The 69516-nt window shown below is 38.0% G+C and overlaps 2 protein-coding genes, 1 long non-coding RNA gene and 1 pseudogene across 10 annotated transcripts in view; 3 read left to right on the top strand and 1 right to left on the bottom strand.

Moving 5' to 3' along the window:
• Window positions 1–15181: 15181 nt before the first annotated feature.
• Window positions 15182–16062, top strand: LOC117162870 (organic cation transporter protein-like). The gene is made up of 2 exons (XM_033344861.2): window positions 15182–15426; window positions 15712–16062. The coding sequence occupies exons 1-2, from the start codon at window positions 15209–15211 to the stop codon at window positions 15812–15814; spliced, it is 321 nt and encodes a 106-aa protein (XP_033200752.2). The 5' UTR covers window positions 15182–15208; the 3' UTR covers window positions 15815–16062.
• Window positions 16063–22207: 6145 nt separating this feature from the next.
• On the top strand, window positions 22208–33585 carry LOC117162869 (carcinine transporter-like). 7 transcript variants are annotated; one of them, XM_076627374.1, is made up of 11 exons: window positions 23686–24138; window positions 24681–25062; window positions 26924–27184; window positions 27433–27628; window positions 27958–28216; window positions 29185–29377; window positions 29484–29589; window positions 30322–30425; window positions 30491–30705; window positions 31099–31274; window positions 31711–33585. In XM_076627374.1, exons 3-11 carry the CDS (start codon window positions 26928–26930, stop codon window positions 31927–31929), a joined length of 1725 nt encoding a protein of 574 aa, XP_076483489.1. In that variant the 5' UTR covers window positions 23686–24138; window positions 24681–25062; window positions 26924–26927; the 3' UTR covers window positions 31930–33585. The 7 variants fall into 7 exon arrangements, with proteins under 7 accessions (XP_076483487.1, XP_076483491.1, XP_076483486.1 ...); XM_076627372.1 differs by lacking the exons at window positions 23686–24138; window positions 24681–25062 and adding an exon at window positions 22208–22278; XM_076627376.1 differs by lacking the exons at window positions 23686–24138; window positions 24681–25062 and adding an exon at window positions 22368–22447 and having other exon boundaries at window positions 29254–29377.
• A 6540-nt stretch (window positions 33586–40125) lies between these two features.
• On the bottom strand, window positions 40126–56503 carry LOC117157469 (carcinine transporter-like; annotated as a pseudogene). Its single transcript, XR_013061538.1, has 10 exons — window positions 56324–56503; window positions 55947–56200; window positions 49110–49320; window positions 48033–48287; window positions 47107–47299; window positions 46340–46558; window positions 44881–45095; window positions 44302–44477; window positions 43280–43452; window positions 40126–43198 (listed from the first exon to the last, which is right to left on the bottom strand). The product of XR_013061538.1 is annotated as a carcinine transporter-like (transcript).
• An 8127-nt stretch (window positions 56504–64630) lies between these two features.
• Window positions 64631–69516, top strand: part of LOC143304898 (uncharacterized) — a 5566-nt gene continuing 680 nt past the window's right edge. The window contains exon 1 of the long non-coding RNA XR_013061572.1: window positions 64631–65242. This is a non-coding gene — a long non-coding RNA (uncharacterized LOC143304898). The remainder of the gene's footprint in view (window positions 65243–69516) is intronic.

Below are 69516 nucleotides of genomic sequence, written 5' to 3'. Positions count from 1 at the left end.
ATAATAGTAGCTGTTTCATCTCGGAAACACGATCGTAAACGGTGACAACGATCCAGCTTATTCCTGATCGTGTTAATTTCCACGCAAACGTTGTAAACATTATACGTCGCGACGCTCTCGTTAACGCGTCATTCCCTCCAACTCGAAAGTCTTGCAACTTTGGTGATCCGTTTTCTGTGTAAAATTGGTTACGAGCATCAGGGGACTTATCGTCGTAATCGGTAAATTGTTTAATAAGGATCTACAGCTTTTAAGGATTTCTCTCTAGAGATTTAGAGATTAGAAGTTTCATTAACGCGTTATCGTGTCCCTAACTCGATCTTTTTTCGTGTAAATTGGTCACGAGACTTACGAGCTTCCTTGTAAATAGAAGATTAGTAATATTTCGTAGTTTCGTGATAGTATATAGACATTTTAGTGCTTAAACGCGCAATTTTTAGTTCGCTTTTCGCTCGCATCGGCGCTATGAAACGGATCAATATCTCAACACTTTCCTTTAGTTCTACGAATCATCTTTCGACCGGCTTTTCTTGGCCTACCGTTTCCTAACGCTGTCCTAATACTATCGTCTTGCTGAGATCCTTTTTCCGATTGTATCTTCTGCTTATTTTATTATAAATCCGAACTTTCATTCACGTCGTATGTTTTACAGCGTAAAATCCGCTAGAGCGTTCCAATAAATGTAACCAGTAGGTGCTCTAATACTCAAACGCACCTGTGCGTATCTCTGCATATTTGCTGAAAAAAAAGATGAATCTTAAGTTACATTTTCAATATGCGTAATAAGCCGAAAATTTCTCTGATGCTAATCCTTCGTAACAAAAGGATAGCATCACTATATGCATGAAAATAGCATTTGGCAATCGTTAGAAACACAATACATGGATATATATGTAGTTGCCAAATTAACCTTCGCGGTGTTCAAAGTGAACGGCTAGAAACGATTGCTTTTTGCTATACGCGCATGGTTCGATTGCACCATAATTCGTTATTAAGACGTTTCGAGAGAGGCAAAGGATGTGGTGTCGCAACGTGTTGCGCTCGCACAATGCTCCTTGGATAAAATTCCCGGAGCGCGTATTATCGCGTACGCCGCGCGAACGCGTTGAACCTTCGCGCAAACAATAAGAGCGTGAACGCGAAAAAATAGCGTTGAGCACGTAACATTCGGCCTGATATCGTTGATTGGCCGCGAATCGTCAACATGCACGGGACAGTTTTACGTAAAGACATTCGATCCGTACAATTATGTTAAGACGTCGACCATAGAACGTACTACGTTGATGCAATTAAAATTTCAATGAAACAGGAGAACGCGCTAATAACTAGTCACCCCGTTGTTGACCATAACGTACAAATACTTTTGTTTAAGAGCTGCTCGTTAGTGTTTACCGCGTGCAGCGATTAAGTGACGAACAAATTACGTTCAAAGGGTATAGAGCTCGTTCTCGATTAAAATTCTCCTAACTTTCTAATGGTATTAGAAATTATAACTTGAACGTATGTACGCGACTGGCGTATAAATATCAGGACAGCCGCGGATATTTAGTATAAATCGAATATGTGTTCCATTGTCCTTAATTTCTTTTATTATCGATTATTATTATAATTTTTATATTAATATTAATATTATTTAATATTTTAATATTAATATTATTTAATTTATTCTATTATTGATTCGTTCCATTCCGTTTACGTCATAATACGTAGCCTGCGGATTTTTACGCATATTTTTCAGAATATAAAGGAAACGAAAGAAAAAACTAGAAGCTGGATAAAAAATTGTTTTACCTCGATTAAACGTTACAAAGCGTGCTACTTTCCGATGTTTTATATATTTCCACGTGTCACACGTGTACTTTGCAATTTTGCCCTTTCAGATTTCACAGAAATGCATAAAACTTCCGTGACCTAATTTTTTGGCACGTGCACGTGCTTCAAAATAAATTCGATGATATTAAATACCAGATTATAGGAACCAGAAATGAAGAGTTCTACAACGATGGAATGGGTAAATGATTGTCGATCAGACGAAAGACAATAGCAAACAACGATATAGCGATGATTAATTAATGGAAGATTTTTTCCTTTCAGCAAACAAAAATAGAACTTAACGAACTCAGTAATTGATAAATGATTACGTATAAGATAAGTGCATTTTCCAACTGTGAGTCATAGTTAACGTTTAGTTTAGCCTAGGTAGGATCTTAGCTTTGGAGTAAATAAGTATAATAGTAGCAAAAAATCGATAGAATTGTTAAAAGGCTGTGACTAATCCTGGTCGAGTGGTCAGTTATCATCTGAATCTATTGTTATTTTGCTAGTATACTTTTCGAATCATTTTCAGCTATTCTATGGGCAAGCATTCGTTTCTTTCGCGCATGCCACGTATCATTCGCTCATTAACTCGTTTTTGAAAGCTTTTACCGGCGAATGAAAAACGTAACGTACACTTGCGTAATGCGTTCGAAGTGTTCGTTCGTTCAATATTCATGTAAAGGTTAGGCGATACGCGTGATAAGTCGCGATGCTACGAGATGTGATTAGATGCGGATGTTAATATCTTGTAAATACCTTTCCTCGACTATGATAATCATCGAACACTAAGAAGCTAATTTAATGGGATTTCTCGCTGGGGTGGCTACTGCGTTCACGGGTAGCTTCTGGCAGTTCACTTTGTGTCGTTTTTTCGTTGGATTCGCCTTTGATAATTGCTTCACTATGATGTACATATTAGGTAACCGTTTTTCAATAATTTCTTTTTTGCCCTGGAATTGAGTTTGAAAGCCACACAGTGGCTACAAAAAGTACTTGTACGTATGTATCCTTATTTCCCAATGAAGCGTCTCTCTTCCTTTTTTTTAAATCAGTTTTTACGTTTCATTTTGATAGCATTAATTATTTATAAGCATGTATGAAAGTATTACAAATGATACGAAAGCTAATATTTTAATCAGTCTTATCTTAAGACTTAGTCTTAATTAATTGGTATATATTATAAATGCTGTTCTAAATACGATGGTGTACAGTTACTTTTTGTAATTACTGTAAGCAGGAAGATCTCTAAGTTTAAATAACAAAGTAATCTCTACAACATACTGTAAAACTGTTGTTATGCTTGATTTACGACTGACGTTTCTACAAGTATATGAATTTTGCAACAGAAATCACGTTGCCATGCAACAATTTAAATGAAATTGAAAACCATTCAAAGTTACGAAGAAAGATGCTTAAATACATATGAATATACATGAGGTCATACATATTTATTTTTTAACTGCGGCGTTTATATCAAAGAGAGGGAGAGAGACAGAGAAAAATTAATTTTCCTGTTTTATAAGAATTTCATGCAAGATAAAAATATGAAACTTTAAGATAGTTGGATTTATATATACCATTGAATATTTATAATATTTAAAGGTAGTTAGTTCGCAATTGTTACGCCGGGAGACTCTCTGCCTGGCCCAGGTCACACACCGCGGGCCAGACGGACACCAGATGTCCGCTCTTCCGTACGGCGTACCCTCAATAGCCTTAAGCATCCGTCATAAACCTGAGTCACTTGCCTGCTAAGGTCCTTCAAACAAACATCTGTTTCCGAGGAATTTCTCGAGACTATTGTCTACCACGGCTTAACTAAGGAAAGTTGGTTTTTCGCACGTACGCTGCAACTGTCCTCCCACTAACCACTTTCTCTCGAGGGCGGTTAAGACCCTTCGCTTAACCACTTAGAAACGAAGCCTATTCCCTCACTCTCCTAAATAACATCGGCACCAACAAATCCGATGGTCCCGTGCGCTAGACACACCCATCACCGGGGATCATCACTAAGAGAATGCGATACGAATGGGTCAGCGGGGGGAGCCCTGTCCCCCAATCCACCGAAGACCTCCTTCACGTCTTCATTGTGCAACCACACACGGATTTCACGTGCCTTTGTGAAATCGGCGAGCTGTACAACGACACCTCCTGGGACGAGGTGTCTCACGATACTTCATGGGCCGAGCTGTTTCACGACACTTCCTGGTTCGCGAACCGCAATAGAAAATCGCCAGGCAATGCAGATGACCACGGCGATCCAGAACGCAAGGAAGACAACATATCCTCAACGCACCGGACTTTCAACCGTATCTTCGAAGTCACCCTGGCGACAACGGCCTCATCCAGACTACCACAAGTCATACGGCAACGAGCATCTTGGAACGACGTGCCACACAGCTCGTCCTACCAACGAGCCAACCCGATCAAGCAGAATAAGGACAATTAGCAATCAACAAGGAGTCGGGCGGCTGCTCCAATTAACTCCACCTTTAATGAAATTTTGATCGGTACCCTCTCAACGGGGGGAGGATGTTACGCCAGGAGACTCTCTGCCTGGCCCAGGTCACACACCGCGGGCCAGACGGACACCAGATGTCCGCTCTTCCGTACGGCGTACCTTCAATAGCCTTAAGCATCCGTCATAAACCTTGGTTACGAGCATCAGGGGACTTATCGTCGTAATCGGTAAATTGTTTATTAAGGATCTACAGCTTTTAAGGATTTCTCTCTAGAGATTTAGAGATTAGAAGTTTCATTAACGCGTTATCGTGTCTCAAACTCGATCTTTTTTCGTGTAAATTGGTCACGAGACTTACGAGCTTCGTTGTAAATAGAAGATTAGTAATATTTCGTAGTTTCGTGATAGTATATAGACATTTTAGTGCTTAAACGCGCAATTTTTAGTTCGCTTTTCGCTCGCATCGGCGCTATGAAACGGATCAGTATCTCAACACTTTCCTTTAGTTCTACGAATCATCTTTCGACCGGCTTTTCTTGGCCTACCGTTTCCTAACGCTGTCCTAATACTATCGTCTTGCTGAGATCCTTTTTCCGATTGTACCTTCTGCTTATTTTATTATAAATCCGAACTTTCATTCACGTCGTATGTTTTACAGCGTAAAATCCGCTAGAGCGTTCCAATAAATGTAACCAGTAGGTGCTCTAATACTCAAACGCACCTGTGCGTATCTCTGCATATTTGCTGAAAAAAAAGATGAATCTTACGTTACATTTTCAATATGCGTAATAAGCCGAAAATTTCTCTGATGCTAATCCTTCGTAACAAAAGGATAGCATCACTATATGCATGAAAATAGCATTTGGCAATCGTTAGAAACACAATACATGGATATATATGTAGTTGCCAAATTAACCTTCGCGGTGTTCAAAGTGAACGGCTAGAAACGATTGCTTTTTGCTATACGCGCATGGTTCGATTGCACCATAATTTGTTATTAAGACGTTTCGAGAGAGGCAAAGGATGTGGTGTCGCAACGTGTTGCGCTCGCACAATGCTCCTTGGATAAAATTCCCGGAGCGCGTATTATCGCGTACGCCGCGCGAACGCGTTGAACCTTCGCGCAAACAATAAGAGCGTGAACGCGAAAAAATAGCGTTGAGCACGTAACATTCGGCCTGATATCGTTGATTGGCCGCGAATCGTCAACATGCACGGGACAGTTTTACGTAAAGACATTCGATCCGTACAATTATGTTAAGACGTCGACCATAGAACGTACTACGTTGATGCAATTAAAATTTCAATGAAACAGGAGAACGCGCTAATAACTAGTCACCCCGTTGTTGACCATAACGTACAAATACTTTTGTTTAAGAGCTGCTCGTTAGTGTTTACCGCGTGCAGCGATTAAGTGACGAACAAATTACGTTCAAAGGGTATAGAGCTCGTTCTCGATTAAAATTCTCCTAACTTTCTAATGGTATTAGAAATTATAACTTGAACGTATGTACGCGACTGGCGTATAAATATCAGGACAGCCGCGGATATTTAGTATAAATCGAATATGTGTTCCATTGTCCTTAATTTCTTTTATTATCGATTATTATTATAATTTTTATATTAATATTAATATTATTTAATATTTTAATATTAATATTATTTAATTTATTCTATTATTGATTCGTTCCATTCCGTTTACGTCATAATACGTAGCCTGCGGATTTTTACGCATATTTTTCAGAATATAAAGGAAACGAAAGAAAAAACTAGAAGCTGGATAAAAAATTGTTTTACCTCGATTAAACGTTACAAAGCGTGCTACTTTCCGATGTTTTATATATTTCCACGTGTCACACGTGTACTTTGCAATTTTGCCCTTTCAGATTTCACAGAAATGCATAAAACTTCCGTGACCTAATTTTTTGGCACGTGCACGTGCTTCAAAATAAATTCGATGATATTAAATACCAGATTATAGGAACCAGAAATGAAGAGTTCTACAACGATGGAATGGGTAAATGATTGTCGATCAGACGAAAGACAATAGCAAACAACGATATAGCGATGATTAATTAATGGAAGATTTTTTCCTTTCAGCAAACAAAAATAGAACTTAACGAACTCAGTAATTGATAAATGATTACGTATAAGATAAGTGCATTTTCCAACTGTGAGTCATAGTTAACGTTTAGTTTAGCCTAGGTAGGATCTTAGCTTTGGAGTAAATAAGTATAATAGTAGCAAAAAATCGATAGAATTGTTAAAAGGCTGTGACTAATCCTGGTCGAGTGGTCAGTTATCATCTGAATCTATTGTTATTTTGCTAGTATACTTTTCGAATCATTTTCAGCTATTCTATGGGCAAGCATTCGTTTCTTTCGCGCATGCCACGTATCATTCGCTCATTAACTCGTTTTTGAAAGCTTTTACCGGCGAATGAAAAACGTAACGTACACTTGCGTAATGCGTTCGAAGTGTTCGTTCGTTCAATATTCATGTAAAGGTTAGGCGATACGCGTGATAAGTCGCGATGCTACGAGATGTGATTAGATGCGGATGTTAATATCTTGTAAATACCTTTCCTCGACTATGATAATCATCGAACACTAAGAAGCTAATTTAATGGGATTTCTCGCTGGGGTGGCTACTGCGTTCACGGGTAGCTTCTGGCAGTTCACTTTGTGTCGTTTTTTCGTTGGATTCGCCTTTGATAATTGCTTCACTATGATGTACATATTAGGTAACCGTTTTTCAATAATTTCTTTTTTGCCCTGGAATTGAGTTTGAAAGCCACACAGTGGCTACAAAAAGTACTTGTACGTATGTATCCTTATTTCCCAATGAAGCGTCTCTCTTCCTTTTTTTTAAATCAGTTTTTACGTTTCATTTTGATAGCATTAATTATTTATAAGCATGTATGAAAGTATTACAAATGATACGAAAGCTAATATTTTAATCAGTCTTATCTTAAGACTTAGTCTTAATTAATTGGTATATATTATAAATGCTGTTCTAAATACGATGGTGTACAGTTACTTTTTGTAATTACTGTAAGCAGGAAGATCTCTAAGTTTAAATAACAAAGTAATCTCTACAACATACTGTAAAACTGTTGTTATGCTTGATTTACGACTGACGTTTCTACAAGTATATGAATTTTGCAACAGAAATCACGTTGCCATGCAACAATTTAAATGAAATTGAAAACCATTCAAAGTTACGAAGAAAGATGCTTAAATACATATGAATATACATGAGGTCATACATATTTATTTTTTAACTGCGGCGTTTATATCAAAGAGAGGGAGAGAGACAGAGAAAAATTAATTTTCCTGTTTTATAAGAATTTCATGCAAGATAAAAATATGAAACTTTAAGATAGTTGGATTTATATATACCATTGAATATTTATAATATTTAAAGGTAGTTAGTTCGCAATCATTTTCTATACTAATATTTTCCCTCTATACTCGCGATCAATTATAATTTTGTTTTCTCTTTTAACGAGACAATATTCTGATTACAAAGGATTAGTTGTTCAAAATTGCTTTTCATTTCTGGACAACTATAGCATACCAGGGTTTTCATAAATTTTCACTTCCCAACGGAAAGCGAAGGTAACGAATGAATGGTTCTACAACGAACGCTTCCACAACTATAAATCTATGTATATATATACATACATACATGTATATGGTTTTAATTAAAATGAACATCTTCTTCTAGCAAACTTATTTAAAATTCGTAAAAATATCACATAATAATATAAAACAATCAAGTAACATTTTAAATATTCCATTGAAAATTCTAATAAATTGTTTAATATAAGATCGATATAATTCATGCTGAATTCATTGTCTGATATCCATAATACAGGCAATTTATAATACAAAATTTTATTATAACTCTACATGAAAAAATTTCAATTATAATACTGTAGAAATATATTTTCCAGTTATTGTTCTAATATCAATATACTGAAGAGAAAATCTAGACTAGTCTCTGTCTTGAAAGATATTTTATACCCTGAAAGTACAGCGTTAAGACCCTGATTGAAACTTTTGAAGAGACTCTGTTGAAACGTAAGAACGCTGATTGAAAGTTCATCAGACGAGTCATTGAAACGAGTTTTCTTGATCGAATAGCAAGTTTGTCCTGCAGACAGCATTCCAATTGTGAAAATCGAGACCAAAGAAACTCAGGTGACGTGCATTAACCCTGAATCGATGACTCAAGCCGAGGTTGGAAAAATTTACAATTTGTTCGACAAAACAAGGCCAAGTTGACGAGATTCGTGAGCAAGTGGCTGGTTCGTTAATGATTTGGCGTTCGAATTTTCTTATTTCTATTCTAATTATCAAGGTCGATTAAACGATTGATCACGAATATTCGACGGAAATATTGAGAAAGAAGGCTCGATCTGTACGAGTGTAAATCGTATTTTAATCAATGACTTGAGAAAGTGAGGTATTGATTGAAACTAAGATAAGTGATACTAATTCGTTTCGAGCGCGTAACAAATTACATCATCGGATTCATTGATTTGCAAATAATTCTATATTCAGTTCCGTATTTATAATCGAGCGTAGCGAAGATAAAATGAAAGGGACGTGATTATCCGAGGGTCTCACAACTAGAGGAAAATCGATGGGAACGAGGAAATCCTTAATTGTAGAAACTGCGTAGAAAATATCATATATATTTTAATGGAAAATATCATATATATTTTAATAGAAATATTTTTGTACTTTTTTTTAAACATTAAAACTTTAGAGCTTTAGAAGCTTTATGTATTAGTATACGTATTTATACAGACTTTGAAATTCATAACAAATTTCTCTAGATAGATGCGGATTTTTTGTATTGTTTCGTATGTATACTTGTGTCACTTTTCTTTCTAACGATATTTAGTTAAAAAGTTCGTCTATATCATTTATAATAGATTTTGTTTTTATTTATATTAATGTTAATTTTATATTAATAAAAATCACTGAAATTTTCAGTATCATCATTATTTAGTATCATCGAATTTCTTTCTTCTTTATGTTCCATATTATTATTAAAATTCTGTAATAAACATTCAAATATCCTATAGAATATTTCCATTATTTTTCATGTATTATTTGCAGTCATATTTTCCGTATTTTATTATCGATAAAGTTTGAGTTGGTTCTTTAAATTCCTATTCAACATTCCAGCTAACCAGTCGATATCAATAACACGTGCCTTTCTTCCTGCCAGGATTTATAACTTATTCAAGCAGAACCTCACTCGACCAGCTCGTTGAAAGCGTAGAATTCGATCAACTTCATACAACTCACATACAAACTGCAGATAATGCTAACAGTGGGAGGAAAATATGAGACTGCAAAGCGTATAAACCTAGTAGTTTATAAAAGCATTTACATATTTGCCACAGAAAATTTATATGTATGTAGAATATGTGTTATATAAAACATTCTGAAATTTCATTAGCATTGTAATGATTATATTGGTAAAGTTTGAAGCATTTCTGAAGATGCACATAGAAGTTACGAGATATTTAATGCAAACATTTATTTAGTACAAATATACAGCATAAATAGTTATCTTAAACATGTAATAAATGGTTATCAAATATCGGGATTTATTAATATAATAAATGTTTGACTATTTTTATAATTAAATATTTTTGTAATTACTGTGAAATATATAATTACGCTAAATAATTTTGTATTTTGTATATAGATTTTTAAATTTACTTAATTGAAACTCTGCATTATAATAACCGTATTTATAATTCTGACGTCATATTCGATATAATTATTATATGACTTTATTACGGTCCTAATGAAATTGCAATATATTCATGAATATATAACAGAAACGTAATAATACTTTGTTGTACTAATTATGATACCATCATATATAATAAATATAAATAAATAAAAAATGTCTATAAATGCTAAGATACTTTTACGAGCCAACAGGCGAGAAGGAAGAAACGAAAGAAAAGAAAGAAGAGAACGAACGTTAATCAGTTTCAAAACGTTAACAACGTCCTTGCGTTGGACGGTGCTCGCGTTTATCGATTGGTCGCATTGCGAGATATCGGTCAGATTATTATTATTAATACGATCGTCTGTAATTTATCTTTGCTAACTGTGCCGCACGGAATCTTCGTTTACAATAAATGAGTTGTCGCTTTTGATCGAACGGTAACACGATATGAAATTACAGGGTGACGGAAACAGCTGGGAGAAAAGCGAATACTTTTTCTGCGCGAATAATGTAATGTTAAAGGCAGTAAACCTTGAGAGGCGAAGTGATGAAACGAGTGGTCTCAGAGAAGCTTCTTTACGTCTTCTTCTCCTTTCTGTATCCTTTCTATGAGAATAATATCTCGTCTTCAGAAGAGATCTCCTCGCCCTATCTACGCGTTGTAAAGGCAATACAAACTGAATGATACATATATTTAAAAAACGATATTTTGTTGGTTTTATGAATATTGATTTTTATAACGTGAGGTTCTTCTACTCTTATTTTCTATTAAATTAATGATACATATATTTTAGAATGGCTTTCGCAATGGTGATGATGATGATGGTGATGATGATTTGCGAAAGAAGATGTTGAAAATTACAGACAGCATAAATAATATTTAGATTTCATGGAAGTTGATTTTTGTAATGCGAGGTTCTTCTATTCTTATTTTTCATTAAATTTCTATGTAGAAAATTATTAAACATTTGGATATAACTGGGAGATTATTTCCGTTCATGCGTACCGGAGTTACTCGATGGTCTCGTACCGAAGCTGATAACCAACCCAGATTTTCAGGAAAGCGATTAATAGCTTAAAATTTATTCGTGCGAGATAATAATCCAAAATGTAGTTAAAGTTTTTAAGCATTGTTTGTTAGAATTACGAGAAAATGATGAATTAACAGTTATGTATAGACACGTTATATATATGTAGGAGGTCCAGAGCGTATTGGGAAAATTTACGGCGAATTAAACAGGAAATTCCGAGATATCTGCTCAAAATATCTGATTTGTGGAATTATCCTATAGCTATTTTATTTAATAAAAATTAATTCAGGTAATTTTAGAGAATAGAAATATCTGAAACTCGTGATTTAAACGAACGTTCGTCATTTTGGTTTATTATGAATTATAAATTGGTTCATTATGAAGCATGAAAAGTAAAAATCAATGGTACAAAGTGATCTTAAGTAAGGAAGCGAGTTCCATGGTAAACATGGTTCGAGCATCGCAATTATAATAAAGCAAAAAAAAAAAAAGAAAAAAAGAAACAACCACTGAGCGGTAATTATCAGGAAGCCACTAGTTACGACTAATTGAAGGTGATTCCGGATTAGAAGCAAGCCACTATTAAGTGGCTAACACGGTTGCTTCATTAAGAGCAATTACTCCCTATTTTACGGCAACTACAAATAGATGTTGTTCACTATGATATATTTCCACGTGTTTATCGCATCTTGTCCTGTTATGCGATTAAAGAGTTACAACCTTGCGTTTCTAATTTATTGGACGTATACGCACCAGACATTAATTTCGTCTACGTATTCCTGAAATTGCGAGATTCATTCATCGCGAAGATCAGTTCAATTGTTCAAGATAACTTCTCATCGTTTTAATCTGTTTTCTTGTACGAAAATAGAGTAATATTTACTTGTCATTGCACTGTGGATATATATCGATATGTTCGTTCAGGAAGTCAATTGTTTTCATCGAATTAGACTCGACTTTCCGTAGAGAATGTTCGTTTCGACATAAATATGTATCTCAGGCTTATCGATCTTTCAATATCTACCATAAATAGCTTAACAAGGTAACACACGCTCGTGTTTGAATTATGTAAATGATCCTTTGACTCTAACGATCCGTTTATTCACAGTTAATTTATGATATTGCTAGTTACGCGTGATTCTACCTTTTGTATCTTTAAGAAATACAGGGTGATTGGTAATTGGTGGTACAAGCGGAAAGGGGGTGATTCTACGCGAAAAAAGAAGTCGAAAATATAGAATAAAAATTTAAATATTTAAAAATTTAAAAATTTAAAAATTTAAAAAATTTTAAAAATAACGTCAATTGAGACAACGATCTACAGTGAGATCCGTTATAACGAGACGTGATAAAGTGCACGCGTACCGAGCGAAGATTCAAAGTCGATTTTCTCGAAAACAAAGCCTCAAACGAAAAATTTTTATTCTATATTTTCGACTTCTTTTTTCACGTAGAATCATCCCCTTTCCGCGTGTACCACCAGTTACCAACTACCCTGTATAATTCGTAAATAGAAACGTATTCTTGTCGATAAGTATCGAAACACTTACGGAAATTTAAATGGGCTTGAACAATCATCGGGAAATTATTAAAGTCCTTGTTATTAGATCTAAACACGATTTAATCGTAGAATTAAACACGTTTGTTAAATTAATCTATATATTGTATATCTACTTTTTATATATTTGTAACTCAAATTTTTCTTCTTCATATTGCGTTAAGTTGCCCCAAAAGTTTCTTTCGTTTTATATTATTTTATTGAATTACGTATGATCTATTTTGTCCCAATGAATATAATTCAATAAAATAATATAAAACAAAAAATAGTATGCGTCTATTATCTCCTTACGAGACGAAAGAAATTTCTGCGACAACCTAATATATTGTTCCATTCTTTATTCACAGAATATTTCTTTCACAGATGATTCTTCTAAATATTATGTTTTTTATTCCAGTATTAGAATACGTTGGACCAAAGTGGAGGACATTCGTGGCGAATATGTCGATCGCAATATTCTTCACATTTGCAACTTGCATTCTACCCTGGATCGCCTATTATTTGGCCGACTGGAGGATGACCTGTATTGTCACCTCAGTTCCTCTTGTTCTAGCCGTAGGTACGCCATGGTTGATACCGGAAAGCGCTCGATGGCTGGTCAGCCAAGGTCAGATAGACAGGGCCATTAAAATCCTTGGTAAATTCGAGCGAATCAACGGCACCAAGGTGCCCGATGACATCTATAGACGATTCCGGGTAAATAAACCGATTACCGCAATCTTTTCCGTATTTTCTACTTTTATGATCTTTCCTGCTTTATGTGCGTTCTATAAATACCAATTTATATGCCTTTAAGCATATCATATAATCATTTTCTTTGAATAGAAGTCTAATTGGGTCTTTTACGTAATGAAAATTTGTTTACAACCTAGTAATTTTATATCTTATTCATCACCTAAATTGCCAGCGATAAATTGCTGTCAATTTCTGTTATTGTCTGTTATTGTCTATTTCTGTAATGTTATTTATTGAATTTGTATATTGTTTTTATCTTTGAAAATTTTTATACAAATAGATTAAACATTTGGAAACTGCTCAGTCTATGAATAGATCATGGCAATATTAACATTAATGTACGATATAAGGAGATAATCGACTTTCAGAGGTTTCATGTTTTATAAAGTAAAATGAAAAAATTTGCGAACGTCCAAGTAAACTATTTCGAAAGGATCGTCTCATACAAATATAACATAAACTTTCTTCCGGATTTTATCGTAATCTTTGTACACATAACAGATTCACATAAATTTGTAAGAAAAACAGACAAACGACATTAACTAGTTAAAAATTTGCTAATAACAGGAAACCTGTGCCAGAATCTGCAAAGAGGAGGAAGCAGACAAAACGTACTCCGTGTTGGATCTATTTAGAACGCCACGACTACGGAATATCACGATTCTATTTATTGTTATTTGGTTCGTATCGCTATTAAACAGATATCAAATAGATTGACGTAAAATCGGAATTGTATCTTGTAAAAATCTCACGAACAGTTTTATATCTTTTGTCTAAAAATACTTCATTTCTGAAGCAAGGAATTTGCTTCTCACATGAAATATGATAGCGTGCTTTTCTTCATCATATGAAATTGTTTTACGAAATATAGGATGGCGATTTCTTTGGTGTTCGATGGTCACGTACGAAACGTCGATAATTTAGGCCTGGACGTGTTTGTTACGTTCACGATTGCTGCAGCAACCGAGCTGCCTGCTGACACGTTCCTCACGCTCGTTCTTGATCGATGGGGCAGAAGATGGCTAGCGTGTGGTTCCCTCGTCATTTCTGGTATCTTCAGCATCTGGGCTTCTGCCGTTTCCAATAGTTCGTACATTTCGTTTTTATATATTCACCCTTCTATATTACTGATCAATCTTCTAAATAACCTAAGTCGATAATTCTGACTTAATCAGACGAATATTTTTCATTCGTATAACATTGTGCTTTTTGAAAGGAAGAAAATGTATATTTTGGAATATTTATAACATGCAAATGCTTGTAGATTATTTGCTACATTGCTAGAATAGTTTCCAAGCCCTATCATGTATCCGTTGTATAGATATTTTATTTCCCCTTCTACTGCTTTGATCATAAGATCGCTTCGTATTTCCGCATATATCAAAGGGCGTTGGCAATAGTCCTCAAAATGATGGGCTTCAGCGCTCCAGCAGTGCTATATGACTTTCAGTAGCCGTAATCCATAATACAATCCCTTAGATTCAAATTGGTTAGATTAACGTTTTATAGATAAGAAGTTTATTGCTTGTGCTTAGCTTAGAGCTAAGCATGCTTATATTAAGCTTAGAAAATGCTTGTATCAACTATTGCAGACAACCAGACAAATTACAGACAGATAAAATAATTTCTTCCCTTTTTATTCCTTAAAATTTTCTAAAATTATTTCATGAAAAATTAGAATTAAAAACTAATGCTAAAATTTTTTTTTCAGGTATATATACAGCTTCTCTGGCAATTCTCGGTAGATTTTGAATAAACATTTCATACAATATCGGTCTCCAATATGCGGCTGAAGTATTACCAACTGTGGTTAGAGCTCAGGGTGTAGCTTTGATACATATAATGGGATACGTTGCTAGTATCCTCGCACCCTTCGTAGTCTATCTCAATGTTGTGTCCTCGTTCCTACCTCTTCTTGTGCTGGGCACACTCGGAATTATGGGCGGTCTTCTGACTCTCTTTTTGCCGGAAACATTGAATAAGGATCTTCCGCAGACGCTGCAGGACGGCGAGGATTTTGGAAAAGATCAGAAGATGTGGGATGTACCTTGTATCGGAAGGTAAAATCACATAAAGGAACTTTCGGTCTCCTTTTTTCAAAGATATTCACAGATCTTCAAGCTCCAAGTTCAAGATTCTCAAGCATTCTATTAGATCTACATCTTCGTATGCTTTCGTATTACTTTCTTCTTAAAATCTGTTAAATCTCTCAAAAGAAAACTGGACTATCTTCTTTCTTCAAATGCTTTTTAAATCTTTTGAACAGAAGAGAAGGATCGAGTTGGGAAGTTATTCAAATCTTTAAGCGATTGGATTCAATATTTTTAAACGCAATGTTTTGACAGGAAACGCGAGGACGAGGAGACACCACCGGTCGCCATGTTCCGATCATTTTCTAGATGCAGTGCGAGGAATTCGATGAGAGCGCGCTTCGCGGTGAACCTTTAAGGAGTAGCATGCTACGGAGATCGAGTATAAAATCGAGGAAAAGCGAAAACTCGATCACAGAGGTCGAAAGGCTGTAGCGAAACGAAGTACAATATTTGTCGCGTTGATCTCGAGCAAAGAATCTTTAGTCTTCCAAAAACGTGCAATACATGTATTAGAGTAAGACAAGTTACTGAATCCAGGAATCTTAAATTCCACCGTCATTAATATTCATTATCACAAAACAGCGGATTTTTATGCAATTATGGATGATTCGAAGATACGAAAATTTATAGAATGCGTATGACGCAAAATTTTGTAAAATATCCGAAAGTACAGCACTATCGATGATATTTAATGGATAGAAACATACTTTTGCCCAAGTCCTTTCGATTGTATCAAATCTTTCAATTGTATTATTGTATCCACGAAAATATGCATTTGCATAAAGATCCGCAATGCAATTATCATCGCAATTTTTCATCAACAATGATTGATTAAAAATTCAATCATTAGGCGAGCGAATAAAAATTAGAGTAAGAACGTAGGTTAAAATAATAGTCGTAAATTGTCGTGGGTAGTTAATGTTAAAAATTAGTACTTTCCTTTGTTATAAAAGTTCCTGAAATTGTTCGTACAAAAGCTCCATCTTATAGAATATAGTGCAATAATCGTTATACTAGTAAAATAATAACATCATAAATATACAAAATATATTAACGAGATGAAAATAATATGGACAACGTGGTGTATGGCCACGAGTTTTGTACATATGTACGTGTAAGTATTTGTAGATCGATTAGCAATCTCAGAGACCTCGTGCGCATGTCACGCGACGAGATAGCGCGATTATTTTTATTATGATGTAAATCGTTCTTAAATGTTTTGTAATAAAACTTGCCAGTAAAACCTTCCCTGGATTCTGCTAATAGTTCTTCACCACTTGTTCCTTAGTCGATTGAATTAACGATACAAATAAGTATGAGATTATCTTAGGAAATCTCATTAATATTTTTGTCGACATCTGCGACGTAAAAGCGGGGTAATAATATTTTGAAGTTTTGACGACGCGTTGCTTACTATAGATATTGTCCGTACAGGATTCATCAATTTTTAGAGAGCCTAGTCTCGCCGAGATGGAGATAATCCTCTTTAAAGCTGAACGTTTTAACACGTAATCCCACTAGCAAGCCATTGCAAAAATGATATTTCGATTAATGATGGAAAATCGCTTTTGAAAACAGAAAAATCTTCTTCGAAGGAAAAATTTGACCTAAATCTTTCGAATAAAATTAACGTAAAATCTGTGTTACGCCACGAGGCTTACCACAGGCTGTATTTTCTAACCGTCGCTCGCGGCCCTACAGTGTCGCAGGCAGACCGCCCTATCTGCCCGTCGGATCATATACAATGTATCGACGAGAGCATAGTTGTTGCCAAGCAGCGAGCTCTAGAAACGTCGATTTTTGACCGTTACGTTTTTCACGCAAGAAGAGGCATACGTGATCATAGGCGCGAGCGGTGGCGTGACCCGAGCATAGTGGGGGTCATCTTCCAAATGAGACAAAGGAATAATCGAAGGGGATCAGTTCCTTCTGACGAGTCAAACGTGACACTTCGACAAATCTGACGAGCAAACGAATTTATCTAGAGATATCGTAAAGTCGAGTCAAATTTCTGTAACATATTCATCATATTATTGTAAAATATATCATTCTATGTTAACCTGTTAATACAGTGTTACATTCATTAAACCACCTCTGTTGTCTTAACCGAAACAGGGGAACGACTATTTCGCGGCGTCGATTAACATAGTCGTCGCGAGAATTTACGCCTCTCGCTGACGCGTCCTCGCGACCGCATCTCTCCGCGAACGGTCGTACCAACTGTAACAAAGCATTTATTGACAAATTTAATATCTTTCTCCATAATCTCCATAAATCTGCAATACCCTTCCTTTGTATTTGTGTGCGTTATTGAATTGAATAAGACACCGATATAACAAGTTATAAATCACAGTTTATTCCAACAACGTCTCTCCGCGAACGGTCGTAACAATCTGTATATAAAATCGATAATTTCAGCATTCAACATGCTGTATATTATAATGCCAAGTTCACGTTATGTTCATAAAGAGTACAGAGATAATCTTCCAAGAAATTTCTCCCTAGAAGTGCTTGAAATCTCTTCTTGGAGAATCTTAGAAATGCGCGAAGAATATTCCAATTTCAGAGTGTTTCGAGAAATATCGTCGAGCTACAAATACCTGGAATTCGAATCGCAGCGAGTATTCGACGTATGCGTGGGAGTCGTTCGTGCTGTTACAGTGGAGAAACATGTTTTTGTTTTTACGGAGGTACAATTCAAGACTAATTGTAGATGTAACGCGATTTAAAGCTATAATAAGCGTGGAAAAACCATTCGCGATCGGCCAATTACTTTTTCCACTGTCAATTTATTAATTACGATTGCTTCTGAAAGTTTTCCTACGCGTAACTGCTAAACGAGAATTTTCCCATAGATCCCAGAAATTTCGTACACTTACTTTGCCATACCAGCTACCACAAGCAACCAAGAAAATATCGATGTCTTAATTTTCGCAACTTTCAGACATTCTTGAAATTTAGATAAATACAAATACAAATGCAAAACAATGCCGTTATAGATAAATACAAAAATTTCGAAGTTTTCCGCTTCTCAGAGAAATTTTGCTTGCATGTGTACGCAGTGCTCAGAAACTCGGCAGATTTAAACCTAAAAGGATTAAAATTCGATGAAAAGATTACGAGATAATAAACTTCAAAGTCGATTACCACGGAAGTTTACATCGTGTGAAAGATTAAAAGGAATATTCTGACGAGCAGCTCTTAATAGTTTCAGCGTCTAATCCTCTAAAAACGTGACATTAATTGTTCGTGCCAAAGAGGCAGCTACGAATTGCAAAATATCGCGAGAATTCGATCTCGACGGGCGTAGAAAAGGCAGGGGCGGGAGAACAAAAGAGGATAACGTCTCAGATTTAAAAATGCGCTTGTCACATGATTTTTAAAACTTGTTTTTTTCGGTATCTAAAGCACACTTACAAACACGATTTTTTTTTTTTAATTCGGTGAGCCGCGGAGAGCTGAATACGACTTTCGTATGGAAAGTCACGAAGGTACGATACGTTATATTTTTGCGAACTACTTACTTCATCTAGTCGGTTTTTTTCTTCTTTTTTCTTGAAGGAACGCATGGTTCTATATCGCTCTCTTTCTCTTCTTCTTCTTCAATGTAATTTTCACGTAGGAGACTTATCCGCCTCAAGTACGTATTATAATCTTTTATTGTAGACCATCGACGAAATGATTCTTCTCGATACCGTTTAGTAGCATCGTTATGGAAAATTCTTCTCTCTTCTCATTTTAATTCCCTTAACAGTCAATGGAATCCGATGCTATGCGCACAGCTACGTACGTGCAGTGCTATATCATCTCTACTCCATAAATATCGTTCACTGCCCCAATGTTAAGGTTCAACATACGAGAGTTCGCGACCTTTATCGTAGTTTCTGTCGCTAATTAATATTAACGTGATGCAATCTGAAGCGACGAGTAATGAATATGCCTCTCTAGCGTGACGAGTTATCAATCATACATGTTACGAGACGATTGTACCATTATTCGGTGCCAACTAGTAAGGTTGCGGAGAAGCATGTTGTCGACGACAGATGAGATTAATCTTACTGATTGCAGTCCTGACACAGACACGCACATATGTAAATGGGACACTTGTAAAGTTTCTATCACGATCGTTGTATTCTTTTTTTGCTTACGTAAAATGTGAAAGGCATTGTGACTCGTTTGCGATCATTGATAGTTTGTTTGGTGAGTGTGCTGTTATGAGTGGGATTAGTAGATGAAAAGATGATTTAACGTGGCGATTTTTATGATTGTAAATATTGACATCTTTTGACGCCAATTTGCATGTTTTTTTTAATATTAATATAGAGTGGAATAGATACACCATTGGGGATTAAATGTTTTTAATCTTTCGTTTCTAAGCTTTAATTAATTACGTTTCAGAGTTACTCGAATGAACTATATCTTAAAGAATAAAATTCGAGTTTGATTATGCGTTCGTAAAAATTGGATTAAATTTGAGTTATTGCCACTTGAAGACACTTCGTTACAATAATCATTGTAAATAAAATTAAGAAGTTAAGTAAAACTAGGAACATTATATTTGTCTACGATTTTTTACATTTCTGCGAGACGCACATGTTTCATTGCTAACGAAATAATTAAGTTTATTATAAAATATGAAGGTAAATACGCTTCGTATTAGCAAGTTAATTTTCGAAAGCTAAATGTAGATATTATTATTTGAATGTCACAAATACCCGATACAACAAGTACATACATGAAGTGACACACACTTGTGTATTCATGAGTTTTTAATTGCCTTCTACGAGTTTACGAATTATAAAATTTTATAATTACAAATTACACACTCGAATGATAGATTATTTAAATATTTAAATACGTGTAATAAAATTTCGATTTATTCGATAAATATTATGTTCAGATAAACTCTCCGTTTTGTCTACTTTTCATATCTTTTGGAATCTTGTTAAAAAATAATGAAAAATGGGGTTCGTTATAAATTCATGATTTAGTTAACGATGTTCAAGGACGTTTAATCTGAAGGATCAGAAGGAAAATCACGATCGTTACGAGACAACGTGAGAAAATTTAATGCCGCAGATTGTCTGAAATCAGCCATAATCGCATTGTTACTTACTGAGCGATTCTTAGATCCTTTAGTTCTGTTTGTTTTGCCGACGAAACACGTATAACATAATCTGTTACCGATACTAGGTGATAAATGTACAATAAGGAAGTGAAACTGGTAAATTCCATGAAGGAATACATTATCAGTTTGGAAAAGATAGATGATCAAGATAGATCACGATCACTATGTATTAGTATGGCAAAATGAAGACTGAAATATTTGTACAATATTACAGTAAATAATTAATAACAGATTTCGTGTTAATAAAATGATAAAAAATATTAAATTTAGGTTCAATATTTTAAGCATTTAAAAAAGATGGAACAGAAAACTGTGATAGGCTTTGATCTTTGAGTATTAGATGGTACGATAAGTATCGTTTTCGAAAAAAGAGTATTAATAAATGTAAAGCATTTTAAAAATGAAAATTTTCCATTAGCGAATTTCTCGTCTCTTCTAGTCAGAAATTAAAATTGAATGAACTGTTTTTGGGTAATATTATGGAATTCTCTTTAGTTACGTGTTTATAATACATAACAGAAATGTATCTATTATTCAAGATCCATCGTTCTACTGTTATGGAAACCAGAAGCGAACACAGATTTCCCTCAGTCCGACCTCTACACAGTCAGTGAAAGCATTTTCATACAACAAAGTAAAGATAAAAAATTTTCCTTCGACGACGCAATGCGATTCCAGTCACGTTGCTTAATGATCTATCAAGATAGACAGGATTCTTGAGGAACCAATGTAATTACGTGACTACGATCATAATTTTTCTAAGGTCTCTGTACCCATAAACAATATTGTGATCCCGTTTGTTATTTAATATAATTACTTATATCTAGTTATATTTAGTTATTAAATATTAGCATGATTTACTATATGTAATTCAGTAAATCGGTACAAGATCTAAAGAAAATATTTCTTACGTATGATTTTGACGAACTCTGTGTAAAAATCTATAAAACTAGAAGTTGCTTAGTTTATATACAGATAAAGAAAAGCATCGTTTATATCGTCGAGATATCACATTTATATCATTTTAAAAATAAAAATTCTTCATCAAAGCGAAGAACATTTTCATAAAAAATTACGAACAGAATATCTCGATTCTACAATCTACTGTAAACAAGATAAGTATCGATAATGAATAAATCTTGACATTGAATTTTATTCAAAAAGTTTTATTCAAAAGTGATATCAAATAATCCGTAATGACATTTATTACTCCAATCATATCAGTCAACTACTACCTACCGCGTAATACGCGATCGATTTTCAAACGCACCCTCCCCGCCCCCCCCACCCAAATAGAGTTTCCAGTGTAATTCTGTTATTCTTGAATCTTCGGCTTGTTTTTCATTTTTTAGCTCACTTTAAAATTTCTTCTGGCTTCAATTGTGCTACGATTTAAAGTTTTCCGTGTATACGTTTAGGACGTTACTGCGTGCGGAAATAGTACAGAAGGCCTCTAATTATACCGTCTACAATATTATTTATAGACTTTGAACCATATAGTACGTAAGTATGTAATTGTATATCTGTCGTGGTTCATTTTATCCTTCTCTGTTGCGTGAACCAGCGGTTAGGAGCGACACTAAATCAAGTGGGAATGAAACTCGTTGAAACAACGCTAGACATGGTAACGGATCCATGACTGTGCTTCTGTTATTATCAACGCCAGTAACGGTTAAACCTATTGCATGTGTGTAAGTTGGAAGTTACGTACATAACTTATGCACACCCGTTGTGTGTTTCGCGATCCCATATTTCTTTTAATTTGAATTTTATGAAACTTTTTGTTCGATAATTGATGTGCCATATTACATCCGTCACATTCAATGTTATATGGTGTAATTTCTTCAGTTGTGGTGTTATGTAAGTTACGAGGTCATTCCTGTGTTTGGACATGTGTTTGGAATGTAGTGTGTATCTTTCTCTTCGTATGTACATAGTGAGTAGAGACTGTCTGTCTTTCGCTAGAAGAATATTCTGCATATAGTTATTTACTGTTCTTGATATTTGATTTTGGAAATTTAATTTTCGCTTTGCTTGTATCTTCGAGCGTAAGGTGAGATTTGTACAGACATATCTAGTAATTTGTTAATCGTACTGTTCGAAATTATTGTGTGTGTGAATATTTCGGTGAATATAAACTACGAAAACCTGTCCTTGATTTTTTATGGTAACAAAGCAGTCTTTTCAGAAGAAACAATATTCATAAATCAGTCCCTTCGCAAAAAGCTAATTCTACGAATCTTGTTAGAAGAAACCGGTTGACGAAACTACGTGTCCCTTCAGGAGAGGTCTAATTTATAGAGGTAGCTTGCAAGAAAAAACCAATCTCACAAAAAGCTTGAGCATTCTTAATTAATCCTCTTTAGAATTCAATTACATTTATGCCTTTTGTAAATATTAATTCTAAAATAACGATGCTAACATTTCTAACCTACAGAGTATCAACAAATAACATAACGCAATTCCCCATTTCAATTAAATATGAAAAATATACTAGAGTCGATCCAAGATCAAACCCGGTAAAACAAACGACAAATTTACCTGAAAAATCCACTGAATTCGTTTCAATACATCCGTTATTTAAATTGCAAAAATCAGTTGTGTTTCAACGTCAATTTTTAACACCGTCCATATATCGCAATTTTAGTACGCGACAAGACGACAATACAATTCATTTCAACACCATTGAAAAGTATGGCTGGCTTCGGACAACCGGTTTCCGGCGTGGCGCCACTATGCTTTGGAGAAACAAAGAAATACATATGTATGCACCTTGCTTTTTGTGAGACAGAAGAACTCTGTGTCTCTGTTCTACCAACGTCGCTGTTGCGACGATTTGCCGCAAACCTAAATGGAGTTCGATCAATGGCAACGCGAGCACGTGGTCCTCGATGTTCGCGATCGGAAAATCGTGTTTTCCAAACTATTTCTAGTTTCGCCGGTTCCACTGTCAATCAACGTTTCTTCCTTTCGTTCCGTTTCTCTTCGATTCTCTCCTTTTTTATTGGCAAACACGTGTCACCGAGTATCGTGTTCGTCTTCGCTAAGCAAGCTTCTATATCAGCGATACGCGAGCCGGTTTCCCCTTCATATTTGTACAAGACTTCGTGAACATCGGACGTTTTTCTCCTCTCTTTTCGAATAAGAAAATCCTATCGTTGTTTAACTAACAATTGCATTTCTTTAAATGGAAATGTGGTCGTGTCTCCTTTATATTTTCAATTAGCCAGAGAATTTAGGTTTATTGCCGTGGAAACTTGATCGGTCGTGTACGTAAGGATCTGCGACTCTGCTTCATCTTCGAGGAAAATTTCATCGAATACAATCGTTTCACTCAATGATTGGATCAGTCGAAAGGGAGATTCCGTGACTGCCTGTATAAATATTGATCATAGTGTCTCTTGAAGGGAAGCTGTATCAATCTTGTTGATTTAACTACTGATCCTACTTTATCCTCGAGAAAAATTACTTACTTTGATTGTTTGACCATTAATTTTAGCGTTTCTTCGAGGGAAACAGTGTTGATCGCTCGAGTCTGCTTCTTTCTCAAGGTAAATTGTATTTACTATTTACTCGATCAGCTATTTTATTTTCTTTTCCCGGAGAAACCTTGTTTCTCGCCTGTTTGACCATCCGCGCTATTTCTTCTTTGAGATAAACTGCAGCGATTATTCGTGTAATCAACAAATCTACTTTTTCTTTCTTTACGAAGGAAATCGTGTGTTTAACGAAATCTCGCTTGTTTAGTCATTGATTCCGCTAACTTTTCCAAATAAATCGTCAATCATTCGCTCGATTGCCAATTCTAATTTTGCTTCGAAGCAAACTGCGTTGATTATTCGTATAACCTTTTTAATAGAAACTGTTTTTCGCCTATTTTATCGCCAATTTCCTTTTCGAAATAACATGTATTAATTATTCGTTTAATCGCAGATTTTATTTTATTTTATTTTATTTTATTTTATTTTATTTTATTTCTATTTCTATTTCTATTTCTATTTATCATCGATTTTCCGCCGTCTTCAAAGAAACCTACGTGAATTACTTTAATTGCTTTTTCAAACTAATTTTATTTCTTTACTTTTAAATTAAGAAGCAGCAACGAAAATGCTACAATAACGGAAAAATTCTTCGGTTATCTCCACAAAGAACACGAAGGTATCGAACTTAGTGTATTGAGACATTTTGTTCGTTGGAAGTTAGTCGACGACATTTGGAACGGAAAGATACATTTGACATGATTTAGTGTGACGTTGAGAGAGAAAAATGGTTTGATCGAGGGTGCCCTTAATTACTAATTTCATACCTTGCTGTTAATCGATCTGACAGTGATATTAGTGGATGTGGTTGGTAGTGCCTGATTAATCGTGATCGATATTTTGAACAAAGAGCAACGAGAAACGATCAGTTTGGACTTTCACTTTGACGTCGTGAGACTATCGTTAATTAGACATAGAAGAATCGTTTGGTGACAGGTAAGGGTTTCAACTTTTGTATTCATTTTCTTCTATAGACTGAATTTAATTTTTCGCTTTGATAATCGTTTATAAAAGAGAAGCGATAATTATTAGTTCTACCTAAGAATGTTACTAATAAATTAGGAAAAAGAAATTTTGATTGGATTCTTGATAATGAATGAAAATTAATTTAAAAGATTGTATTTGGAATTTTGAGAATCGATCGAGTCCTCAGTTTCAGTGCAATGTAACGTTATCAGTCGCGTGAGTTTGGCTCATATGTGATTTATGTGCAAGCTAAATGTTTCCAACAAATTGTAGCATATTGATTTCTCAAAGTCCTGTATCAAATGTCTTGTAATTATAAGCAATTGTTTCGTTTGGACGATCAAGGGTAATATACTCTATTTTTGATTTTAAAAATGCCGCCATTTGTGTAGACGTACACACGCAAGTATTTATTATGTAGACACGATGGCTCGTAGACACGAACGTTTCTCGTTGTCGTATTTTCCAAACAGGTCAGTTATTTCGAGCACTCGACCACTTTCTCGCTCCTGACAATGACATTAGTCATTCTAATCGATGTCTCGAAATCGATGGTTTTTCTGTCAGCTGTTTCGTTTCCGTGTTTATTCCATATGATAATATTGTTTCACGTATTCGCTTAAATTTAATTGGCAAATGATTAATTTCCCTGAATCCATTTTCAAGTAAACATATCAGTTTAACCTTTTGCTCTATCTGATACGAAAATGAACAATTTGATATAAAAATTTTGCGAAAGATCGATATATTATTTTACTTTTAACTTGGAAATCGTTCTTTTAATTTTTCAATATCTAATTAACCACCTCAGTCCCTAAGACCGTCTGTTTTAACGAATGGTAAATAATCAAATAATTGCGTTGATACATCAAAAGTACCATCTTCTTATATCCCTGATATTAGTGTTAAAACAGGTTTGAAAAACCTTCAATTATTTCATTTGTTCTTAGCCTTCGATGGCTTAAAATTTTCTCGGTTATTTTCCAATAGAGTTCAATATATTGATCGAAAACTTAGTTTAGTTAAGCACTGTAACCGGAAGTCACCCTTAAGTCGCCGGGTAAGAGGATTACGAGTAATAAACAAACAATATTAATCAGAAAATTATTCCATTCAATTTTTCTCCTGCATTTAATTAAATATGACAGAGTCGACAAACTTTCCTTCGGTTCTTCTATCTCATTTGCAAATCTATAATATCGATATCCAAACGATAACTCGAACACCATTAACCAGCACTCGAGGCTATTTCTTTCGTCGAAACTTTCCTCAGACATGTAGATATCACGTTGACATCGCCGCGTATACCGAATCAGCCCTTTTTAAAGATGATCTCGCGAGCGTGGTTCGTATGCAATTCAATTTGAACGAGTCGCGTGTCACGATTCACTTGACTCCCGGCACAGTAATTGGCCGGCACTCGAGCAAACACTTACACTTAATTTAACGTTTAACCGAATCGAAAACAAAGCGAACAGTTGCCGGACTTCGCTCGTTCTTTCAGTTCATTTCCGAACGTCTTTCGATCAGCATATCGGGTCTCCTCTTTCATCTCCGTTGCCTTTCAAAATCTAAAATCATAATTGAGACTTTGCTGCTCGAACTATGGAAGGGGAAAACGTGAATGACGGGTAAGATTGTTCCTGCGTTCTGTCAGAAAATAATTTCCTGTTTGTGTGAGAGGAAAGGAGCATTGTAATTGGAATCACAGAATGTGAAACATCAAAGGAACTGCCGAATGACATTTATTTCAAAGACTAGAAGACTGAAAACTTTGTTATACGACTTTTATACTGCTACGCCTGGAAATCAAGGATGGATTCTGTTTCAGCGAAATGAAGGACGAGAAGAGTAACTCTATATTGCCCACTGAAGCGACTCGATTGAGACCAAGATTGGAAAGTTTCGATGATGTTCTGCCGTATGTCGGTGACTACGGGAGATATCAATGGCTGTTGTTATTGTCGTTACTACCTTATGGCGCGACGTACGCGTTTCTGTATTTCTCGCAATTTTTCATTACGATTATTCCCACGGAACACTGGTGCAGGATAGACGAATTAGTAAACTCGAATTTCACCGAAGAAGAGAGGTAAGTATGTATAATGAAGGAATATTTTTGATTGTTCGTAGAAAGTGACTTTAAAATATTGTGAAAAATATGCGAGATATCGCGATTTCTGGAATTTCTCGAATTTTCGAACATTTCGAAAATTATTAGAAAATATTGTAGAAAAATTTCACGATAAGATACAAGATATTTTTGGATTACTCTGTCTGGACTTTGGTTCTTATTTTAATAATTAAAATGATCAATCATCTATCGTATGGGGTGTTTAGGATTAAGATAGCGATTCCAGTGACGAACGTTTATCCTTATTACGAACAATGTCAACGGAAGGACGTAAACTTCACAGAGCTGTTGAAGAGCGATAAGAGCCTGAGCTCATCGGGCTTCCAAACAAACAAAACGATAAAATGTACTCAATGGGAGTATAATTTTACGCAGATTCCATATCCTAGTATAGGAACTGAGGTGAAGTATTCACATCGTTGTCTGAATCGCATGCTTCGAAATTCTTACACTTCTGCTGCGTTCTTTGGGTCATTTCCGATCTAATCTAACCTTGTTATAGTAAATTTCTTAAGTTTAAAGAAAGTATAAGACGATAATTGTTAGTACGGATGATTCCTCGGTCCGATTTTACGCGAACGTTTTTTTCAGAGCATAAAGAACTCTTTCATTCATCGAACTGCGAGCAGAATCGAGATATAAAAATTCGAAGACCGCAGCAGGATTAAAATTATATTCTGAAAAATATGAATCTGGTTTTTCGCTGACTAACTCTTAACCTTGGTGATTAGCTAGATTGGGTATGCGACCGAGAATACCTCGTATCGACGGCGCAGGCCATCTTCTTCTGCGGATCCATCATCGGTGGTTTCCTAGTCGGTTGGATCGCCGATCACAAGGGTCGTATCCCAGCTTTAATGTTCTGCAATGGTATCGCCCTTTTTGCCTCCATTTTCACTGCCAGCGCAAATAGTTTTTGGTCATTCGCCGTCTGTAGGTTTCTCACTGGACTGGCGTTCGATAACTGTATCAACATTCCTCTGATTATCGGTAAGCCTTCTACGAAGTAGAAAGTGCGAGAGGTTCGACCGATAAGCCAATGTTTCAGTCACGCGAGAGATAACGTTAGTATCAAGTCAATGTTTCTATCACGTGAAAGATGATGTTGCGTGAGAAATTTTTGATGAATTGTTCCTCGAAGATAATTTTGACGTTGCTGTACTCGATTGAACTATACGGTTCGAGTTCTTGATTCAAGAGCTTTTGCCACCACCAGAGATGAATATATTGATTTTGTTATTGTTAAAGATCGTTTCATCGATTTTCATGTCGTCGAGGATAGTTATATCTTGATATTCTTAAATCGAGTTATACAAGGTGGTTGGTAACTGGTGGTACAAGCGGAAAGAAGTCGAAAATATAGAATACAAATTTTTTTTTTAATTCTTCCATCGAGACGACGATCTACAGTGAGATCCGTTATAACGAGACGCGATAAAGTGCACGCGTATCGAGCGAAAATTCAAAGTCGATTTTCTCGAAAACAAAGCCTCGAACGAAAAATTTTTATTCTATATTTTCGACTTCTTTTTTCGCGTAGAATCACCCCCTTTCCGCTTGTACCACCAGTTACCAACCACTCTGTATATTCGTTCGAAATGAAAATTATCACAAAATTTTCAACACGTAATTCGTTTAAATACGTTAGAAGCAAAACACGTGCATTATGTAGCGCTTTTTGTTATACGGACCAGCTCAAACTCGGAACATTCACGTTTGCAGAGTAAACGGATTAATTTAAAATCGGAATTATATTTATAATCTTACAATTATCCTACAATTATGTTGATGGTATCGTTCATTCGGCTCGTCATCAATTGCTCCATATTAATAATAACCGGTTTCACTCGATAAATCTTCCATGTTCTATTATTGCAACATAAAGAATAATCGTCGTTAAGTATCTTGATATAATAATCAGTTATTCCGAGAGTCATCGACGATCAATTATCCCGCAGTGCTCGAATATATGGCTGTTTCGAAACGAACGTTGGTCGTGAATATCGCCTTTGGCGTATACTTTGCAGTGGCCAGTACAATTTTACCATGGATAGCCTATTATATCGCGAACTGGAGATATTTTACTTACGTTACTGCCATACCGCTGTTATCTGTCGCTATCACACCGTGGATTCTTCCCGAGAGCGCCCGGTAAGTAAACTCCTAATCGTTCGATTATTCGAATTCTCAACTTGCGCTTTGAGATTTATGCAAATTTACTTATCGATCCATATCACTCGTATTTGCTCTGTTCAAGCTGGTACGTTTCCAACGGGATGATGGACAAGGTTGTTGAGAAACTACGGAGAATAGCTAGGATCAATCGCAGAAATCCAGACTCGCGTATTTGCGATATATTCGTCGTAAGTTCGATCAAATAGAATTCTAGAAAGCTTACGCGAAATCATACGGTACAGTACTTGAATCTGTGCTGACAGATATATTTGATTCACGTCGAAAACACACAGACTCGCGAATGTATTTTAACATGCATAAACAGGTTTTAAAAATGAAACGCGATGAAAAATGAAATATGAAATGAAACTTGACTGTCGCGATTCCATTGTGGTATTATATCGATCTCGTACAAAATTTGAAGTAAATCTGGGAATTTATATAGAAATTATAAAATATTTACAATTTACAAGTACAATCGGGGATAAAAATAAGCTGCTATAGTTAATGGAAATAGATGTGAAGAAAGTATAATCAAATTAGTATCAGCCTCATATACTTGAGTTTTATTTATTATATTTCCTTCTAATAATATGCAGATAGTTCAGCAAATGATTGAAATGAATTTTTACATTTTCTCCACTAATCCACTTAGTTTTGTTCCCGACTGTATTTCGGATCAGAAAAGTATTTAATCAACCAACCACCCATTATATTAATAAATCTCGATATCAAAAGCCATGCCGACTAATTCCATAAAACAGAATGCAAAGTGCCACTGTTCGTGCTATCTATTAATGACGAATAAAATGAAAATAAAATTTCTTTTCAGTGTGTTATGAATTTTGAACTGTGTAAGGGCTAAAGGCACGACTCGTATTATATCTTTCGTTAATTATTCTCGAAATAAATTCTTGCAGAGTAACATGGAGGCACCGGACAAAATTCAAGAATCAGCGACGCTGCTCGATCTGTTCAGAACGCCACATTTGGCGAGAAACACTATTCTTCTAGTTGCATTCTGGCAAGTATAAGATACGAGTTCATGTTGCGAGAAAACCTTCATAAATAACCGATACAATCTTGTAGGTGTTTCACCCTGATCTCGTTCGACGGTCACGTGTATTCATTAAAACTTATCCAGAGCTCGGTGTTCGTGTCGTTCTCGATCGCCTGTGCCACAGAACTTCCAGCTGGGTTATTACTCGCCCTGTTGCTCGACCGATGGGGTCGTAGACTCTGCGGATTTCTCACGATGGCAATGACCTGTGTACTCAGTATCGCTGAACTTATGCTGCATTCCAGTAAATATATCGATCTGTTTATTAAAGTAAAATTAAAACGATTATAATGACGTATTATTGAGAAAAATCTGAAATTAAGTTGATGATGAATGTAAAAGAATTTTGGCAACTTCGAAGGTATTAATCTTGGAAAATAATTATTTTGATGGAGCTAGAATTTAGGAATTATTAGGAATTAATTTAGTGGCGAAATTGAAAGAGGTGTGCACATTTTAGAAGCAATAATTTTCTATATGTTGGTTTTCTAGAATTTGGAGATTTATAGAAGTTTAAAGTTTGTGTGAAATTTTAATGATTTTGATTAAGCTTCGATCGGACTATATTTTTAATTAAACTTACAATCAAGTATTGTGTACCCAGGATTAATTTTGTATTTTTTAATTTATTCCCCAGTGCTCGCGAAATTAGTAATGTCAATATTGTCGCGATTCTGTCTGAACATGGCAGCCAATGTTGGTCTTCAGTATGCAGTAGAACTTCTGCCCACGCCAGTCAGATCGCAGGGCGTATCTTTCATTCATATTTTCGGAATAGTTGCACACTCTTTGGCGCCATATATCACTGACTCGGTAAATAAATATTTATACTACTATTGTTGTTACAACATTTTTGAAACACCGCTAAGTACATCCACGTTCAACTTCTCTTTAATTTATTCCAAAAAATACAATAAGCGCTATTAGAAATTATGAAAAAGTTCTCATGTAAATTTTCTCATGAAAATGTAAAATAGTTTTTTTCTAGAACAAGTTAAATATTATAAAAATCTGATCAAAATATTTCTCACTTTCTAGAAAGCCCGTTTTGGAAGTTGCAACCAACGCTTTTCTTTAACTGATCTTTAATCAAAAAATTGAAATTTAAAATAAAAAATGATGGAATAACTTAAGATATGAAACTATATTGGTTGAAACTTTCTAATGAAACTTTTTAAATGAGAAATACTTTGACCAGATTTTCATGGTATTTAACCTTTGCTCATATAAATTAATATTTGTTCATTAGGCTGCAATTTGGGAGGGATTTCCAATGCTCATTATCAGCACGGTGTCCTTTTTTGGCGCTGCACTGGTTTTGTTCCTGCCGGAAACTGTCGGCCAGAATCTTCCTCAGACTATCAAGCAAGGCGAAGAATTCGGAAGGGACCAACATTTCTGGTCGTTGCCTTGCTACCATAAGACACACTTCAATGGACATCAACACTATCACTCCTGTCAACGATAATTATCTGATTTTTAATAATAATTCAATTAAAAAACACGAAGGAGGATTCGTGTTTTTTTAGAAGTAACAATATTACAAGCGGATCAGTCTGACGATTTTTGTACGAGAAAAAATCGGAACATATTATTTTTCTATTCTCCTACATTAATTTTTATTTTTATCGTTTACGTTTAAGAATTTGTAAGCCTTAATTCTAAAAAGAGCGAGCTTAGAAATCGTGTTCCTATATAATTTTTATTATTATCTTTTAAGAGCTTTTATAATTTTAATGCTAATTTTCACTTGCGTTACGCACGTTCGAATCGTTCAGCGGTTGGTGCTAATTTGATATTCAAAGATATTACGTAGAATAATATCGAAAATGTTACGTAAATTAATAATTACGTAATTTATTAATTACGTAAATAATAAATTAGGGAGATTTAAATTTTTGATTCCTTTAATGTTTTTAACATTTTTCACTGGAATATATTGAACAAAATCTTATTTAAAAAAATAGTACGTTTAGATAATTTGTCTTTGTGAAAAGAAACAGTTTTATATCTTTTGAACGATTATCCACGTATTTTTAACGATTATTTATCTATTCGTTATATTTTTTTGTACGATTTTAAATAACGTACAATATTAATAAAATCCAAGCTTGAAGACTTTTTAAATTATTGTTATAATTTCTTCAGCACCAACTACTGGACTTTTATCTATCTAAAACGAGTTGTGCGTACATTTAAAAAAAAAAATAACTCTAATTGACTGTTTCTATGGTTTAAGAAGAAGAAAAAAAGAAAGGAAAGAATATTGTAAGCAAATCGTGCCGTCGTATGACGATCAGTGTTCGTCGTTGTGCCAATAACAACGCAATCAATCTGAAGAAACCTATTCATAGTATTCATAATCATCACTCACGTATACATTCGCGTATACACTCACGTCCATAAGATTGATTCACCGAATAAAACTTCCATAAACCTTAATATAAGAAACAATTCTACTTTTTATTTGCACACACATCGACGAATCCCCCGAACAAAAATAAACTGCTAAATATCTCTATAATTAAATACATTAATGCTCGATGATCCTCGTTCATCATTATACGTCTAATCTAACTCCATCCTATAATTAGGAGTTCTACGATAACGATCACTTATGTTACAATGTATTAACCCTTAACAGCCGAACTTAATTATAATTAATTATAGAAAATGAAATGCTTCATTATACGGATATTTGAAGTAATATTCTGTATTATACAGGGTGTCTGGTAATTGATACTGTGATAACCAGTGGTTAGTTAATGTGGTTAATAACCAGTGGTACAGAATAATACTATGTGAAAGGATCTGTTGAAAATATAAAACGAGAGATTTTCGTACGACGTTCGAGAGAATGAAATTCTGAAGCTTTGTCAACTCGTGTTCACACGACATTCACGAAACATATTCAAAATTTATTTTCTCGAAAATACGAAGAATCATCAGTTACGAAACACTCTGTACTATATCACATTATTATATCACTATCGTATTGATAAGAAATGTCGATATTATAACTCCTTAAGACTCCCTTAATATTTATTTGCGATTCAGCTTAATATGTATTGGCCCTATGTAATTTCAAGATTAAAAATATAAAAGAATTCATTCCTGATTACGATATCGTACGTGATTTACAAAATCATCGACCGTCAAGGGTTAAATGAGAATTCTCTCGTCCAGAATTATTTTCCAGACGATCGAATTATTATCCATTGCATCACGAGGATCGAACTAACTTGTAGCCTTGAACAATTATGTACAGTTGAATCTCTAGCGTAGGAATATTTCAAAGAATCTCAGGTTTTGAGGAACGATAGCTGATATTTGCAACGAACAATAGTATGTCTTTTTAATCGGTAACTGAAAGCAGGGGCTAGTCTCATAAGTACGCGAATGATTCTAACGATCGAATGATTCTAGTTGCTAGAATCATTGTTTAAAGGTGGTATAACGGAGATTGTGCGCTTAAGACGAACAGGTCGGAGGATCGAAAGGAACGAGATTGGAAATATTCGCGTCTCTTCACGAATCAGAATTTTACTATTTCTAATTGAACACGTGACGGAGTTTCGATCTGTTTCAAGTAACATTTAAACCTGAGCATTTTCAAAATTAACTCATTATCTATCAATTTTTCTTCTAAAATTTGTATATAATTCTATAAATTATTTACTGCTTTTTCCATTGGATTTAAACAGAACAATTTCGGAAGAATGTCGAACATTATGTTAATATCCTTTGTATTAAAAAAAATTTCTGCTTAAAAAGATCCTACAACTTTCATTTTATAATCTCAATTGGGTATGATGGTAGCTAATGAACGCTTAGCAATTAATTGTTTTAATGCATTCCATTTTATGAATGATCAGTAATTACGGATTCAAGGATACTTATTAGAAGTAATATTCTTATTATATCTAAATATATCAAATAGAGATATTTCTCGCATTAATACTGAAAGATCATAAAAATGAAAATATCATAAAAGAATTCCAATCTTGATGTTTCATTAGAATAATATATATATATGTCGGATCATCACTGGGAATGGGGTTGTGGGCGTCAAATGAATCTTCTCGAGGATTAGCCATTGATACAGTACACACAGGCGTAGTTTATTGCAATGATAGAATTATTACAGTCTTAACAGTTGATCACAGCGGTTCGGCACTCGCGACGCTAGTGACGATGTTCTCGGGCTCAATAACGAATCCGCGGCCAACGGGATGACGACAGAACGTTCACACAAAGTCTAAGTCTGAAAATAATCACTGATCGCGAAGGCGTTACTCCTTGATCGATGAGATCGCGAGCGAGAATGCCTTTCCTGTCTCGATGATGCCACAGAGGAAAACTATAATGGGGTGTGTCTAAGGACACGAGATCATCGGATTCGTCGAGAAAAGCCTTCGTTCAGAAAGTAAGGGAAATTGGCGTTGCTGCTAATTGGTCAATCTCTATATCGGTGGTTAGAAAAGGATGTTAGCCGCCCTCGAGGGAAAGTTGCTAGTGGGAGACGCCGTTCGTTAAAAAATATGTCTCCCCTATCTTCCCGTAGCTGGGACAAAGACTGTTTGTCTGTTTGAAGGACTTTAGTTAACTAAACCTTAAGATTTATTACGGGCCCTCGGGCTAGCCGAACATGTACTGCGGAGACGCATCGACATCTGGCAATCATCTTACTCGAAGAATAGGGTCTGCGTGTGGCGAGCCACGGGACAGAAACCGTTGGAATGTTTACTGTCGCGTGTCGCCACGAATATTTCTTTTAAGGAGAGCTATAGAATTACTCCATACCTTGTTAGGCAAGACGTTCATCCCGTGACCGCGGCTACGTTCGGCGACTGACTGTCGCCTCGAGCCCAAGCTCATTATCACAATTCTCGAATAATTACAATCGGGTTGAATAACTACAATTGTTTGATTACAGCTATAGTAGACTCTAGGTTACAATGTTGCGGGGTTATCCAAAATTCCAAAGGCTCCGGTGTTCTTTTCATCTCCGACACGGCCATCCTGACTATCACACGTCCTCGTGTGTAACTAAAATATCGTATTTCTTACATTAGATTCGCTACAACCGACATTGTTTACGATTTAACTAAATGTCTAAGTAAGTCAAGGGTCCAGTGCAATAACAAAGTTTCGTTCGGAGGTTTGACAACAGAAAAATAAAAGAGAATAGGAATTTGTAATGTTATAATTTGTACTCAAAGTGTCAGGTGCGTTCTGTGAGTCGCCAGTCAGACCGTAATGACACAACAGATCATTTTCGATTTCGTACACTGGTGAATCTCAGTTTGTTGGATCATATTTCCACGTTGGGTGCATTACACCCAGAAAGTACGTAAGCCCACTCAACGGGTTACAACAAAAGCACGTAACCCCACTCAACGGGTTACAACAAAAAGCATATCAACCCACTCAACGGGTTACAACAAAAGCACATCAACCCACTCGCCGGGTTACAACAAAAGCACATCAACCCACTCACCGGGTTACAACAAAAGCACATCAACCCACTCAACGGGTTACAACAAAAGCACATCAAACCACTCGGTGTATTACTATGACCACAACGCAGTGTTAATGATCCTCTGAGGTCAGTGTACTTGCATCGTTATTATCACCGCCGTCGTCATCACCGCAGACGTCTAACTCAGCAGGGACGCAACCTTCTGGCATCTTTCTCAGTCTGTCGTGTCTGTCCTTATATGATCGTTTGCCGTCTAAGGTTTTTAGGGTATATCTATCTCCTTCCAAAATCTCTGCTATTACGAACGGACCCCTGAATTTCGGATCTAACTTCGTCTGGTTCCGTTCCTCGTTCTTGCGTAATACGAAATCGCCAAGGTTGAACCTAACTATTTTAGCTTTGTTTTCGTCGAACCTATCCTTATCGTATTTGGCGCTTGCTTCTATATTCTTTATCGCCTGCTGTCTTACATGGGAGATATTTACCTCTCTTTCTTCGATACTGTCGGGTAGGGATAAGCCGTAGGGTCTCGCTGTTTTACCGATTAGTAGTTCCAACGGGCTTGACTTAGTCACGCGGTTGGTGGTACAATTCAAGGCTAGTTGTATTTCCCCGATCGCGTCTTGCCAGGACCGCCCGGTGGTTTCTATTGTTGTGAACATGTTTTTTAGCGTACTCATAATACGCTCTACCTGCCCGTTGGCCCTACTAGCTCCGGTCGCAATTAAATGGAGTTTTATGTGTTTACTTTGACAAAAGTCGCGAAATTCTTTGCCCGTAAAACATCTTCCCTGATCCGCTATTATCCGGCAGGGACTGCCGAACAAAAATATAGCGGACTTAAGCGCTTTAATGGTGTTAACGGAGTCTAACTTACGGGTATGGTGCAAATATACGAACTTGGTGAAGGCGTCGACCAACACAACGACGTATTCCTTCGAATCGTTTTTACCGCTTAGTTTGCCCGTTATGTCCATATGAACCGTATGCCAAGGTATACTGGTCTTAGGTATGGGGTGTAGTTCGGCTTGTACTCTACCCGAACTCGCCTTTGAAACTCGACAAGCATGACAGTTCTCTACGAATTTGCGAACATACTTCGCCATTCCTTCGAACCAGTAATACTCGTACAGTTTCTCAAGCGTTTTATCCCAACCTAAGTGCATAATGGACTGGTGCACATGGTTAATAACAGACCACCTAAACCCTCTCGGAACGATGGGCAGGCAGAGAGTTCTACCTTTTCTCTGTATTTTACGGTGAAGGGTGCCGGACCGTAACTCATACGTATTCGCGACATCTTCCGCGAGCTCTTCGTTCTGCAATTTATCGACGATCTCGGCAATTTGTGGGTCGCGACGTTGTTCCGCTAGTAGCCAATCGTCGGAGATTTCGGTTAGGTTAATTTCTTTCTCTACGATTTTGCTAAACGTACTGCGATCCAAGTCTACGGGATTTCGCGAAAAGAAATCTACGTGGGCCATTCGTTTACCTTCCCGGTACATAATGTCGAAGGTAAAAGTTTGCAGGTAAGCCCACCATCTGTAAACCCTGTCGTTCAAGTGTACCTTACTACTGGATGCTTTCAGGGAGTTGCAATCGGTGACGACGAGAAATTCTCGTCCGTGTAAGTAATGACGGAAGTGTTTGACGGCGTTTACAACCGCTAACGTTTCCAATTCGTAGGAATGATACCTAGATTCCGCAGGGCTAGTCCTTTTGCTATAATACTCCACTACTCGATTTTTGCCTTCGACCCTGTGCATTAGAATGGCTCCATATCCTTCCGAGCTAGCGTCCGTATGTAGTTCTATGGGGTAATTGGGGTCAAATATCATCAGAACCGGCGCGTCAGTCAGGACGGAAATTACCTTTTGTCTTATCTGTTCGTGCCTATCCGTCCAAGGTATATTCTTGTTACTCGAGGTAAGTGCGTACAGGGGTTTCATTACTTGTGAAAATTTGGGAATGAAGCTTCGGAAATAAGAGGCCAAACCTATGAATTGTCTAAGTTGTGTGACGGTCGACGGTGCAGGTAAAGAACTCAAGGCTTGTATTTTACCCGGGTTTGGACGGACTTCTCCGTTACGGATTACGTATCCCAAGTAGAGTACCGATGTCTTTAAAAAGGAGCATTTCGAAAAGTTAAAGGAGAATCCGGCTTTCACGAGGGTATCTAATACGGTGCTTAACCTTTCTAGAGCTTGATCTATTGAGTCGGCGATAATTAGGACGTCGTCCAAGTAAACAACAACGAACGAATACGCGAGGTCGCCTAAGGCGTTGAGAATGGCCCTTTGGAAAACGGACGGTGCGTTTTTCAAACCGAACGGCATAGTCACGTATTCGTATTGCCCGTCGGGTGTAACGAACGCCGTATATTCCGTCGAATTAGGATGAATGGGAATTTGATGGAATCCGCTGGCCATGTCCAGGCTAATGAAGTATCTCGCCTTCTGCAATCTCGCGATTTGATCCGCGATGAGGGGTAGGGGATACCGGTCCGCGACCGTATTTTTATTTAGTGCCCGAAAATCTACGCACAGTCTATCTGAGCCGTCCTTCTTCTTTACAAGTAAGACAGGGCTCGCGAACGGCGAGTTGCTCGGCCTCACGATTTTTGCTCTAATTAACTCGTCTATTCTCTCACGCACTATCCTACGCTCTTCTTCGCTAAGTCGGTAGGGGCTTCTTTGCACGGTAACATTAGGATCGATTAACCGTATTTCTAACTGGCCCGTGCTTACGCGAGTACGTGGGAAGCCCGTAATGAATGAATCTTTGAATTTCTCGAGGACAGAAATTAACCGACTTTTATCGTTGCCAACTACGTCAGTGTCAACCGCATTGATATTGATCTCGTCCTCGGAGGTTTTATTACAGGCATTAATAGTCTTCGTTTTACAAATATCGACGCTATTCCGTGTAATAGTTACATCAAAACCCTGGCTTAAGATCTCGCGGCCAATCATGATATCATAATGTAAGTGACTATCGGCCAGAACGTGGAAGGTTATCTCCAATGTAAAACAGTTAATGCGCACCGTAGATAAGATCTGGGAGGTACTCTTAACGCAGGTGTTTCCTATTCCTCGCATAACTACTATATCTGTCGTTCTCCTTCCGGAGAATTTCGGAGCGACAGATTCTCTAATTAATGAGCACTCGGCTCCGGAATCGAAGTAAAATGGGAACGACTCACCCAGATGACTTAGACTACCGGCTGGGGACTCCACCACGCAGGAGTTGACTTTACGCTCATCCTTGAGGCCTGGTCTACCGTCCCGTCGTGCCGGGCAGTTAGGTGCGATATGGCCTTCCGCATGACACCTGTAGCAGACCACCTTGGACGGTGCGGCCGGTCGGTTTCCTTCCTGGCGTCGTGCATCCCTCTGTTGTTCGCCCTGCATCCTCTTGCGGCAGTCCTTGATTCTGTGTCCGAGAGTACCACAGTAATGACACCTCGTCTGGTGGCCCGATAACTTGCGTCGCTTAGCTTCGGGTTCCGCCGGTGCATATCTCGGCGAAGATGTCGACTCTTCTTCGTAACAAAAGGGTCGCATTTCGCTCAGGAATTGGTCCTCCGTTCTGATATCGCTCGTGAGGGCCAGTCGTTTAAGACGTTGGTCGTGTGGAATTAATATGTGGAGAGTGACAGCGTTAAGTATTTCGTCTAGCGTAGAATGTTGCCACCGCATCTGCAGGAGGGAGCGGACACGGCCGGCAAACGCCCCCGTGGATTCGCCCGCTCCCCGCGGTTCCCTGGATACCTTGATTAACGATGAGGACGTCGTCTCTCGGCCACCGAACTGTGTAAGGAATCGTTCCTTAACTTTAGGCCAAGTAATTTCTCCGTTTCCCGTTGTTCGCGCCAGCCAATGTGCTGCAGAACCCTGTAGAGAGTCACTTAAGGCAGAGTATAGCGCGCCACCTCGCAGGGGGTTGTCCTCCATGGCCATACTAACAGCCGCGCACCACGCGGCTGGGTCGGCGCCTGCGACTTCTGGGTTAAAATGTGGGAATTTGGTGATTCCCGTATTTGGTCGTTGCATTAGCGTATGCATCAGGTTGCTCATGGTAGCGACCTGCCCTTCCAGCGTTCGCAACCGTTCGAATCCCACTTCTGATGTCGGATCATCACTGGGAATGGGGTTGTGGGCGTCAAATGAATCTTCTCGAGGATTAGCCATTGATACAGTACACACAGGCGTAGTTTATTGCAATGATAGAATTATTACAGTCTTAACAGTTGATCACAGCGGTTCGGCACTCGCGACGCTAGTGACGATGTTCTCGGGCTCAATAACGAATCCGCGGCCAACGGGATGACGACAGAACGTTCACACAAAGTCTAAGTCTGAAAATAATCACTGATCGCGAAGGCGTTACTCCTTGATCGATGAGATCGCGAGCGAGAATGCCTTTCCTGTCTCGATGATGCCACAGAGGAAAACTATAATGGGGTGTGTCTAAGGACACGAGATCATCGGATTCGTCGAGAAAAGCCTTCGTTCAGAAAGTAAGGGAAATTGGCGTTGCTGCTAATTGGTCAATCTCTATATCGGTGGTTAGAAAAGGATGTTAGCCGCCCTCGAGGGAAAGTTGCTAGTGGGAGACGCCGTTCGTTAAAAAATATGTCTCCCCTATCTTCCCGTAGCTGGGACAAAGACTGTTTGTCTGTTTGAAGGACTTTAGTTAACTAAACCTTAAGATTTATTACGGGCCCTCGGGCTAGCCGAACATGTACTGCGGAGACGCATCGACATCTGGCAATCATCTTACTCGAAGAATAGGGTCTGCGTGTGGCGAGCCACGGGACAGAAACCGTTGGAATGTTTACTGTCGCGTGTCGCCACGAATATTTCTTTTAAGGAGAGCTATAGAATTACTCCATACCTTGTTAGGCAAGACGTTCATCCCGTGACCGCGGCTACGTTCGGCGACTGACTGTCGCCTCGAGCCCAAGCTCATTATCACAATTCTCGAATAATTACAATCGGGTTGAATAACTACAATTGTTTGATTACAGCTATAGTAGACTCTAGGTTACAATGTTGCGGGGTTATCCAAAATTCCAAAGGCTCCGGTGTTCTTTTCATCTCCGACACGGCCATCCTGACTATCACACGTCCTCGTGTGTAACTAAAATATCGTATTTCTTACATTAGATTCGCTACAACCGACATTGTTTACGATTTAACTAAATGTCTAAGTAAGTCAAGGGTTCCGTACTCGGTCGTTGCTCCCCCGGTTTGTGCGCTAGCGTCTGAATTAACTCGCGCATAAGGTCCATTTGCTCTTGTAGCACTTTAAACGGTTCTGATCCCACTTCTGATGTCGGATCAGGATTCGAATTTTGGGCGCGCGACGACTCTTCATGTGGACTAGCCATCGTTTCACAAAGCCGAGATTTTATTTACACGTATATACAGGTCTATCACTAAGCTTAACAAAAAATAAGTACAACTAATAATAAGTCTAACAAACACTAAGCCTAATGAATAATACGATCTACGAATAATTAAATTAAATAATACTATTAGCAATGTTTGAGTTCAAACGAATCCACGGTCACCGGGATAACTCCTTACTAAGCGAAACTAACTTAGACGCAAATGCGATCCTCGAAAACGCTCGATGTATCACTCTCCAAGGCAATCGCAAGAATGCCAGCCTCGTGGAGATTTTTCTCCCTGTACGATTGCATTTTGTTTTCTATCCCCGTTTGGAAGCATCGAGAAGGTTCCAAACGCCGTTGCTAGGCACACTCGTTGGAAGCATCGAGAGAGTTCCAAACGCCGTTGCTAGGCAGTTTCTGCCTGGAGTTTTGGTTACTAAATACAATGTATGTCCCATTGCATCGGCACCTCCGAGGCAACATCACACGTGGCTCGGCCCGCTCTCGAGGCCGCATGCCGCCACAACCACACTTCTCGGAAAACACATACAACCACTCCAGACCTCCGTTAGATAAAACATCCATCCCGTGACCGTGGCTACGTTCAGCGACCGATTGTCACCTCGAACCCAATCTCGCTTATTACAAATCTTAAACAATTACAACTATAATAAAATCTAGGCCAAGGTACTAGAGGATGTTCCCAAAATTTCCAAGGAAGGGCTTCGGCTTTCCTTTCATCTCCGACATATATATTTAAATTAAATAACAGAGATCTCAGAGTTTTCAAAGCATTCAACGTGTTGATGCATAAATGGATGATGAAAAAAAGCCACGTTGATCGAGCGAACGCAAAATACACTTCGGTTTCAAAGTCGATCGAAACTCTCATTTCAAGTGTCGGCGATTTATGAATTACCTATATTGATACAAAGGCGATTCGTAATAAAGGAGACAAGTTGAAAGCTTGACAATGCGCGAAGACAGCTCTCTTTTTGTGTTTCGAGTCTCGTGGCAATCCTTTGTTATTCACGGTATTTCATAGTTAAATCAATTCAACTAGAGTATTCCTTCAACGAGAAAAGAAAAAAAAGAGCAAGAAGAAAAAGATATAGATCTTTCTTTTCGATTTTTAAAGCGAAAGATGCATAAATACTATGGTATATTATTTCCTTATATATCGTTTCCTTTAATACGTATATCCAATACTGAATTTAATTGTACATTTACATAAGATACTTGAATCGTTTCTCATTTCCAACACTTTACCGATGTTATAGTACGCGAAATAATTACATCGCAATATGTGAACGCAACGTACTTTAAATGCCGCGTTCTTAATTCTTTAAATTTCACATTTTTATACAGTCATTCCAATTAAAAAAAGATACACTTTAAAGAAAATTATCTTGTGTGCAACAAAGCTACTTCGTCGATGAAGCGTCAATTAATTGCTTAAACGTATATCTTGTGTAATTTGACGATTCTTGTCTCTTTCACTACAATAATCGATACTTCCTCCTAGTTTCTCTCAATAGCTCTCCAATCTCAATACGTTCGTAATATCTTAACATCTAACATCACACACACACGTTTAATAACTATATTTACAACGAATTTGGCAAGTTTCAGGCCACTGGCAAGTTTCACACCACTGGCAAGTTTCACACCACTGGGGAGAGTCACGCCACTGGAAAGTTTTACGCCATTGGCATGAGTCATGCCAGTGTCGAGTTTCATGCCGTCGCCAAATCTAACTGCTATAGCCTAGTACAATCCATTTTTTGAACACTGCCAGTAAACGCTGGATTTGAAAGGCCTTTCTTCTTTCTATAAGATTTTTTCAGCATTTTGCTCCTGTCAAATTGAAATAAACGATTATTAGTAAATTTATATTGACATAACGCGGAGGAAGAATATTATAGAATCTATACTTACGAGGATATACACGGAACCCACCAGAAACTTTGTTCCCTGCCGAAGTCATTCCCCTCCTGTAGGGTTTCTGGTAATTCCTGGTTCAACGTTTCTGGCAAGCCAAGGGTCAGGAAGGCATGTCCAAAAGACAGCAAACCGAGGGCAACCAGCGGTAAGGATGGATCAATGTCAGCCTAAATTAAACGAAAAATATTCTCCCTTTTATACGCCTTCCCCTTATATGCCTTCCCGTTATACGTCGCCCGTTATACGTCTCCCTTTAGACGCCTTCCGCTATACGTCCCCCGCTATACGTCTCTCTCTATACGTCTCCCTATACGTCTCCCTATACGTCTCCCTATACGTCTCCCTTTATACCTCTTTTAGAAGTAATAGCGATTAATTCCGCTTTCCGCTAATTCCTTAATTTCCCTTCGATTTTCGGGAAATAAATGGATACTTCCATAAGTTTATTTTCGGTAATAACATTACACAAATAATAGTATACTTTGAGGTTAACTTATAATTCAGAACAGAATAACTTACACAATAATCGAGAGTGTCCTCGCAAATATTCCTCTTCGTATTTTCTTAATATTTACTTAATATATACTTAATATTTTTTTAAATATTAATAAAGAATATTGGTTAAAGACAGAATTTGAAGAAGTTGTCAATATACAAAGGATCATTGGTGTTACCTGTGTAACGAGATTTTGTAAACATTCGTTTCATTTAGAAACGAAGCTATAGTGTAGTATCGCAAACCTGTAAATAATTACAGACAATAGAAAAGTTACATTTTCTTCACAAAAAAACGAAACGGAGGAAAATATATCGAAAATCTATCTTGTTTCCGTGATTCGTAAGATCACAAGAAGAATCCATGGCCCGACAAGGAACATAATTTTCCTACAAATTAAACCAACTTAAAAAAACGTATTTCAATAACAGATAATATTAGTCGTAAATTAAAAAAGAGGTTGAGTAATTTTCGGATCGTAGAAATACGATGTCGTTAACAGAAATTTCGATTCACTTACCAGATAAATAATGTAAGGTCCCAAAATGTGGGCGATATAACCGATGATATGGATCAAAGACACGCCCTGAGCTCTCACCACAGTCGGCAGCATTTCCGCTGCATATTGGAAACCAATATTCGCGGCGATATTCACCCCAAGACGCGCTATAATCGCCATGGCAACCGTTGTCGAACCTTGAATAAGTTGAAAAATATGTAAATGCCACGATCGCCGCATTCCACGCACGATACATACGCCCGATGCGCGCATGGTCCAATTAAAAATTAAATGTCATCCCTGTCGAGTATGTGACGTTGAGAAATAAATGTCAATCGTTAATGGAATAGGATTTAAAGGCGAAAAAGAAAACATTATTCTTGCATCAAGCACAAGCTTTCATTTCTCAATCTCCCAAAGCTTTCGCTGGAGAAGCTTCAGAAAAGCGCTTTTTAAAACGACCGTCGATCGATAAAACCGGATTTTTTCTATAAAATTCACCCCCGCTTTCTCACTGCTATTCACACATTCCTGCTATTTTATTGAATAATATCGATTGACAAGTCATTTATTAAGAAATAAAAAAAGAAAAAATGTTACCAGAGGGGGTAGCGATGGCAACGAAGGAGAAAATGCCACAGAGGAACATCGATGCGAAACCCATCCATCGTCTGCCCCATCTGTCGAGGAAAAGGGCGAGTAGAACAGCGGCCGGAAGTTCCGTGAGGGACGCTAAAGAGAACGACGTGAAAACGTCGGGGTCCAGAAGTTTCATGTTCCAAACGTGGCCGTCAAACACCCACACCATCAGCAACCTAGAAAAAAATCAGCCGAGTCATACATAAATCACGCTGGACTTCAAGATCGTTTATTAATCCTTCGCATACTCGTTCCCTCGCGTTTGACGTTTACCGATGCTAATTATATACTTAAGCAGGTTCTTAATGACCCACATAAAATGCCCCATATACTCTCTTAATGTTCATTCGAGTAATTTGTATCTAGTTTATGGTAATTTGTGTCTATTTTAATACTGGTTTTATAAAGACAGGGAAGTAGCGTCGAGGCTGATTGGTAACTTGGTTGAATTAACGGTATAATATAATTGGAATATCGTGAGGCTGAGAGTTAAGAACATATTCTTAGTTAATTTTATTTTAGGAAATGCAGGAAGATTCAGAATTATCGTAGTATTAAAAACAAAGAAAATATAAGAAACGTAAAGGAAGTATAAAATTGAATACCTTTCCTATCTACAGGGTGGTTGGCAACTGGTGATACAAGCGGAAAGCGGGTGTTGTACGCGAAAAAAGAAGTCGAAAATATATGTCGGGTTATGGTTAGAATTTTGTAACAACTCTTCACGTGAATTAGCCATTGTTTCACAAAGCCGAGATTATATTTACACGTATATACAGAACTATCACAAAGCTTAACAAATAATAAGTCTAATGAATAATAAGTTTAACGAATGATAAAATTAGTGAATAATAAATTGTATGAATAATAAGTTTAATGAACACTATTAACAATGTCTTTGGGTTCAAACGAATCCACAGTCAACGGGATAACTCTTCACTAAACGTAAACTAATCTTAGGCGCAAAATACGATTGTTGAAAATGCTCGATGTATCACTCTCCAAAGCAATCACACGAATGCCAGCCTCGTGGAATTTTTCTCGCTGTACGATTGCATTTGTTTTCTATACCCGCTTGGAAGCATCGAGAAGGTTCCAAACGCCGTTGCTAGGCAGTTTCTGCTTGAAGTTTGATTATTAATACAACGTCTTCTTCTTCTACAGAACCTAACAACCTAACCCCAACCTAACCCCAACCTAACCCCAATCTTCGACTTCTTTTTTCGCGTAGAATCACCCCCTTTCCGCTTGTACCATCAGTTACCAACCACCCTGTATATCTTTTCGTATATGATTATAAATTTCTCTGGTGTCTTAGTTTTTTCTAAAATAATATTGTAATCATTGCTGAGAATTTACAAGTAAAAAGTTCTAGCTGTGTAGTTTGTTCGATTGATGTTTCGATTGAAGGTTAACTTACCAATAAATGATGAGCATGATAGTGATACGACCAAGTCGTGGCAGCTTGAAGAGATGTAGGACAGTGTATTGATTATGCGATTGATCCTTCTCATTCATCGCCTTGCAACTTTTCTCAAATTCGTCGAATATTTCTTGCTTCACCTCTTTACCGTTCACTTTAGCGAAGTTTTTCAGCATCTCGATCGCTTTGTCCACCCTGCCACTGGTTATGTACCAACTACGGAAGTATATGAAATACGCAAACGTTATAAAAGCCTGTAAGAAATTTTCAAAATCATCACTTTCACCAACCTTTTGTATCGACAAACTTTTTGTGCAAATTTGAATAGAGCTGTCTAGTTACGCATCAATCATTTATTTTGTACAGCTAAAAATGTGATGGCTTATCGAGAGAAAGATGTTGACCTTGAGATGTTTTATTATGTTTTATTTACGAGACAGAGGAATCGATGTAATAACCGATCCCAAGATAGTATGTATTGCTGGATAAAATATTACCCAATTTAATTCAGCTATAATTTTGGAATTTTTATGGTCCGGTCTCAAAGGACTTTTGATGTTTTAAGAGAAACTTTAACGTAAAAGAAATTTCTTATATTTCTTTGAGGATTATTTTTAAAGAATTTTCCGATGATACGAAGATACAAAAATAATCCAAAGGACGAGGTAAGATTAAATGTCTACTATACTATCGTATACTAATTTACTTACGAAATTTCTTTGTATTATATTTTTATAATGAAAAAGAAATTGGAATTAAACTACCGTGCACTTTCAGGAACAATCCATGGTCCTACAAACGCAACCACCATAGGACACGCGGTGACCATGCTGAGGATCCTCCAATTTGAGATCCAATATGCGATCCAAGGCAAAAGACTCGAGGCTGCCGCGAAATAAAGTCCAAACGACATGTTCGCTACCAGAGTTCGATATTTCGGACCGACATATTCGATCACTGAAAGAATAATTCGTGATATCGTTATTGTATTACATCGTTATAGAAATCTTCCCAAATGTTTCGTCAATTTCGTTTCTTCATTTGATACAATAATATTGTTTCCTTATTTCCTTTAGGTTTGTCCTTTCTTCGTTTTTTACCAATCTAATTTCAAATATTCAGACTTATTTGTAGATTTTATAAATCATTAACATCGACAATGTAAGATCGTTTTGAATTAAAAAGAATTTTAAAAGGAACACTGCTTTCATCTCAATATCGAACGGAGAGTGCCTCAGTAATCGTGGTATAACCGAAGATTATTCTCCATAGGGAAATAGGTCACTCGAAAGATACAATTTCATACCAGAAAAGTATACAGAATTAAGTATCCTGTCGTTTAAAATAAAATATCTTAAAGTATCCCTAGACACATGTAATTTTAATACCAAACTAGATATACAATTACACAACAAATTTCAAATTACGAGATATAATTCCAAAATATAAAGTTTCAGTAAAATCATTTACCATTAAATATCTTAAAATTGATATCGTAAAATTCGAATAAAAATTTGACTTAAGAAAAAACAAACCGACATAGGGCAATAAACATTTATTCAAACAGGTCATAAATAGTTAATCGTTACGTAAAACGGGACCGATACCGGTGCCTCATTATTAGGTCATAAATTATAGTTTTCCTATTCTCAACAGCTTTTTCTCTCTTATAATTTTCTCGATGACTCACCGATAATGAAAAGCACGTTGAAGCAGTTATCGAACGAGGTACCGACGACTAATCTCGCCAGACAGAAGCTCCAGAAGCTGTTGCAAAACGCAGTGCCGACAGACGCGATGAAACCAACCGCGTTACACGCAACCAACGCCGGAATTCTGCCACAATGGCTATGTAACCAAATATTAAGCCTCCAAGAATGCTGCCGACGAAGAAGGCCGATTGTGCTGCTGAGCCGAGGAATGCGTGGTCGCATACCCATTCCAGCTGAAACAGAAAAGGGGGATGCTTTACGATTGCGGCTAGTTATGAAAAAACACTGCGTGGTTGGAAAATCGATAGAAGGTGAAGAGAATAAGGAAGACGACGAAAGGACGAGTAATAAATTCCGTAGTTTTTTAATATCATCAGAATTGAGAACCTGAGTCGTAGGTTAGTTAATTGTAGTCTTTTGGTAATATTTTTAGTAATAAAATAGTAGAGGTAGTTTGCATAATTCTTGGATATGATTAGAGAATTTGTCATAGTGGAAGGAATATAAATTTGTTAAGTAGAAGATAGTATCTCCCGATTTAAGTAGAACTTTTTTAGTGATAAAATAGCAGAAATAGAAATTAGAAATAATAATAATAACAATAAATATTCGATAAAAATGTCTTGAGTCGTAAGAAGTTACCAAGTGCGTATTTATACGTTCAATTCGAAATATCTGTCTATTGTACAGTTGTAACTTTCACTTTTCGATTTATGCGATATTATATAAACGGATTCATGTTCGTGATTTAATACGCCGAGACGTACAAATAATTAAGGATGACAAGGTTAATTTTATGTTCCGCTATAAACGAGCTTTGTTAAGATGCAAACAGCATAACAAGTAATTACACCTACGTCTAAGTTCGTGCAACCAACAAGGACTTCTTTTATAATGACTGCATTATATGCTATCGTCAGCAGCTTTACGAAAGACCGTAAATATTTATAGAACGACGGTTCCAACAGTTTTAATTTAAATAAAAATTTGTTAATCGGTGTCGAAAGTTTGAAGTTACTTTATATAAAGAATATAATTTTCTCTTGTGATTTTACCTCGACAGCTATAGATTTGTATGGTATCATCGTGTGATTAAAGGTCCATCCATATTGGCATGGTTTTATTGGCCAGGATGGGTCTGCCTCTCTGATACCACTCTCCAATATGTCGGTATAGTTCACATTGTACATGTTACATCGCGAAAACGAAGTCGCACCTTCCGCCAGCAATTCCTCACTCGACGCTGGAGGGATCGATAGTGCAATCCTACATAAAACAAGAATACGTTACATTAACGATGATGAAATTTGCAAGAAGTATTTTTAAGAATACTAATTTTCCTTTGATTTTCTTATCTTTTTTTAAATAACCAAGGAAAAATGACAGCAAATGGTAGAGAGAGAGAGAAATTGGAAAAATAAGATGAAAATTCTACTCAAAAGTGCGTAGTTTTTAATCCTAATCTTCAATTAGTCCAATTCCTTGAAACTTAATTCGAATCCTATTTAAATAAAAAAAGTGACAAAAGTAATATACATAACAATATAAAAATCTATAATAATTTCTCTAATAAAGAATAACGACGATATCAGTAACAGTAATAACACATTATCTTTAATAGTGTTTACATTTTTGCATTTTTAAATTTTCTGTAAAAATAAAATTCGCATAAAAATCCGCGGCCTACTTATTATTTATAAATCTGCTGTTTCAAAAAAAAAAAAAAAAAAAAAAATCAAAAATGGGAAAGGTGAAAGAATAAAGTACCAGGAAAACAAAAGCACAAAATACAAAAGAGGAAAAGAGACAATGACCGTAAAAATAGGAACACAGGCAAGAGCTGGAAGGACGATCGTCCCGTATCTGTTGCACTCCGAGGCATTCGAATTGTGTTGGGATTTAATTACCGATCGCTGCACGTATCGGTGAGTCTATTTCCAGACAAATAAACGGTACGCGGGGAGATTCGAGAAATTGTGCGAAACAAAAAAAAATTTCCTAGCCGATCAGTTCGCGGAACACGTAATGAGAACAGCCACAACGGCGGACATAGGAGCCGAACTGATTCGCCGGGCCGCCGAGGTGGCCAAGGCTGCCGAGGCACCCCGCGGCCACAAGGGCACGCAGGGGAAAACCCTGAAGGAGGCGGCGAGAACCATCACCGCGGGCGTGACAGAGTTAGTGAGGAGAACGGACCCTGTCACCGACGCACTCGCTATAGCGCAAGGACGCATAGCAACACTGGAGGCGGCGGTAGAGGCACTCCGAAAAGAGCCGGCCTCGCGCCCCACCGCGGATGAGAGCAGCTACAGGGCGCGTCTCGCTGCAGTCGAGCACCAAGTAGAGGAGATGAGATCCTTGCTGCACCGACTGGAGGAACAACTGCAGGGAACAGAAAAAGGAGAAGGAAAGGAGGTCGCCCCTGCCACGAACACGAGAGGGATGGAGCCTGGAGCCCCAAGCGCCTCAGCGCCCAAGGGAGGCCGATAGGCTGTCACCGAATGGCAGACCGTCGGAAGGAAAAGAAGAGGAAAGAAGAAGGAGGCAGGGAAGAAGCAGCCGGCGAAGCTGATCCCCGAGACAGGGGCGGAGAACCAGAGGAAAACTCCGGAGAGTGGATTGGAGAACGCACGAAGAGGGGGAGGCAGGGGGCCCCTCCCGCGCGCACCGCGAACGTCAGCGGTAACAATCACCCTGACGGACAAATCGAGCCAATCCTACGCGGAGGTGCTGGCTGCGGCCAAGGACAGTGTCTCCCTGACCGAGCTCGGCATCAACACGATGAGGATGCGGAAGACCATCACCGGAGGTGTCATCTTAGAGGTCCCTGAGGACCAGGAAAGGGAGAAGGCCGCAGCGCTCGCAGCACAGCTGACGCGGGCTCTGGACCCGAACGAGGTCCGCGTGGCGACCCCCTTCCGAGCCGCGGAGGCAAGGGTGTCCCTGATAGACATAGCGGCCACCAAGGCGGAAATCCAGAACACCCTGGCGAGGGAGAGCGGCTGCAAGCCGGAGGACATCCGGCTGGGAGAAATCCGCCCCGCCCGGAACGGACTTGGCACCGTATGGATACGAGACCCTGCCAGTGCAGTGAGGAAACTGGCCCAGGCTGGAAGGTCGCCATAGGCTGGTCGACGGCGAAGGTCGAAGCCATCGAACGGAGACCGTTACAGTGCTACAGGTGCCTTGGGATAGGACACACGGGGAAGACCTGCACCGCCAAGGAGGACAAGGGGCACCTGTGCTTCAGATGCGGCGAACCAGGGCACCAGGCGAGAGCATGCACTACTGCGAGCCCGAAATGCCTGCTCTGCGAGGCGCTTGGAGCACCGTCGGTGCACAGGATGGGGGGACCGGCTTGCGCCCCCTCGAAGAAAGGAACGAAAGGAGCCGCCCGCGGATCCACGGCTGCAAGAGGCAGCGAGAAAGGCTCCCCGTCGCAAAGCGACCCTAAGCCCGCGAACAAGGAGGTAGGCACGGAGGAAGCCACAAACAAGGAAAGAACACTAAAGAACTGAGAATGCGCATCCTCCAGACTAACCTGGGAAGGTCAAGGCGAGCACAAGACCTGCTCCACCAAACCATCCGGGAGAGCACGGTCGCCCTAGCGGTGGTGGCGGAACCATACAGAGTACTGGATGCCCCGGAGTGGGTCGGAGACACGGACGGAATGGTTGCCGTCACCTGGACATCAACGCCCGGGGCGTTCGCCCACGGAGCCCTGCTGGAACGCGGCAACGGGTACGCCGCGGTCGAGTGGGCAGGGATGATGGTGGTGGGGGTGTACGTGTCACCTAACAGCGGACGGGCAGCGTTCGAAGAATTCCTAGACGGAGTTGGCGACTGCGTCAGGCGACGACTCCCCCGACAAGTGCTCGTCCTGGGAGACTTCAACGCGCACTCCACGGAATGGGGGAACGCCAGGACCAACGCGCGCGGCCGCACGCTATCAAACTGGGCCGCGGGACTTGGACTTCTGTTAGTGAACAGGGGCTCGACCAGTACCTGCGTGACGTGCAGAGGGAGCTCCATTGTTGACATAACATGGGCCTCCCCCGAGGCATTCAGGCGGATCTCAGGCTGGAGAGTGGCCGAAGGGGTCGAGACGCTGTCAGACCACCTCTACATATTCATGGAGGTGGACGCACCTGGACCTGGAATGCCGACGACAAACGACGGGCGCGGCCCGCCGAGGGGGAGACACGCGCGCCCACCACCTAGATGGAAAATAAAGGAGAGGAATGAAGATCTACTCCGGGCGGCTGCTATAGCAACAGCTTGGAGCTGGGAGGCCTCGACAACGACGACCGAAGCAGACGTGGAAGAGGAGGCCGAGAACCTCCGCCAAGCCATGACAGCAATCTGCGACGCATCCATGCCACGAGCCACACCGGGCACGGTGCGAAGCAGAGCAGTTTACTGGTGGAACCCCGACATCGCGGAACTGAGGACGAGATGTGTCCGGGCCCGAAGACAGTACCTAAGGGCCCGCCGCTGGCGACGACGCGACGAAAAAGAAGTCTCCTTGCGCTACCGGACGTACCGCGCGCTACGGCGCTCGCTGCAAAGGGAAATTAAAAAAGCGAAGGACCGTGCCTGGTCCGAACTGGTCGAAACAGTCGAGTCGGACCCATGGGGGAGGCCATACAGGACGGTGACACAGAAACTACGCGCGAAGGGCCCCCTGACAACGGCGGAAATGGAGCCTGTGCTGCTGACGCGGATCACCGGAACGCTCTTTCCCCCACAAGAAAACAGAGCGGCGGAACGGCCACGGGAAACGACACGACCGCTGGAATGGAGGGACGACTGGGAAGTCACGGAGGAGGAGATATGGGAGGCAACCAGAAGAATGACCGCCCGCAACGTGGCACCGGGCCCGGACGGAATCCCTGGCCGGATCTGGGGGGAAGTGATGGCGGTCATGGCCCCCAGACTCCGGCACCTCTTCACAAGATGCCTGAGGGAGGGAGTCTACCCCCGGGCGTGGCGGATGGCGAGACTGATCCTGCTCCATAAAGAGGGCCGACCGACGACCTCGCCGTCAGCGTACCGGCCGATATGCCTACTGGACGAGGTCGGCAAACTATTCGAGAGGGTAGTCGCCGCCCGCTTGGAACGACACATAGCGGGCCAAGTGCCAGGTTTGCACGAAAGCCAGTACGGCTTCCGTAAGCGGCGCTCGACGATTGACGCGGTCAGACGCGTACGAGCGATTGCGGAGGACATGGTCTCCCGGAAAGGCGTGGCGCTGGCGGTTTCCCTGGACATCATCAACGCGTTCAACACCGTGCCATGGGACAGGATAGTGACGGCCCTGGAGCACTTCGAGGTTTCCAGCTACCTCGTCCGATTGATCCGAGCCTACCTTGACGACAGGTGGGTGTGTTACACCAGTAAGGAAGGAGAGGAAAAGCGATCCGTCGAGCGTGGCGTCCCGCAGGGCTCGGTGCTGGGCCCCATACTATGGAACGTTGCGTACGACGAGGTACTACGATGCCCGCTACCCCCAGGCGCGGCCATAGTATGCTATGCGGACGACACCCTAATCCTGGTCGAGGGTCGTGGCTGGCACGAGACGCTGCGCATTGGCGGAATCGCAACGGCCTGTGCGATCCGTGCCGTGAACGAACTGGGCCTGAGAGTCTCCCCTGCGAAGTCGGAGGCCACCTGGTTCTTTGACAGGAAGAGGCGAGGGACACCACCGCCCGGCCTATGCATAAACATGGCAGGTAAAACCGTCCGGGTGGGATCACAGATGAAGTATCTGGGACTCACCATCGACAGCCAGTGGACGTTCGAGCCGCACTTCGACTCACTGATCCCGAAGATGTCAGCGCTGCCAATGCCCTGTGCGGCCTACTACCGAACATCGGCGGGGCCGGAGACGCGGTGCGCCGACTTTACGAGGGCGTCGTTCGGTCACAAGTGATGTACGGGGCCCCAGTATGGGCGGACGACTTGATGGCAAGCCGTCGCAGCATTCTGCTCCTGAGAAGGCTGCACAGAGTGACCGCCATCAGAATCATTAGGGGATACCGGACGGTGTCTCACGCGTCGGCGTCCACCCTAGCCGCGTCCCCCCCGTGGGAGCTGCGGGCGCTGGCGCTCAAAAAGAGATACACCCGCCGGAGAGAATGGCACCCGGGAGAAGACCCCACCGAGCAGGCGGCTCCAAACGACACAGGAACCGCCGAGGAGGACACATGGAACCTGTGGCGATCCCAACTGATCAACGGGAGAAGCGAACACCGAGGCGCGGATGCGGTCCTACCAAACTGGGAGGCATGGAGGAGCCGCCACGGCCTCCCACTCACATTCAGGATGACACAAGTACTCACCGGACATGGCGTGTTCGGCGAGTTCCTGAAGAGAATACGGCGAGAGACGACAGACACCTGCCACCACTGCCGAGAGGTCAGGGACACAGCGCAGCACACCCTGGAGCTCTGTCCGGCGTGGGAGCTGCCCCGCTACACCCTGCGGTACGCCATAGGAGAAACGTTGACCCCCTCAGCGATTGTGGAAGCGATGTTGAGAGGGTCACAGGAATACGAGGCCGTCCGCCTCTTCTGCGAGCGAGTTATGCTCGCGAAGGAGCGAGCGGAAAGGGAGAGAAAAAAAACTCTCACCCCTGCAGGATAAGACGATGGAGAAGGATGGCAGTCAGACGACCCAGAGCCGCCCCGCCACCACCCCAACGGACTACGACCAGAAGAAGTGACAGCGCTAGGGACAACGACCTCCCCCTAACGCCTACTCAATAGCCGGCTCGAACAAGAGAACGCGAGAAGGGGATGCAACTGAAGTTAATTCATAAGAGGTTCCTGGAGCACCCCTGTCACGCGCATAAGATGGTCATCGTGGAGTTTTAGTCGGTAGGAGTCCGACACTACTCTGCTATTACGCGATTATTGCAGCAGCGGAGTGTCCATGAGGATTTCTCCACGTACAAAAAAAAAAAAAAAAAAAAAGTTCGTGGAACCCGTGAACGTCTAGAATCTGCCGGAGGTCGTCAACCAAACTGGTCTCCGGCGGGCCTCCGGAACACTAAGAAATCGTCGATCTACAAAGCGATAGTTTCGCCGTGGCCAGGGTGATTCAATGGAAAACAAGCGTAACGAATGATTTTCCTCGTTGACGCATCGTAGAAAACCAGATCTCGCATGCGTCGTCAAGAATGGTAACACGATTCGTTGGAATCGTGCCATCCAGACTTCCCATCCTTTCACCGGTAATTCCTTACGTTCTTGAAATAGAACACGTGAAAAAGACGTTGATAATAGTATAACTATGGAATCGCGATTTCCAACTATTTTTATCTCGTCGCAAACTGGTTACAGGTATCTCTCCCACTCCCGTACGACACGATATTTACATATGCATTTACATATACAACGCGATACCTGGGTTTTCCTGATTCAATAAACACAGTTGTTTCGTGCAAGTTATCAGATATTATATTGTGGTTTTAAAGAAACAAATTGTCGCGATGCGATACGTTATCACAGCTGAGAAAATGGAAATCTCCGTGCAAGTGGAAGATTCTGTCGTCGAGAATATTTATTGCGACCTGCATGGAAAACAAACAGGCTTTTGAGAAGCCTGGTTTAAACTACGTGCACGTGACTTGAACAGATATGTACATATGCATGTAAATTGTCTCCTATAGAAGGTGGTTAATTCTAGACATCGAAAGGAACGTCTTTAATGAAAACATGTATTGATTTGTTATACGATCGACATGATTATTGACCATTTCGATCTGCCCGAGCTGAAAATGTCTATCGCGTAACAGGGTAAATTCGAACATAAAGAAACTATGTAGGATCGTTCGTTACGTATAACTCAATAATTCAAATAAGACAAATTGCACATAAAGTGTCACTTACTTTTGTTTGTCTGTGAGGTTCCATCGTTCGAGTTCCGGAACGGTACACCAGTGTTCAGCTGGCAATAGCGTGATGAAGAACTGCGTGAAGTAGAGGAACGCGTAGACGAAGGTGAAGGAGCATGATGAAAAGGAACCATTGGTAGCGGCTGGCCTCGCCAACGTACGGTAGTATGTCGTCGAAGGTTTCGATCTTCGGACGTTCGCCCTCCTCGGCTTTTACGGACTCCACCATGACTGTCATTATCTCGATATCTGCGAATCAATGATCCTCGATCACCTACTTAACTCGAATTACACGTTACGAGGAAACTAAGTTTAAGGTGAATGGGGTATTATTAGGTCGTCGAATAAATTCGTGTTGCAATGCGTTCATACCTTTTTATGTGTTTTACGAATACAGATCGATAAACGATCAAGGTGATCGATCTTATGATATACAGTGGCTTACGGAAGTACTCGAACACTTTCATATCACGAAACGTTCTATAATTTCGTTAGCACTCTAACGAGATACGATTATCGAGATTATAATAGTAAAATTTGGAATCAATCTGAGATTGTATATTGAAGATATATATACATGAGACAATGTATATATATTTCGCAAATATATATGTTAAATGAAAAATTAATATGTATATAACACATGATGATGATTTTACTACGTACATCGTGGCTTATTATTCTTATTAATTTAGCGAATAATTGACTGCTCAAATACTCTGGTAATTTTTATATATAAAATAACAATAATATATGTTTCCAATAAATATATGAAATTTCTATATACACGTTTAGATCTGTTTCAAATTTTCTCAATGTAATTACGACGATCGTGTCTCACTTCAGTGTCAATGAAATCTCAAAGTGTCTCGTATAAAAATCACCAAAGGTTTGTTTAAGTGCCAGAGTACTTTCACGTGAGCGACTGTTGTTTTAGTAGCAAGTTCTCTTATGTCTATCTCTTCTTTACATTTAGTCGGATAATTTCTCATGTTTATCAACGTGTTATGATCTTTCTCTTATTAAGCGGAGAAATCTCTTCTTCGCTAAATTTTCTTAAACGGGTTCAAGGTGAGGTGAACCACATTGTTGAAATCAAGATGAAGAAGATGAAATCTAAAGTCGAGATGAAAGGAAGTAGATGTTTGTATTGTCTAGATATATTGCCATGCTACTTTTTGACACTATATAATCTTAGGTAAAGGCTAATTCAAGGTGATACAGAGTGTACTGGAAAAAGTGATTTGAATTTGCTAGAGAGGAAGAGAAAAGGAAAGATCCTTGAACATTTTTGCAAGGTTATTGCAAAATGGAGGATACTATCGAAGGCTTATTGCTGTCACTTGTACGTTCTAACTGGAGTGTCCTTTAAATAATTTGCTTCTTATTAGATCCTTTTTGCAAATAGGAAGATAATATTTTTGGGACGTGAGGATTGTTAAATAAAAATGTAATGTAATCAGATGTAAATTGTCATTGGAATAGAAGAGTTTGTTTAGAAGAAATGATCATGAAATACACAAAATGTATCGTGCGTAATGTGTAAATAATAATTAATTCTAAAGACAATTAATGAAAATTTTAAATAATAGAGCACCATACCTCCGGTTCCTGCTTATTTTGACACTGTGCAGAATGTCACACGATTGTTGCCTTTTTTTTTTTAAAGATTATTCAGTTAAGAAACAAGCACCAATAAAAAAGCAATTATAGTTAATTATTAAAAAATCCAAGTAGGTATTACATAAATAAAATTATCAAGGACGATATTTATCGTAAAGATTGTGTGCTTATGAAAGAAGTAAACGAAATTATTGTAGCGCCATAGTAATTTGTATGAATCTTTGAATCTTGTTTAAATAAAATTTTCGATAAAAATTTGATTCTATCAGTGAACGATTACTACAGTTAATTACTGGTTAATTAAAACAAGTAAGTAAAATTATTGTTACAATAATCCCGACAAATTCGTGATATTATTCAACTAGAATCGTTAAGAAAAAATTCGACACCGTTAGCGAACGCCATTTTACTTTTACTTCACGAAGGCCAACGTTATAAACGTTGAATCAAGAGCAATCATTTTCAATATAAAATATACGCGCCAAAGCTTTTGCTTCCTTTGATAATTGAATCCTTAATTTGCCGCCAATTAAACTCTTTCCCAACCACCTTCGTCTTCTAAGAAACCTTTTATACCCCAAAGAGAAATCCCCTTTTGCACAAACTCGCTTTTTTTCAACCATCGTACAACACGATATGATATTTACACCGTGCAATTTACACGATTCAGATCTCAATCTTGCAAATCATTTCGAAAATAGATCGATGATTAAATCGATTATAAAATCGTCCCTGCAAGTTTTAATTGATTAATTATTTCTTTATTTGATGAAATATTATGTATTATTTAAATATCGTTAATTTACTGGCGTTCAATGAAATTTCTCGTAGAATTAAGTTCGTTTAAAATATTATTAATTTAATGACATTTTTTGTAAGATAATTGCGATTAGATTTGATCTTTCACGAAATCTACGAGATGATCGCGTTCGATTAATCACCGATGTAGCGCATATGTAAAACATTTAAAACAGTCCATACATAGATGTTTCATAAGTGTAGATGGTTATTTATTACGGTTCTGTGTAATTAATGTTCGTTGCGATTACCACGAACTTAGATAAAAAAAAGATTATTAATGACGAGAGAACCGGAAGTGACCAGTCCGTGACATAACTGTTATTTTCTAGGGGCTTGGTAACATTTGCATAAATTATTTCGCGTATACTGTAACGCACTTTACGTTACAACGGTATGCCGATGGACACGAGAAAAGAATTTTTCTGCCACAAATTGAATGGCATTTTTGGCGATAATGATTGTGTGGAATGATGACTACTTTAATTGAGATTCTAATCAAGATTCAAGTGATATATGAAGTTTGTACTTTCCAATAGGATACATTGAGAAAAATGTCTTCGAAAGAGAATATGCTATTTTTGAATACACCATTTTTTAATAAGTCTAACAAATTCTGGATCTTTTAATTCACAAGGTTGCAAATCTCCAAATTGTTCAGTCTGAATTTTCGAATCTTCTAATCTCACGATCTTTGAATTTTCTAATCTTCGAATCATTAAAAATCCTAATTTTCATAGAATTTTCAAGGAAGCTATAAAATAAAAATATAAAATATAAAATAAGAAAATTTGAAAAAGATACATAATGCGTTCGATCCAACACCATTTGCTCATAGTAAAAAAAAAAAAAAAGATAAAAGAAATTGTATGCAAAATAGGTAAACGTATTATAGTAAGTATTAATCAATTATAGCAGATTGCTATCATTAATCAGTAATTATCCGAGTCGTAGCTGCATCTGTATATACATGAAGTATACAACACTGAAAATACATTTTCCTTAACAAAAATACTGAATAAACACATTCCTACGTAGCAACTAGTCAGCTGTGATAAATTGTTCGCTTTGAACAACGATCGACTAAGTTAGCATTGATTTCCGGATTGTGCGTAAAGCGTGCAATAAAACGAACACGTGTTTATCCCTAACGTTAAGCCAGGACCACCTAAATTAATACGAATTTTCCCATCAGGTACCGTCCTTATTCTGACAAAAAAATGCAAGCGATATTTGTGCATGTAAATAATTTGTCTGTGTGTATATATAATAACTTATATGAAACAAGTATTGCGATATTTCTCGTACATTGCTAGATATAATGATTTTAAATAATTCTGGCTCAAAAATTCGATTAAAAATTACATTGCAATTTCTAGAAAATTGTTACAACATTAAAAAAGCGAGATCCCTTAGAATATGGTATATCAAAAAAATCTTACAACCAATAATTTTACGATTAAAAAATGTAAGAAACCTCCCCAAAGTAATCGATCCGTGAAATTAATGAGAAACGTATGCTCCAGCAAAAGCTACGCGTGAATATTGAACACAGCTTCAAAACCGACCTTTTCCGATTGAAAACGCATAGCAGAGTAGCAATAACTCGTCCACCGACGCACCAATGAAAATGGAGGCTCGTAACGATCGTCATAACTCGAGTGACTTAACGATCTCAGGACGATCGTTATCGACCGATCGCTTCCGTTCCGGCCTGGACGTTTAACAACGAGGACAAGCGTGTGTCAAACGTTCTCGGTAACCGGTTACACAAAAGTGCGCACCTTGAACAACTATTACATCCCAGAACTCATTAATAAGAGCGATCATGGCTAGCATGGATACATATAGTTTGCATACGTGATTTTTCCCTGCGGGGCCAGTTTTCTCGCCTTCGAATCGATCAGGGAAAGCGATCCTGATCGCGATCGAGCCATTGAAATTCATTCGATGCACACGAGATACAGCATAGCGTTTTGATCTCGCGGAACTCGCACAAACTACAAAGTCAAACTTACGGACTCGTAACAATACAAAGTGGAACGATCGTTTGGTTTCACTTCCAACCGTAAGTCTTCCTATTGATTGGTGTTCTTCTTGGTCGTAAGGGAAAATGAAGAAAAGAAAGGAAAGAAATCTGTTATTAATATTGGAATACCATCGTTTTCGAGGAATTATCGTTCTATTTATTTATTTATAATGGCGTTATCGAGTTAATTGTTTCTTAATATGATACATTAAAACACTTATTGTAGTCGATAGAAACAGAAATTTTATTTAAGATTGCAATCCCAATTATCTGATTTTCCTGACGGACAATTTATATGGATCGATTGGAATTCATATAACAAGAGTTCACCAATTTTCTTCGCTACTCATCATTTTTCGTTCGCGTGATACGAGCTCACGTTCAAGTAAGTGCTTCAAATCGGTAAAAGTTCGATTAATTAATCGAGTTCTACCATATTTAACGCGAATAAGCTTTTGCATAATAAGCAACGAATGAAATAAAAATTTGTTGTAATACACAATGAGTAAGTTAGATTAATTATCGCTTTATATGATAAAGTCCATGGTCCAGCGACAACATTGGAATTATTTTTTTCTTATTCATCTTGGAATTTATGATTGTTTACGGCGTTCTTTTTTGCGACAAATTGAGCTTATGGAAGTAATTTCTCTTCTAGAAAAATTGAACGCTAACGCCGTGTGCCAGGATAATGTGCAAGAACTAGTGTACAAAGAGTTAATCATTTTGGCTTCTGAAAGACTATATGAGTCACGGTTGTCCTATTCTTGTTGCTTAATTGCAGTGTTTGACCACCTGTTCTAGAATAGTGAGTTTACCTCTCACTGATCGGCATCGATTGGTATTTTGTAGTACAGTGCTTTGTTAGTCGATCGTGGCATTTAAACATACCAAGTTCACAGAGAAGAAGGCAGTTTTCTAAGTTTACGTTCTTTAGAAAAACATAATTTTATCATTAAAACGTCCGACCTTTTGATACCCATCTAAATATGTTATACATAGTCTCGATAAATATCACGATAATGGATAAGTATATATAGTCGCGTTTCTGTTCCAATAAAAGTGAACACTATCGATGAACACTAAGTGATGCTATCGAAAACACTTGTATATTTTTAGAAATTCCAAAAACAACAAATCCGATGTCAGTGATTTTGTCTGATTTGCTAGTTTCTAGCGTTAAGATTGAATACACAGCTGGCAAATTTTCTATTTCAAAGATCTATTTAACTTTGTGATTAAACAGCTTTCTACAAAGTTTTGCGGATTTGTTAGTTATCTTCGAAAGAATAAGCAAGCTTTAAAGGACTTTGATCTAGTAAGTTTATTCCTCTTCAACCTTATACTTAATCATCAAGTAACGCTATAATTAGAAAATCAACATAAATGGATTTATCATATTTCTTCTGTCTAACCTTCTTTAAAATAATTAGCTGTTAAATGAGCCAGAGTTCTAGGAAATCTCCGATGCTGTTGATCTTCAACGAGATACAGATATCTGACAGATACTATCAAAATTCTATAGACGTCTATCCTTCAACTCTCAGCATACCAATATTTATGCCATCATCGACGTTTCTTCACAAAGGGTCCTTAAAGAACTTTATGATTCTGTTACTCCTAAGTTACTTTGTACTGTTATATTTTTGTCATAATAGTGCCTACTAGAAATGTTTACCTAGTATATAAGTTTCACTATTATTACCATTCTATCGTATGTTGTACTCGGAGTTAGTCACAGTTTCTCAGAAACGTCTAACTTACTCTTAGTTATTCTGGCACAGACGCTGTGTTTCAATTACTGAAAAAATAAACAAAAGAAGCAAAATGATGTACGTAATATACTAAAACATTCTAAGATACCGTGGTAATTTTTCTATTTCTTGTGTAAATCATTTCAACTTGTTTTTTTAATGTTTTTATTCCTAATTGGTACACCGAAATGGATGTAGCAAATGTATATCACGGTATTATCCAAATAGCCTAATATCCGAACGTTCTATTATCCAAACACAATATTTCTTCGTAACGAATGCCCTTTTCCGTTTCAAATATGTACATACGTATGTCGTCAGTGTTCATACACAATGTACTCTTTCCTTTATTTGATTCATTGAATTGTGATTATACGAATTTGGTATGAAACTAGGAAGCGGTCTAACTATCGCAGGAAAATACGATGTAAACGAGAAAACTGGAAAGTGATGTAAGCGCAACAAAATTAGCAAAAATACACGATATTGGAGAAGCCAGAGTCACAGACATTAAAGGAAGAAAAACATAATTGAAAATTCTTCAAAGCACGTAGATTCCTCGAATGTTGGCAACGGTAGAAAGCCGCAAGTATTCTGATGTAATGAAATGTTTCACGTAGACGATAATAATGGCGATTTTATATAAATGTAAACAGCAGACGAAAACTCTAATAAAAAGATATCTTCTCATGCCGAAGCACTCGTGGCACTCGTAGAAGAACTCCGATAATTCGAAGTACGATAAAGAACGTAACTCTGTGTAGTTATTTACGTTGAAAAAATTATCTGATTATGGATTCATAAATATTTAAAGAATCTGTCGATTACTCTTAAACTGTATTTGGATAAATGAAATTTCGTCTTCCTATTATTTCAGAAAAGAGAGGCTCTACTACATTGTCTGCAGTATGTTTCTAATAATTAGTAAAATATCTGAACTAAATAAATGTAGACGTGAAAGTCACTGCACATCAGTATATTAAGGGTCAACACAAATACACTGACTGTCACATCACGAAGACATTTTAAAGAACTAATAAGGACAAAATTGTTTATTTAACAAGTCAAAATCTCGATCAATTAACGGACCACCATTATATCGTGATATTTAACGAAACTTCCAATCTTAAGAGCCATATATTATTATATTATAGCAGTGTTATAGCAGTCATTGGCTCGGATTTTAATTAAATTGGTCGTGAAAGTGAGAAGAAGTAAAGAGACCGAGTAATCACGAAGAAAAGGTATGTATGTAACTTGATCGAAGCAAATACCAAACATTTAGTTGTTATCTTCAACGAGGGAAATTTGGTCATCTAAGTAGGTTATCGACGCAAGTGTTAATGAGAGATAAAACACGATTGGAGCAATGAAAGAACTTCATTATTTTTCCTTTTTCGCAAAATAGCAAATATACAGTAGCTCACATGAAAATATCTGAATATTTGTGCAAACATTTTGTAAATATATCATGTGTATTATGTTCGCGATCAATGAATATCGCAGTAGCTCCTATATGAGTTTTCAGATTGACTAAAAATTTGACTGACCTACAATAGTCATGTCTCATTCCGATACTAAAGAAATTTTTAAATATTTTATGTAACGCATACAATAAAGATACGTAAGTTATCTATGCTAAATGCTGAAATACTTATAGAAGTCCTTTATGGATATAGTAGATATTATAATATGTGTGTTAGGCGAAACATTTTGAAGTTTAATTATCACCGTAATGAGACACGGCTAAGATAACACAGGTACGGTTATATCGAACAAGTTTTTCTCGATATACTTTATAATGTTCCGTGTAACAGATAACATACATTATACACCAAAGCCTTTTACGACCAGCGTTCAAATACTTTCACGACGAACCACTGTACCAAAATTCAAGTCTCACGCGACACATCGATACGAATGATCGGTGCAAACAAACGTTTACCTTTTCCACGATCGTCCGAGAGCAACGCGAAACTTCACTAGGCGTATCACAAATCTCGTCGTGGTTTTGTTTCTAAAACGAGAAACTCTCTGCAGAAGTCACAGAAATAAAATGAAATCTAGCTTCTTCACTTTTGTCCGACTCGATAAGTCGATTTCGAACAAACTTTACTCTTTTCTTCTTCTTCTTCTTCTTCCGGATGTCTTTTCACTGTTTCAACAGGATAAGACGGAAATGGGAAAAATAACAAAAAAAATCGCGGATCGCAACGACTCTCGTGATCCTGTGATCCAAGTCCAGGACACATGCTCGATCTCGATCGTCACAATGATCTTGGGTGCACGGATCCTCGATTTTTCGGACGCCGCGCTACATCGTCGTTTAAAAGGGGGCACGCACCGACTGTTCGCCGCGTGGACAATTAGCGGGGCTTTATAGCGTGTGCAAACGAAAGCGGAGCCCCACCAGCGTCGTGTGTGCGGCTATTGGACGATGACTTTGGTCCTCGTGGATCGTCCCGTCGACAGCAACGCCGAAGTCGAAGACGTCACTGGAGAACTGCGGGGATTTTACGATTCCAAGGAGCCGCTTCTCCTGCTTCACCGCGACCGTTGGGTTTTCTCGTGACTCGTTTGCACGCTTTTTTCCTTCTCGCTCTTCTCACTACCATCGCAATCTTCCTTCTCCCTCGTCGCTTTGCCGCGACACGTATACGCGACCGGAAAGCGAGAGACATAAACTGGTGACGCGCAGGTGAGTGTACCTGCCGAGAACGTTGCGACGTTGTTGCATGGTTTGATATGTTTCCTCAAACTGTGTTTGGTTAACTAACTTAATTCGCCTGTTGGTGACTCATGGAAATTTGAGTGATATTACGAGGTGAAGTTGCGGAGTATTTGGAGTGAGAATTTGTGAATTTCCTGTGTTTCACCATGTTACGTATGGTAATTTACAGTGTTGTTTGTATAGTATAGTACAGATTGGAAGAGATACAATAATAAGCAGACAGCTAGGCTGGTTAATTGATCAGGAATATTAATTGAGTATGAATTGTTTAGCAAGGAAAAGAAAAAAGTATAATTCTAAGTTGCTTTGCTGCGTACATTGGGATTTATGATATACGAAAGATCGATTTCTTTCAGGTAGGAAAGAATGATTATAAAATAGAAATTATTACGTAATTTTTAGTATCGCAGGTTTACCGTGGTATTGAATTCGGCTAATGATATGTGAACTGGAAAAACAATGATCATGTGAATCAAACGTTGATTATCCATCCGTCGAAGCGTTAGTCAGATATCGTGTAACTGATAGTTCCTTGAGTGGTTTCAAAGTCGAACGATGAAACAATTTGAAATAATCGTTCCATTATCGACGAAATGAACGAATTTATCTAATGGGGCTCGTTAATTTATTCGACTTTTAATATTAATTACTAATTGTTATAGAAATTGATTTAACAAATTTGATATAAATTGATTTACCATTAATTAATCGATGGTAGAAAAGAGACGTTGGAAAATGAGTAATATGTAGCTTTAGTTTTACAGATTTTACAAAATAAATGTTACTATTTAAGAAAAAATGAATTTGATGGGGTAAAAGCTATATGGAAATATACTAACGACTTAACGAATTTAAATTTAAAGGACTTTAGAAACAAAGAAACAGAGACAAACTTTAGTTCTCGATGATACTTGACACGTGAATTGATTAGCAGCTTGTCTTGCGTGATTAAATTTAATAGGATTAATTGAAAAGTATATCGTATACCGTGTGTGAATCATGATAAAGTTGGTTTCATCGTAATTCACAATGATCGCAATGACTCGCAATGATCATTCAATCGGCAATTTTATTGTTCCAACATCACATCATTTACTTATCTTCGACTTGTACAATTCTCTGTGTTTTACGCAATTCTCTTTTTTATCCATCATTTTCTCGCATAGCACTCGAATCGACCGTTCAGTGAACCATACTTTGTTTCACTATGTTTCTTCACATGGTAAATGTTTTTTGATATCTTTTTCAAATTAAAATTCTACGGTTCTTCGGTTTGTTACATTGTGAACGAAAAAATCAACAGATATATAGAAAAATATCGAGGTTAATCGCATCGACATTTTCAAATTTTTTAACACTCAATTTTAACTTTCTAATAATAACTTTCAAATTTTCAAATTGTCGAACTTCTAAATTTCCGAATTTCCAAATATTCTAGTTTCGATGCGCTCGAAGTTCCAAATATCCTAATTTTGAAATATTTTCAAATCGTCCAAGTTCCAAATTTCCAAACTTCGATATCGCCGGAGTTCTAATTTTTTGACCTTCTATGTTTACCCGAGAGATAAAAAAATTATGATCGGATAGTGTCGATTATGCCAATCGAGGATTACAAATTTTCTATTCGTGCGACCTTCGACACCGAAAATAAATGAGCGCGATATTTTCCGTTTTTATCTTCCTCGAGCCGCAGTTAATTAAATCAATTGTCACGAAAGGACACGGTAGTTTTTCTGATTCCCGAAACAAAATAGCCCCATTGATAGCTTCAGGAAAATTCGCTGAGTAATGAAATCTACTCGCGAAACACGGAGACGCAGGGACTTAACCGTCAAAGATATTTGCTTCAGAAACCCGATACCCTTGAAAAAGAAAAAAAAGAAGAGAATTACATGTTATATACGCGAGATGCAAGATCGCTCTTACGATCTTTCTTACGCAACGGAACAGTTTGAGAACGAAGTTTGAATTTCGCGCGTATTGCAGTAAAGGGTTCCTCCTTGAAAATTCGCCAATAGAAATCGAACGTGAAAGATTTCGTGAACGCGAAAAGCTATTCAAATTATTCGTCGATTTAATTCTCGAAATTCGTTGATAAATATTAATTATATTTTATCGCAGTGGAGGATAGATTTCGTAATAGACGCGTGAAGAAAGACGTTTTATCGATATTTATAAGAATTATAAGTCATCGTCTTGCGTTGATTTAAGAGGAAATCTAAAACAGAGGTATCTTCCTGCGAGCGGTTTGAACAACGTTCATAAAACGTTCTTTTTCGTTGGTTACAACGATCTTCTGCAAATTCGAAGATTGTCTCGGTTGCTGCAGTATATGTTGTTTCTAAGATTTGTCGATAAACGCGCTAAATCATCGGGATTACTTATAAGTAATATACCTGTATCATTCCGTTTGATAGGTCTGTTCAACGTGTGTCGCGAGATGTTATTATTACCATAAACAGATAACGATTTTTGCTGATATTTTTTCAAAATTACGTCATCTTGTAGAGCATAGAAGATTGGAACAATCGGTATATCACGCTGATTGATCTTGTCATTTTTGTTCGTCTGTATCATAAATTAACGTTAGAAGGCATATAGTATCTTCTTTCTTTCGCCTTTTTTTCTTTTTCTTTTTTTTTTTAGGAAGGAGGTTTTTCTTTTCTGTTGCAGGATAGTGCATAATCAATACTTTTAATAAATCCATTTTTATGCATACAATAGCTTTTGCCTGACTTTATAAAGACGTTATGAAAGTACGCACTGTGATTCTCACAGAAGACAATAACGTTCCTTTAATTACTCGATCGACAAGGTGATTATTAGCATGTTGTTATTCAGGGTCGTCAATTCTACGCTGCGAATATATAGGTATTTCTGATATCAATTACTCGTTATACTCGTTATGACTTGTATCCAATTTTCGTTTCATTATTTCCTCGTTATGTACAGTTTGTTTATAATTACTATGCATATCTACAGATTATCGTCTGTAATTGCTTGATATTGATTTCAAATTTTTATCGAAGTACAGTCATTCTTTATTTAATTTTGTAAATATTTATTATTTTGTAAATAAATAATTATTTTGTAAATATTTTAATCCAACTCGGAAGAAAAATATTCTGTTCTGATGCTGCACGATGAATAAATTATTTCAGCAACTCTAGTGCGTTTTGTTATTTAACAAAATCCAATAGGTGCACACGCCAAGATCATGGAAAGATACATCGTCGTTGATCGTTCTTACAAAATTTGCGTGCATGATAGCTCCGATAACGTTGCGACATAACAACGCAACATGCCCGGGGATTCGTCTACATGTCGTATGTCCACACATAGGACGACAACATTTGCATTCGTAATCGCAGCTATAAACGGTGCTTCACACATATCGCAAACTTCCTTATCAGCTCCTCTGAATAAAATCGAAGAGAAGATTTGATGATTCACGATAAATATAAAGTTTAAGTCGGAAGCTTGTCGTTGAAGAATTGAAACACGTAAAATACTGCTGTTTAATTTCGATATCATTTCTTTTTAATTCTTGCTGCCTCGACTATTTGGACAAGCTACAGATCATTAAGAAATAGACTTATACCGCTTCCAAAATAATTATGATTACGCGATTATGCTATTCCATTTATTAACGATGTTTCGATTGATCCAAACGAACGAATATTCTAAGAGTGAAATTATAATTCGCTTATAAATAAAAGTTTTACGTTAAAGTACACGTAAGTCTCTCGTTTTATCAATTTTTGTCGAAAAATATACTTACATCACTTTTAAAATAAACGCTTCAGTTAAAAGTGGAAAGAATTCTGTTAAATACGAAGATACGTGTAACTGAGGAAATTTTGTCGAAGTAAAATGTGCATATCTGTTAAAATGAATAATACTTTGATATTTTTGAAGTTACAATAATATACGAAAAGATTCCTGAAATCAAATAAAACAACAACTTTGGTGTGATGTTATTAAATCGAACACCGCGGGTATAAAAATAAGATTAGTTTTATGGATTTTATATAATATAAGCGTATTAATATTTTCAAAATATCCAAAAGTATGGCAAGAACACGTATTCAATTCCAAAATCAAATAATTTCTATTGTGTATAATGAAAAAAAAAAGAAAAAAAAACAAAAATTGTGGCTTATTACAGTCTTGCTGTACAGTATTCAATTTTAAAACTGCTCCGTAAAAAATATAAAACGTAATTCGTGGAAATCAGAAACTGGTTAGACATCGCGATGATGCATAAATTAACGATCCATGATATGAAAGATTGATTTTAGATAGAGAAGTTATTAAGAGAACATGTTGCTTGCCAGCTAGGAGGAGCACCTCGAGGAAAAGCGATAATATTTAAAATTAGATTAAATTCAATTAATGTTTAATGATCTTCGAGTAAATAAAATATAGTTCAGGCGAATTTTCCGACGTTAAAATGTATGTTTGATGTTGATTGCGGAAGATAATGTTTTATTGTCTAATAGCTGTTGGGAAAGCAATTATGCCTGCAAAACACGAAATTACTATTTCGTGTGGACGATTGCACAATTTGCCATTCCTGCAAATTATTTCATCATGTGTATTAATTTCTATTTCGGGATCTCTTTCTTCG

The sequence above is a fragment of the Bombus vancouverensis genome, unplaced genomic scaffold, assembly GCF_051014615.1.
Source record: "Bombus vancouverensis nearcticus unplaced genomic scaffold, iyBomVanc1_principal scaffold0062, whole genome shotgun sequence".
NCBI lineage: Eukaryota > Metazoa > Arthropoda > Insecta > Hymenoptera > Apidae > Bombus > Bombus vancouverensis.
This window is presented reverse-complemented; position numbering and strand designations above follow the sequence as displayed.

What these genes read in the sequence shown, in the direction of transcription:
- LOC117162870 (XM_033344861.2), top strand. Translation starts at nt 15,209, where the DNA reads ATGGGATACGTTGCTAGTATCCTCGCACCCTTCGTAGTCTATCTCAAT. An exon ending in GATGTACCTTGTATCGGAAG is followed by an intron (nt 15,427 to 15,711) that starts GTAAAATCACAT and finishes ATGTTTTGACAG; the next exon opens with GAAACGCGAGGACGAGGAGA.
- LOC117162869 (XM_076627371.1), top strand. Translation starts at nt 22,383, where the DNA reads ATGTGCCATATTACATCCGTCACATTCAATGTTATATGGTGTAATTTC. An exon ending in ATCCTAGTATAGGAACTGAG is followed by an intron (nt 27,629 to 27,957) that starts GTGAAGTATTCA and finishes CTTGGTGATTAG; the next exon opens with CTAGATTGGGTATGCGACCG. An exon ending in ATTCTTCTAGTTGCATTCTG is followed by an intron (nt 30,426 to 30,490) that starts GCAAGTATAAGA and finishes ACAATCTTGTAG; the next exon opens with GTGTTTCACCCTGATCTCGT.